The sequence below is a fragment of the Balaenoptera musculus genome, chromosome 4, assembly GCF_009873245.2.
Source record: "Balaenoptera musculus isolate JJ_BM4_2016_0621 chromosome 4, mBalMus1.pri.v3, whole genome shotgun sequence".
In the NCBI taxonomy this organism is placed as follows: Eukaryota; Metazoa; Chordata; class Mammalia; order Artiodactyla; family Balaenopteridae; genus Balaenoptera; species Balaenoptera musculus.
Window position 1 is genome coordinate 48,107,234 of NC_045788.1, and position 72,089 is coordinate 48,179,322.

Genomic DNA, 72,089 nt, shown 5'->3' on the forward strand with positions numbered 1-72,089 from the left:
ATGTCTCAACACGAAGCCCACTGAAGGCCAGTTGTGTGCTAAGGTTCTAAAGAATTCCAGCCTCACCTGGAGGAGGATGGGCTGGGTGTTGGTCAAGGTGAAGTAGGGTGTCTGTGGGAACCCTTGTGGGACCATTGGGAAAGGAAGAGGTAGAGTGAACTCAGAGTGAAATAATTGTGTGTGCACATGAACCACAGCAGAACCAAGAACAGGAACTGGTAAGCTCCTACCACCTTGATATCCAATTTTACAATGTAAACACTATGATTCTAAAAGAAAAAGCCCACCACATCCTAGAATTGTGTCCTTCTAGATGTCCCATGCCTGAAATTACCTCAGCCTCCCTGCCACCTATGGCTTAGCAGAGTATGCTGAGTTATTGAAAGAATTCATAGATTTAATTACTATATTTTGTCTTCTAAGGTATCTCAGCATATGGAAAGTATATTCTACAAGAAAAGTCTTTCACTTCCTACCCACACGAAACAAGCATTCGATCAACCAAAAGATACAAACCCTCTTTTGGGTTTTAATTCCTGGAGTGATACACTGGACGTTCCTTGTTCCCAGGATATGATCATTCCTAAAAGAACTGAGCGAGATACTATGAGAAATTAAAACCCTCACGGAGCAAGAACAGTCTTAACCGGTTTTCTGAAAAGTCTGGAATATTCTGAAGGGGGTGTGGGGGTTTCCCAGGACCAGATGGCGGCTCAGAGGGAGAGGAAGCCCACCCTCCTGAGCTCTCTGGGAGGAGGCCTTGCCCAGGCTTCCCGAAGTGACCTCATCACAAAGTGGCTGGAGGCGTATCCTTGGAAGCAAATGCTAAATGAAGGATAGAATTTGCAAACATCAAATTTGTATATATAAAGAGGTCTATTTCTTTTCTTTTTCTTCCAGTTTTATTGAGATACTATTGACATAACAGCACTGCATAAGTTTCAGGTGTACCACATAATGATATGACTTAAATACATCATGAAACAGCTATCACAATAAGTTTAGTGAATATCCGTCATCTCTTATAGATACAAAATGAAAGAAACGAAGTTTTTCCTTGTGATGAGAACTCTTAGGATTTACTCACTTAACAGCTTTCATATATAACGTAGAGCAGTGTTCATTCTATTTATCATGTGGTACATTGCATCCCTAGTACTTATTTATCTTACAGCTGGAAGTTTGTACCCTTTGATGACCTTCATTAAAGAGGTCTATTTCTGATTTTCAAAACAAAAAAGCTATAGTTGGATGTTTCCACGAGGATATCTGTGCAGAAGCCAGAAGAGCTGACACTGAAAAACAGAGCTCCTAACCTGTCTTCGCTGGCTCCCCATCCCCCAGCCCGGAGAGAGACAGAGGCAACCCAGTGGAGCCAGAAGGAGGAAGAAGAGAAAGTGAAGTACGAAATAGAGAAGCAGAGGAGCTGAGCACAAGGCCCCGCCTTTTCTCATTGCAGGCTTTCAGCCTGAAGGAAGCTGGAGAAAGGATCGGGCAGAAGCTCTAACCTTAGAGTTCAGAGTTCGACTGTTACTCAGCATTTTCCTTCTCATATGAAACCATGTTATGGCTAAAAACAACTGGAGGACTCCTTATGGCCTGAGAGGGAGAGGAAAGGGCATAGTGACCACCTCCTGTTTCACCCGAGAGGTGGGGAAGAGTTACCTCCTCAAAGCAGTACTGAACTGGCAAGATCGAGGGGAGAGGACAGCAGCTTTCTTCTCGTACCCCGTGGAATCCCACTCTTTCAACTTCACATTTAACAGAAAGACTGTGAAAGGATCCGCAGGAAGCTGACAAGCGTTCGCTCAAGGAGGGCATTGGGTGACAGCGGTGTGAGGGAGACTTCTTACTGTATACCCTCTGGTACATTTTAAATTTTTAACTATGAGAATGTATTTTCTGTTTTTAAAATTTATATTTAAAAATAAACAAACTGGGACTTCCCTGGTGGTCCAGTGGTTAAGACTCTGAGCTTCCACTGCAGGGGGCACGGGTTCAATCCCTGGTCAGGGAACTAAGATCCCCCATGCCGTGGGGTGCGGCCAAAAAAATAGAAAAAATAAAATAAAAATATAAACTGTGGTAGGCAGCTTCTCAGATGGACGCCAATTACCCCTGCTTTCTGGTGTTCATACCTTGTGTGATTCCCCTCCCCTTTGGGGTGGGCTGCAGTTACGACTCCTTTCTAAGGGATAGAAGATGGAAGACATGACGGGGTGTCACTTCTGTGGCTTCTGTCTCAGGTCCTCTCTCTCATTCTCTTTGGATTGCTCGCTCTGGAGGAAGCCAGCTTTTCTGTGTCTCCAGGCGGACCTGTGGAGAGGACGGTGTGACTGAACTTGGCAGTAGATCTTCTGAGGCCTGCCAATAGCCACGTGACTCTTGCCCAAGTCAAGCCTTGAGATGAGTACCAGCTCCTGCCCACAGCTTGATGGCAGCCTTGTGGCTGACCCTGAGCCAGAGGCCCCCAGCTAAGCCGCTCCTGGGTTCCTGAGCCACAGAAACTGGGGGATAATAAGTATGTGTTGTTTCCAGCCACTAATGGAATAATTTGTTTTGTAGCCATAGATTCCTAAAACAAACAAACAAATTGCATTGATAAACATAGATAGCGTGCTTCCTGTGTTCACTTTTTGATTTGGAAGATGGGCTTTTGAAGTCATTTCCCCACAAGCCATGCTAATTTAGTTGATCTTTGCTTTCTTTCATTTTTAATGTGAAAACAACAGGGTTTTTTCCTAACATAAAATTATATTATACTATCAAACATGCTTGTGGACCAAAGAGGGAGTATTGGTAACTTTGAGGGGAGAGAAAGAGAGAGAGAGAGAAAGGCCCAGAGAGAGAAATAATCCTTTCAAATTTCAAAATTTTAAGAACTATTTTGTCATATGACCTTTCACCTGCTGTAATTCCCAGCATATAAAAGTTTCACAGGGTGCCAAACGTGAGTTAACGGATGTTATGGTGCGGGATAAAAAGAAAGTTTAATTAATACTTTTAGTGGCAAAGGGATCATGGGATTCAATCCATATGATGGCTTTTGAATTTCTTTTCCCGGCTAAATGAGTCAGTTGAGTTGGTAACTGATTCACTCGAACAGATGTGTCTCAATGTTGCTCTAAGGAAAATGCTCTTATGCCATTCTGGCATGTACTATCACCAAAAAAAGCACTGTGCTTAATTTTAGAACCATGCATAGAAAGAGAACCACGTAAAGGAGGCTCTCCCCAGCTCTCAGCACTCTTCTTTGGAAGAAAAGGAGACTGAAGTTGCTTGTCCACACTAAGATTATTCTTTCCAGATTCATGACTCTAGGGTACCTTTTAACAAAAGACCCACTTTAGTGATCAAAATTATTTTGAAGGGTGAAAATTTTACTCATATTATCATATAGAAATAGTTTTTAACTCTTCTGAAAATTCAACTTTAGTCTTGATTGTACTGTGTACCCTTTGGGAGAATAAAATAAAGAACAGCAAAAACAACAACAAAATTCTCTCTCATGTTTGAAAAACAATCACAATAAAAATGTGTTTGCTAAATAGGCTCTTCTGACTTATGAAACATTCTGTTTAGACAAGGGGAATAAACATCCATACAATGGAGTACTATGCAACTGTTCCTCTATGGAAGTATTAAACAGCTATTAAAAAGCAATAATAGAATTCAAATATCACCACTTTGCACCCCTAAAAACTAAAGGACTTAAACAGTGATCATAAATGACTATTAACATCACAAAAAGAGAAACAACCAGACATTGTATGCCTCCTCATGGAAGCTTATAAAACTGTTATGAATGTAGCAAAATCCAAACTGGGGGAAACTGTATAGTAGAAATGACCTGATTTTCTTCAACAAATTGCAAGGAAAAACAGAGAAAGGGAAAAGGGAAACCAGTAGATCAAAAGATACTAAAGATTTAAATCACCCAGATGTAAAAGTTTTAGAAACAGGTGGTGATGATGGTGGTGCTACATTGTGAATGTTATTATTGCCACTGAACCGTACACTTAAAATTGGTTAAAATCACAACTTTTATGTTATATATATTTTACCACAATAAATTTTTTAAAGATTCATACACCAATACAATTATTTGGATGCCTATTGAATATATTGTTAAAAAAGAAATAATTGGGGAAATTTGAACATGATTGGTGATATTCATTTCTATTAAAGAATTATTGTCTGTTTTTTAGATGCAATAATAGTGACTTTTTTATTGTGGTAAGAACATTTAACGCGAAATCTTTCCTCTTAACAAATATTTATGTGCACGATACAATATGGTTAAGGCACAATGTTGTGTAGCAGATCTCTAGAACTTAGTCATCTTACCTAAGTTTTTTTTTTTTTTTTGAGTTCTTATCTCTTAGAGATGTATACTGAAATATGTACAGATAAAATGATATATATTGGATCTGGGATTTGATTTTACCTGACCTACAATCTAATAAATTATTCACTTATTATTTTATGGAGCCTGGCAGAATACTCAAGACCCTTGGGTCAGAGACAAAGAACTTTATCACTCATGACACAATAAGCAGCACAAACATCAGCATATCTGTGTTGGTTCCCCTTGCTCTCTGTGCCACCGGGGTAACACAGATGGACGGCTGCACATGCAGTGGGTTGCTTCACAGCTGTGGAACAGCTGTGTTTGGGGAACTCACTAGTCTTATTGCAAACAGTAAGAGCAAGAGCAAAGACCTACTCTTTGTCCAGGGGTGGGAGTGGAGGGTGGAGGGGTGGGGAGGAGATGTTACCTCATTTCTTAAAGTTACTGAGTACACAATCAACCTTGAGAAATGGGCCTGGTAAAAGCAGTCAGGGCCTTGCCATCTTGGTCCATCCAGCAAGATCTGTAGGAACATAAGAGGCCCAAAGAAGAGTATCTCTCCCAACAATATCATGACATGAATTTGCTTCAAAAAATCCATTGAGAAATGAGGGTTTGGTAAGTCAGTGGGAGTATAGTGAAACAAGTTTGGCCCTGAGTCGATACTTGTTGAAGCTGGTTGTGAGTATATATGAGTATATAAGGTCCACTGTACTATTCACTGCTTTTTTGTATATGTTTGAACTTTTCCACAATAAAAGTTTTTTAAAAATCTGTTTACTAAAGAGTTACCTTATACAATATGTATGGATTCCAATATTTTTTAATAAAATAGAATATGCAAAAATACATATTTGTTATTTTTAATTTATGGAATATTTTGTTCTGCCCAATAATACTAAGAATATACTTAAAGCAAATGCCATTCCTCATTATGGTAAATATATACATTGTCATCTCATTACAAATATATGAAAGGTCTGTTTTATAGAGAGTTGTAGTCAATTTACTGTACTTTTCCAGCCTGTCCTCTGCCAAATGAATGTCTCTTCACATAAGCCAACAACATGAGGTCCAAGGTCTTCGATGTATCTGCGAAGAATCCTGAGATGTCACTGTGCAGCTGTGAAAAGTTAATCTCCCCAGGAAAGGTAAGTGTTCACTTGAACATCATTGGGTGCCATTTTGAAAAAAATCTGAATGCTTTTAGGTTGTGCATATATATTTTTTTAAACTAAACTTCTAATGTATTTCACCACTACCACCCTCATTCCCTAAGGAATGGCTCATTCCCTAAGGGGTGGATTTTATTTTGCTAGTTAGAGTGACAAAAAGTTTACTGATTGTTTAATTGAATTAGATTATTATTTCTTTCATTTTGCTAAGAAGTTATTCTCATCAAATAAAACAAAAGCAGGGACTTCCCTGGTGGCACAGTGGTTAAGAATCCGCCTGCCAATGCAGGGGACACGGGTTCGAGCCCTGGTCCAGGAAGATCCCACATGTTGCAGAACAACTAAGCCCGTGCACCACAACTACTGAGCCTGTGCTCTAGAGCCCGTGAGCCACAACTACTGAGCCTGTGTACCCCAGCTGAAGCCCACACGCCTAGAGACCATGCTCTGCAACAAGAGACGCCACTGCATGGACCTAAAGTCTGTCATATAGAGTGAAGTCAGAAAGAGAAAAACAAATACCGTATGCTAACACATATATATGGAATCAAAAAAAAAGAGAAAAAGAAAAAATGGTTCTCATGAACCTAGGGGCAGGACAGGAATAAAGACGCAGACATAGAGAATGGACTTGAGGACATGGGAGGGGGAAGGGTAAGCTGGGACGAAGTGAGAGAGTGGCATGGACATATATACACTACCAAATGTAAAATAGATAGCTAGTGGGAAGCAGCCGCATAGCACAGGGAGATCAGCTGGGTGCTTTGTGACCACCTAGAGGGCTGGGATAAGGAGGGTGGGAGGGAGACGCAAGAGAGAGGGGATATGGGGATATATGTATACATAAAGCTGATTCAGTTTGTTATACAGCAGAAACACAACATTGTAAAGCAATTATGCTCCAATAAAGATGTTAAAAAAAAAAAAAAGCCACCGCAATGAGAAGACCATGCACCACAACCAAGAGTAGCCCCCGCTCGCTGCAACTAGAGAAAGCCCGCATGCAGCAACGAAGACCCAATGCAGCCAAAAATAAATAAATACATACATAAATTTATAAAAAACAAAAATAAAACCAAAAGCAAGGATCTCAAATACCTTGTTACTGTAAACAAATTGATCACCTTTTGTCTTAGTTCAGGCTGCTGTAATAAAATACTGTAGACTGGGTGGCCTATAAACAACAGAAGTGTATTTCTCACAGTTCTGGAAGCTGGAAATCCATGATCAGGGTGCCAGCACGGTCAGGTTCTGGCGAGAGTTGTCTTCCAGGTTGCAGACTGCTGACTTCTCGTTGCATCCTCACATGGTAGAACTCAGAAAGCTGGAGCAAACTCTTACGACCCTTCTTAGAAGGGCATTAATCCCATTCTTGAGGGCTCTACTCATGACCTCATCACCTCCCAAAGGCCCTACCTCCTCATACCATCACATTGGGGGTTAGGATTTCAACATGAATTTTGGAGGAACACATTCGGTCTATAACACCTTCACAGGCCCATTTTCTGTTAGTCTTCTCTCAACATTCTTGGGTTCTTTATGTCTAAAAAATTATTCAGCAATCTCAGATGCCCTTCTGTGTCTTTTTGGGGTAGGGGAAATAGCCGAATTTCTGAACTTTTTTTCCCCAGTTCCACTCCTATATAGAGAAGAGCTAATTTCACTTCAAAAAGGATATTTCGCTCCTAATAGGCTGGGCCACGAACTGCCTTGAATCACAGACTAGAAATGCCTTTCAACTGCTCTTTGAACACTGCAAAATGTCCTGTGGAAGCTAGAAATTTCAGTGCTTTCTATATGGGCCAGGTAGATAATTTGCTGAACGCTCAACTTGTTTTTTGACATTTGTGAGACTAATCCAACCAGTTTTGTGAAGGAAGCACAATATTTGTTGGAGTTATGTCAAATGCAGTGCTGTGTTTTGCCTTGGTAACAGAACTCTGCTGCAGTTTTTTTTTTACTTTCAAAACAGGTATGATAAGTGTTTATGAAAAACATTTGTATAATTTAATAAATAGTGGGAAACAGTTCCCTGATATTTTCAAAACTTCAGTTGCAGACCTCTACTTATGGCAACATCTTTTTCATACATTTAGGTCCCCAGACACTGAATAAATAGAAACAGCTTCATTCCAAGCTGCAGAAAGAAATTTTGTCCATGTTAGGTTTTTTTTTATGAGTTAGATGATCAGGTGGTGCACTGTGTTAATGAGATTGGAGTTATTATTGTAGTCTAATAGTTGGTTTAGAATCCTTTAACACTCAGCTTTTCCGAAATTATCATCTTGGCTCTTTGTGCTTTAACACCAGTGGCTACCACTAAAACCACTCATTTAATTGAGTAAGCAAATAAATATTCACAGCACAGGAATCAGAATGAACCATCCAAAATCTGGTTGTATAGGCTGTATATAAGAAAGATATCAACAATTCCAAAGAATAAATCTATAACAGGCAACATTTTTTTTTTTTAAAGAAATTCACGGTCTTTTATTTATTTATTTATTTATTTATTTATGACTGTGTTGAGTCTTCGTTTCTGTGCGAGGGCTTCCCCCAGCTGCGGCAAGCGGGGACCACTCTTCATCGCGGTGCGCGGGCCTCTCACTATCGCGGCCTCTCTTGTTGCGGAGCACAGGCTCCAGACGCGCAGGCTCAGTAATTGTGGCTCACGGGCCCAGTTGCTCCGTGGCATGTGGGATCTTCCCAGACCAGGGCTCGAACCCGTGTCCCCTGCATTGGCCGGCAGATTCTCAACCACTGCGCCACCAGGGAAGCCCCAGGCAACATTTTTAATACTGGGAGAATATGATAAAAAGTCTTTATTCCAGGCCTGATGACTGCTCCCATGCTAGAGGCATAAAAAAATCATTATTCGCCAGCCTTTGTCTACACTCACCAGCTCTTTAGGTAAATCATGTACAGAATAGATTCTAAGCATTGCTTCCCTCATAGAGAACTTTCCAAAGTGAATGGTCTGATTAGGTTACTTCTTATAATTACTATCCCTAAAACACTTGCTAATTCATAAATCAGGGCTTTCTTTTAAAATTTAGGATGAAGAATAACAATAAAATGCAAGCATTCTTGTGAAGACTCACTTTTCATGTTTGAAATCTTTAATTTGAAATAATAGTTTTTTCAATTATCTTATTTTAGGGTGGTGTATCAATTAGGATACTCTATGATGCAAATGACAGAAAACCCAATTCAAACTGGCTTAAACTATAAAAAGGAGCTTGTTGGATCTTGTAACTAAAAAGTCTAAATGTTCGGCTTCAGGCGAGGCTTATCGAGTGGTTCAAATGATGTCACCAAGGATCCAGTTTCTCTTTGTGCTGCCTTCCTTTGACTCCAATGTTAAGTTCTACAGAAGTGGCTTCTGAGCAGTTCCAGGGCCTCTTCTCCTGATAGTGAAATGCCTCTAGCAGTCAAGACCTAATATTCTCAAATCACAGGATAGAAAGGAAGAGCATGTCTCTTCTAATAGATTCAAACTCCTGGGAGTCACTCAGTTTCATTGATTCCTTTGGCTCCTGTGCCCAATACCTATGAGCTGGATACAGATTGGTTCGTCCCTAAAGCCTGAATTTGTACGTATATTTTAGCTCCTTAATTTTGTTTTTCATTTGTAATATCTCATCTCACTCTTTTGGGTATTAGCCCCTTGAAAGCAACTATGGAATCTAAATTTCTTGCACTATTTCAAAGTACCCACAACAATGAATGCTCAACAAATGGAACTGAATTATATGTAGCAGTGATCATAATGATCATTCTTTTATTTATGCACTGTCTCTAGCATCCCAAAGTACTTTGTAAAAAATATGTTAGAGTCACAGGATGACGAATGTTCTCCATTGGGAGTGGGAGGAAAGATAAGTTAGAGTGTTTGTTTATTCCTTGGGTTACTTTCCTGCAAGTCTGCTTTCCTCATAAAGCCCACAGCTCCTGTCAGGCAGCCCTCTCTAGAAACAACAGCTATGGCCCTTCCTAAGTTCTGGATTGTGGGAAACCAGCCCCTCCTCTTGTCATTTCAGGAGGGGGGGATGAAAAGGTTTCCTGCTATTGCTAGTTCTTGTTGGTTTCCCTTAACCCCACTCACACCTGTGTAATTGGTCCTTCATTAAACTCTCCTCAATTATCTGGTTTAAGTGTGCCATTTGTGTCCTGCCAGCATCCTGACTTACACACACACACACTATTAGAAAATCAAACTCAAACTGCCTTAAATCATCAATGGAATTTATTGAATCATGCAGCTAAAAAAAAAAAAGATGTCTTGCTTCAAGTCAGTGCGGTGGCTCAAATGATGGCATCAAGGCAATTAGAACTGGAAGAAACTTTATTAATCAGATTGTTATCTTGATTATAATATAATTAAATTTGTGTGCAGGAGGGATGAAAGGAAGGGGTTTTTTTTTGTTTTGTTTTTTAAGGGTTTTTTTGCTCCGTTTTGCACTAAAGAATAAGGAAAATAGTTTACTGGCCCAGTTGTTTCTGAATCCTATGTTAGCACTCTGTAAACATTTGAGATAGATAAATGAGAACTTTCAGAGGCCAAAAGCAAAACTAACTCCACAGAACTATACGGAACCTAAAGGAAAAATAATTGCTTCATCATTTTTATTTTTGCACATCATTATCTCTTTTATTCACAGTACCTGACACAGTCCTTACAGGGTAGGTTCAGTAAACTGATGGATGATGGAAAGTAGCCACTAGCTCTTCTCTCTCACGTGATGCTGGAGATGGTATAGCAACTGATGCACCTCTCTGTTCCCAAACACTTGCTGGCCATTCCTGCTGATTTCGTATAATGGAGAGGCTGCGGAAGACCAAGGGCACTACTAGTAAATGATTTATAGGAACCAAGGACAGCGAAACATACACTAGTTTTAATTTTTTCAAATAAAAAGACTTTCACTCTGTACACAGTATTTCCAATAACACTATAATGTCAAAGTTAAAGAACAAGATAACAAAGTATGCTTAAAAGTTTCCCATTGTTTCAAGCACTTTGTTTTTCCCTGTGAACAATGGACAATTGTGCCTTTAAACTGAAATACTTGTATGAGGTTTAACACAGCTGACTTTCTCTCAAAAAAAAAATTCATCTTTTACACTTTCTAAGTTAGGAAAAGATTATTTAAATGTTTTTGATTCTTTCATTTATTTCTTTTTTAGGTAACCAGTGAGTGTGTCTCTGTTGTTCCATGCTATGCCAATGACAGCAGTTTGTCCCTTATTTAGCATGGACGAGTATAACAATCAAGAGAGTAATGTGACCATGAGAATTAATGCAAAGCACTTGCTGCCCAAGAGGCAGTAGCTAGGGTAAGATAGGGCCATGGGAATACAAGAACAATCCCCTCCTCGTCCATGCTCCCACCCAGCCAGGGCTTCCCGGAAGCCAGACCTTTGGGGGAGGTGAGAGACCACCAGGGACACTTCAACCACAGCCCAGTTGGCTCTCTGAAGAACCCACACAGCATGTCTTCGTCAATTTTTTAAATTAAAAATAACTTTTTTCCCTATTCCAAAAGCAATGCATGTTTATTATGCAGAATGTAAACATTTAAGATTAACAAAAAAAGAAAGAAGAAGGTGGGAGAGAGTAGCCTTTAATTACCCCTCTTAGGAATGACCATGGTTAACATTTTGGTGTATACGCAAAGCTCACTCACTCAATGTCTCCCTCTCTCTCTGGGATTTTACTATAAATATCCTTTTGAATATCTTTATACGCCATTAATTTTATTCATCTTTTATTCCTCACAGAACCTAACACAGTCCTGCATGAGGAGGTATTCAATAAAAGGATGAATGGCTGAAAGTCCAAATCAGCTCCTTTTATTCATATGCTGCTGGAGGTTAATCTAGAAACTCCTGCACCACTCTGTTCCCATGTGCCTGCCAAAGGAGGACCAGGTATTGGGACTTATCTGAAACCATCAGGGAATCACAGTATTTGCTAACTCCACTAGAAAACCCCTCCTTAAAAGGAATGCTTCACAAGTGAGAGAGCCCTTAACTTGGAGCTAGAAGATGTAACTTTGAATTACAACTGGTCATTTTATTTCTCATTTTACTTCTTTAAGCCTCCATCTTCTAATCTGTGAAATGAAGGCATTGACCTATGATGTATAGGATCCCTAGCAGTTAATATTCTATGTTATCTATATATGTCTGTCTATCTATCCATCCATCCAACCAAACATACATACATGTTTGTGTGTATATATTTTTAAAATTTTTTTAGTGAAGAAAGGACCCCGGTGCTAGGCCTTGAGGTGCTAGTATGACAAAATCTGGTTTTGTTTGCCTGTTTTGTAAAAACTGAAAGTCTTATAGGAAACCCAGCCAACATGCTGTTCCATGCCCACAAACACTCTCTGTGGCTAAATTGGGAAAATCAAAAGCATGAAAACCAAAAAGAAAAATAGAAAATAATGAAAGCATCTCTCTACATGTGGCTTTTATTAATTCTCAGATTCTCAGATGATTGTTGTATTCTGTCTGAGGCTCCCTTTCTTGTTTCATAGCTTTACACTCTGTTGTGTCATTTTCAAAATACTCCCTCCCCCCATTTCCAAGGTTACAAGCAGAGAATAGCTCTTCACTGATCTGTGAACAATGAGCTCTGTTTGGTAAGAGAACTTGACAACTGAAGCAAAAGAAATCCTAATATCAAAACAGGTTGAGACAGGAAAATGATTAGTAACTCAAGTGTCTGGGTGGAAAGGGAGTATGAACTATCACCACCTACCCATTCCTTCTCGTCAAGCTCGGAGCCATTTTAAAACCCCATACCAATTCCTGAGAGCATTTAAGAAATGATGTGTTTCCAGCATGTTCTGGCTGATGCTGAGGGCTCCTCCCCACATGTGCCTCTTCACTCTGCCTAAGCAGAGGGGATGTTAAGCATGGTGGAGGGGACCAGAGGGAACCATACTTGGAAAACCCTGCTGCTAGAAGTTTGTCCACGCAAGTGCACCGAGGCTTTTGGAACTCACCACCTCCAGAGTGTTTGCTTTTTCCAAATGATCAATCGGAACAAGTTTGTTCATTCCTAATACAGGTGAAATGCACTCAATTCTTGCTCACTTCCTCTAGCTTGGGACATTCTGCCCCTATGCATGTAGCACCACTGTGCTAAGCCTGGCTGGAAGTGTTGTCTTTGATTCCTAGGGTCTAGGCCAGGCCTTGCTGAGCCAGCTATCACTGCTGTGGCCCCCAAATGGGAGGTGTGCTTAACACCTGGGCCCTCCTATCCCTGCCGTGGTGGGGAGCCAGTGCTGCTTCCACCTTGGCTAATAAATGCTGCTCCTCTTCCTCCTTCTTTTGCTTTTGAAACTTAAATTTTTTAGTTTAAGAAAAGTAGTGCATAGGGTCACATGGCTCAAGAGGGTAAACCATGAAAAACCTCTGTTCCATCCTTCCTCCAGCCACTAATTGCCCTCCTGTAACAAGCAAAAATGTACATCTATTTTTTCACCCTCTTTTTATGCAAATGTTAACATGCTACATTTGAGAGGTTTTTTTTTTCATGTAACAGAATATTACACTGTTGCCAGCAATGAGCGAGTGCCTGTTATTCCAGCTCTCAACAGCTTTTTTTTTTTTTAAGTTGAAATACAGCTGATTTACAATGTTGTGTTAGTTTCAGGTGTACAGCAAAGTGATTGGGTTTCATATATATATTCTTTTTTAGATATATATTCTTTTTTAGCTTCTTTTCCATTATAGGTTATTACAAGATAATGAGTGTAGTTCCCTGTGCTATACAGTAAGTCCTTGTTGGTAATCCATTTTATATGTAATAGCATGTATATTTTAATCCCAGAGTCCTAATTTATCCATCCCACACACACAGTTATTTTCATTAATACACTAAGCGACTTTTACCAAGGGTCACACTAAAGCCAGAGGTCTGTGTTCCACAGCAGAGGTAAGTGCTACATCAGTGATCTAAAATCTATACCTCCTCTGAAGCTAGCACTCTGTTTGGGTCTGACTTACCAGATCAGGCTCCTTTTTCTCTTATCAGGAGCTCCCATTGCTCTCATGCCCCACATTGTTCCTTCCAAAGCTCTGGTCTCCATGAGGACCACATCCATCACACTTGTTGTATATGCCTTCACAGAGTTCAAGGTCTTTTTCTTGGAAAGATGTTCAGCCCCAGTGCAGATCCATGGATGCAAACAGATTCATAGTGAGAGATGAATCTTCTCTATGATCCTCTCTAGAAAACCATACAAGTTCTTTTCCAGATCAGCCCCAATTAAAAAAAAAAAAATCATCTCCTCAGATATCACAAAAGGAAGCAGTTCTTGGGGGGGTTGGGGGGGGGGGAATGGAGATTACAGTACCCAAAGGTCATATTAATTCTCATTCACAAACCATTCCTAACTGCTGGTCTCTAGAGAGTCAAGCCAAACTGATAATTTTAAAAGTAAATAAATAGTGGCTGTATCAATTTACATTCCCACCAATAGTGCAAGAGGGTTCCCTTTTCTCCACACCCTCTCCAGCATTTATTGTTTGTAGATTTTTTTGATACAGCCACTATGCAGAACAATATGGAGGTTCCTTAAAAACTAAAAATAGAACTACCAGATGATCCAGCAGTTCCACTCCTGGGCATATACCCCGAGAAAACCATAATTCAAAGAGAGACATGTACCACAATGTTCATTGCAGCACTATTTACAATAGCCAGGACATGGAAGCAACCTAAGTATCCATCAACAGATGAATGGATAAAGAAGATGTGACACATATATACAATGGAATATTACTCAGCCATAAAAAGAAATGAAATTGAGTTATTTGTAGTGAGGTGGATGGACCTAGAGTCTGTCATACGGAGTGAAGCAAGTCAGAAGGAGAAAAACAAATACCGTATGCTAAAACATATATATGGAATCTAAAAAAAAAAGGTTCTGAAGAACCTAGGGGCAGGACAGGAATAAAGATGCAGACATAGAGAATGGACTTGAGGATACCGGGAGGGGGAAGGGTAAACTGGGATTGAGAGAGTAGCATTGACATACATACACTATCAAATGTAAAATAGATAGCTAGTGGGAAGCAGCTGCATAGCACAGGGAGATCAGCTCAGTGCTTTGTGCCCACCTAGAGGGTTGGGATAGGGAGGATGGGCGGGAGACGCAAAAGGGAGGGGATATGGGGATATATGTATATGTACAGCTGATTCACTTTGTTATACAGCAGAAACTAACACAACATTGTAAAGCAATTATACTCCAATAAAGATGTTAAAATAAATAAATAATAAATAAATGAATGAATAAACTATTTCTTATAATATTATCCCAATTAATATATGTAGAAGGAATGTTGACAATAGAAAATCAGCATTTAGCAACAGAAATAATTATTTCAGGCAAAGATAATTAATGAGTGCTAAAATGAGTGGGCAAAAGTATGATGAAAAGCAGGATATTTACATAAAGTATCCTCTATTAGATGCTAATTAATTTCAAAGGGAAGAACTGTAACTTGACAGTAGTGAAACCTGGCAGATGCCGTCTTAACTAAGTGATCAAGGTTAGCATCACCAGTGATGGAACACATCAACTATATTCCTCCTGATAGAATGTACTGAGCAGGGCACGATGTCACTTCTGTGACATTCTTGCCAAAAATTCATAACCTGAATATAATCATGAGGAAACATCAGACAAACCTAAATGAGCAACATTTTACAAAATAACTGGCCAATACTCTTCAAAGAGTCAAAGAAAGACAAAGAAAAACTACTGTTTCATTGTCATGAAAGACAAAGAAAAACTGAGGACCGGCCCAGATTAAAGACTAACAAAGCATGAAAACTAAATGCAGTCTAAGATCTGGGATTGAATCCTGAGCAAAAAAAGTAGTAGGACATGACAAAATTTGAAAAGGTCTGCAGATTACTTAGTAGTACTCTGTCAAGTTAATTTCCTGTTTTGAAAATGGTACTGTGGTTACACAAGATGTTAACATTTGTAGAAGCTGGGTGAAGAGTATATGTGAATTCTATTTTTTTCAACTTTCTCATAAGTCTCAAAGTATTTCAAAATGAATAGTTGAAAAAATTAAAAATAAATTCTAAAAAACATGGTTGAGAAAAATTCACTTATAATATTGGTTTGTGGACAGAGTAAAAAATACATATTATTTAAAAGAAATATCTTCACTCTTGAGTTTAAGACTAGACAAGAAAGCTTTTTCTTTGATTAGTCATGTGTAGAATTATTCAGGCATTTCTTAAAATCACACTCTAAACTCTCAGCATATACTTTATTACCAAAAGTTGAAGTTCAGTATAGCAACTGTATGTAAAAGTACTTAGATAATCTTGGTCTGTCCTTGTTACAATATCAATAGACCTCTGCTGGGAACTGTTTTATTATGACAACCGAGCACTAAATTCACTAATCTTCAGGTCAGCAATTCCTGGATGTATAGAAGAAGAAAGTTTTCCATTTGGCAGATGAAAAATCAAGACCCCCAAATCCCTCTCCTTAGGAAGTAGAGCTTAGGAAAAGAGCCTAGTACTTTTTTGCTGTTTGCTCTGAAATATAGCACTTTAAATGCACTGAGTTCATTTCCAGTGGGGGTAGGGGTGACCCTGCATAACTCAGAAGCAACCTGTAGGGGAATAAAAAAAAAGGCAAGTGCAGTCATGGGAAGCAGAAGATTTTACATGTCACATAGGAATATAAAATGTTATAGTTAGTAGTTTCTTATATAGATATACAAAAAAATTGAATAACTACGGGGGGTAGACCCATAATTACCACAGCCTCCACCAGATTATTTAGATAATTACCTAAAAGTTAACATATCTACTCCGTAAGATTTACTGGCCTTTTGTTCTTTTCATTTCGGAGAAATCAGCATTACTGGACCAGTTCTTGAGCACAAGTGCTGTCTGAAAATTTTCTGAGGCCAATATAATGTGAACAAAATATTAATCAATAGTTGATCTAAAAAAGAAATGGAAAATTTTATTCGAGCCAAACTGAGGATTATAACCAAGGAGACAGTCTTTCAGAAAGCTCTGAAGACTGTTCTGCCCATTAGAGATCAAAACACAGTTATATAAGTTTTTGAGACAAAGGGTTATATGTCAAATGACTATTGACAATTTACATAATCCAGATCTACACATACAAAGCAAGTAGTGGTCATGCTAACTTTTTTTGTTTTTTGTTTTTTTAAATTTATTTTGGCTGCATTGGGTCTTCGTTGCTGCACATGGGCTTTCTCTAGTTGTGGTGAGCGGGGGCTACTCTTCGTTGTGGTGCGTGGGCTTCTCATTGTGGTGGCTTCTCTTGTTGCGGAGCACAGGCTCTAGGCGCACAGGCTTCAGTAGTTGTGGCACATGGGCTCAGTAGTTGTGGCTCGTGGGCTCTAGTGCGCAGGCTCAGTAGTTGTGGCGCCTGGGCTTAGTTGCTCCACAGCATGTGGGATCTTCCTGCACCAGGGCTCGAACCCATGTCCCTGCATTGGCAGGCAGATTCTTAACCACTGCGCCACCAGGGAAGCCCCATGTTCGTCACAAGATTAAGAAGGAATGTTATTTCCTAAGGAGGGCTGGTTAGTGCAGATCCACAGTACACACTAAAGGGAAGGTAGGAGGCCCAAACAGGCAAAGAAAAATTTTTATGTTTAAGTTTTTCTTGTCTTGACATAAAATATGAATTTTATTTAATCAACAAGAAGAAAAAATGTTAGGATTTTTCTCCCAATCTGCATGTGAGGTCCAGGTCTAGATGCCCTGGTTTTCTTGGCCCTCCTGACTTCAGGTTCCATGAATTCTGTGCCAATTGAACTTCTGTTCTCACCCTTGCCATCCCTCTCCTCTCTTCCCATCTTCATAGATGTTGGGTTTGAACAGAAAACAAGCTCTAGATATATTAATAACCTATGAGGTTTAGCTTTCTTTCCTTGTCCAAAAGGTTTTAATGTGGGGGATTTTTTGCTTCATCAAACCCTGTATTTTCTCTCAGATTGCTGGGTTGGAGGTAGGTTGAGAAGGTGGATCCTTACACGTCTCTGTTCTCAGGTAAGACTACTATTATACAGGAAACCAAGCACAATGACTGAAAGCTAGAGTCTCTCGTCTTGCACAAGGAAGTGCTTCCTGCATCAAATCTAGGGAAGCTTATTAAACCGGTTTTTTCTAATTTCATAGAGGACTATAGAGATAATAGAGGCCATGTATATAATGAAGACTTAACATAATTTTGTCCGTCTTGTAAGTATATTTCTCTCCATTTACGAAAGCTGTAGAGGATAAGGACTATGTCATTGTCATCATTCGTTATTTACTCCATTGACACCCATTCACACTAAGCCAGGCACTGGACTAGATATTGAGAACAGCAGAATAAGACATGGTACCTGCCTTTAAAAGGTTCACAGTCTGGTAGAAAGAAAAACAACAAATTATACTATTTGTTGTTTAAATTGTATTATATATATATTATATATATATATATATAATTTATATAATTATTTTACATATAAATATATTAAAACTATATTAAATTATATATACTGTAGCACTGATTGTATGAAATGTTGCAGAAACCCAGAAAAAAGGAACAGCTAATTCTACTGAAGAAAGAATTCAGGGAAGGTTTCACTGTGGAAGTGTTAGGTTTCCTGACCCTTGAAGGATCTGCCAAGAGAGAAGGGGAAGAAAAAAATAGGAAACATGTGGGTATGAAAAGGCATTTGGCAGGATGGGGGAGTAGGAGGAGAAGTGTGGTCTCACAGTACCAAAGATGAAGCAGGAAAGGAGTGAACCAGGTGATTCTAAGGAAGAAGATGATGGTTGGATATGGTCAGCTGGCACATGGCAAAGGCTAGAAAGCTAAAGTCTTCACTGCTCAGACTCCCTTGCAGCTAGAGTCTGGTTCTAATTCAATGCACTGGTTGTACATCAGAAGGACAAAAGTGATGAGGAAGCCATCTCTCTGCTGCCGGCTGGCTTCCACTTTGCTGGCAAGCAAGGTCTTGGAGACACAGGGCTCTTCTACAGCTCCAGTGTTCAGCCTTGATTGCGGGAGTTAAGAGGCAGTTGCAGCAGTGCTGGCAACAACTTCTGATCCTGGCTTCCTGGCAGGTTGATCACAGCTATCTGGTAATTTCTTGAACTCAGCGTTGCTACTGTGGACTCCTCACTCCTCCAAAGTAGAGATTCCCCTGAGTGGTTAGTTCTGCAGGGTCTGACAGGGCCAGGCTTGATTCCGCTCTTGCAAACTTTCAATGATTTTGGAAGCATCTAATCCCCCTAATTAAGTCTTTACAAACAGCAACATTAGTAGTACCATCTTCATTCACACACACGGTACTCATGATTTCCTTATCTTTGCTCTATGAGTTAGGGTTCAGTGCAAAAAAAGAGAAACTAATCTGTGTATTTTAACAAGGACTTAATTAGGGGAATGACAAAACAATTACCATTTCGGTTAAAAAGTCAAAGTGACTTTTAAAAATGTTCTTAGTCTAATATTAGCGTACTAAAAATTCATGTATTGTGCTTTTTTCAAAACAAAATATTTACCCTCATTTTTCAATAACATACTCGTTGTCTTATTTATGCTGTTTCCTGAGTGGAAGTCGGAAGAATCAACTCAATTTAAAACATTAACTGAAATTTTAAATAAAATTAGCTTTACTGTATTTTATTTTATATTAAACATATCTATATTAAATTTTTTTTCTTTGTGATAACAGCATTAAGTAACTGACATTATCAATTAACATATTTTAAAGTGCTTTTATAAAAATAATGCCCCAAAAGGCCTGGGCATTATTTGCTATACTTCCCTACAATTTTTTTCTTTTCAGTTTAGTCACACATATATATTTAACATACAAGATGGACCCAGAGAAAGTGTTATTTAAAACAAAAACCTAAATGTATCAGTTTCCAGTTTGGATAAGTCTGATCAATGGGAATACATTTCTATATACTATTCCATTCCACTTACTGGGATGGTAGATCCCAGGAAACTGACTTTTTCAAGTCCCCACCTAATCACCAGTCCTCAAGCGAGGGGATCCAGATCAGAGAACCCTTTGTTTAGCAGAGCATGGTAATGAGTTTTTATATATTTATGCAGCCCAAGGAATCCAGTAAAGAGCAAAGACCTCAAATTCTCTACTCTATATGGCAAGAAAAATTCTGAGTTTCAGCCCCAGGGAGAAGTAGTGACAGAGTCCAGGGATAAACAGAAGTTTTGCTTTGGCAAAAGAAAGGGAGAGGGGCAATGTGCCTCGATTGGGTGAGAAATAAAAGTCAAGTGACAGGAATGAGATTGCAAATTCATAAGGAAATCAGAGCAAGAAGTGGCCAGGAGAGACTCCCCACTACCACCATCAAAGATATAAATGGGGTGATGAGAAGAGTGCTTGAGCTATTTTTATATAAATATTAAATGGAGGGAGGACCCAGAAACGTGACGTTTGGGTTATATGTGCAAACAGTAGCCATCCTTAATGTTGCTGTACACTCTGGGGAGCAATGGTACCTGGCGGGTGGTTAAAAAGGGAGTGGAGGATGGTCTGGAGCGCAGAGAGGGTAGAGTTGGGGTGGAACGATTAGCAGGCTTTTGCAACAACGTTTCAGGTAGGAAATGATAAAGACCTAATCAAAGCAATGGCAATAGGAATGATGAGGAAGGGAAGAATTCCAAACATCTCAGTTGCAGAGTCAACAGGATTGCTTACTGATTGGCATGGTTGAGATACCTCCAAGGTTTCTAGCATGAGTGATTAAGTGAACAGTGATGCAGTTACCAGAGTTTAAAAATACAGTAAAAGAGACAGGTTTTGGTGGGGGGGGGGGGGGGGAATGGTGATTTCTAGTTGGACATTCAGTGGAGATATCCAGAAGACAACTAGAAATAAACATTTATGCAGTATTTTGGAATTAAGCTGTAAACATGAATAAGAATCCCCAGAATGCAGGGAGAAAAGGGAAGAAGATGAGAATGGAAGCATGGTGGCCAGGAACATTGAAAAGCTAGGTAAAGATAGAGGAGCCAAAGAGAAATCAGAAGGAACAACCTGATACCATGAATGCCAAAGGAGGAGAACAAATTAAGTGCATGGTCAATATTGTCAAATCCTTAATAAGATGCTACAATTTCACATGAATTATTAATGGATGGTAGAGGTAGAAAACAAATTGTTGTAGTCTAAGGAGTGAATGTCAGTGAGACGTGGGGAGCATAAATTAAACCTCTTCTGAAGAAAAAGGTGGTAGGGCAGTAGCTAGAGAGGTAGTTATTTTCCACGAAGGGCTTTCATTCCCCATCATAGTCCTAACCTAGCATTTTGCATCTAGTAGGCACTCAACATCTATTAAATGCAATAATATTTTCATTTATAAACTAGCTTTCCTATGAAGAGAATCCAGTGTTCTCCAAATAAAACAGTACAAAACAGATCTACCCTCATTTTGAATGGGGAGGACTGAAGGAAATAAACACATTTCATATTCTGTGTTATGTTTTGGGTTAATTGGTAAGAATCATCATTTTCTCTCACCCCTCTCTGACTACACACACCCTGATTGTAGATTATAGAAGGAAAAGGAACCAAACTTGCTGATCCTGTCCCCAGACTGCAGAATTGCATAGTCCAAAAATGAACTTTAGCTGTTACTTCATAAAAGATTAGGCATCAAGATGCCACTATTTGCCTTAATTACATATTTAATTGCTATTAGGTTACATATATATGGGAAATGAAGAATTTTTTAAAGATATAATAGATGCTCAGCATAACATTAAGTGAAAAAGGCATATTATGCAATATGATCTCAATTAGGGGGAAATATATACACACAAAGTATGAATAAATACTAGAAGAAAATAAACTGTTAACAGATCTTTGGACGGTAGCGTTAGGAATTTTTATTTCCTTCATCTTCTCTGTAAATTCCCAATTTTCTATTATTTAGAATCTCCATTAAAGTCATGGTAATTTCTATCTAAAAACACTAACTAGCAATTTAAGCCCATTCTCTTTGATCTGGGTAGCTCTAAAATAACAATAGTTATAATAGTAATTCACCAGACTCCAAGTACCCTGCAGTCTTCTTAATTCCAACTTCTTAGAATCTCTCTCCTTATTCATCGTATTAGTTGCTTGTACTTTCCTGAGTTCTCTCTGACTCGGATTCTAAAGGTGCGTTTCGAGAAGCAACGTGGAGAATGGAATGGGGAATCCAAAGTTTGTTTCAGATGAGCCCGACTACCCCCTATATTGTACGGGGAGATAATTTGGCTTAGGTCTCGTCTGTGCCATCTACCAACTGTGGAGCCTTAGATAAATCTGTTCATATCGCTGCACCTCAGCTGTCTCGGCTTTCCCATCTTCAAAATGGGATTAGGAGCATTTACACGTGGGGAATAGATGATGCAGGGCTCACTGGCAAGAAAAGAAGTGCCACAGTTAGAGATGTCTAGAATTCCATAGGTCTCAGGAAATCATCTGTAAAAGGCTCCACCCCAAACCTACTGACTCCGAGGGGCGTGGGGCCCCCGGAATCTGTATTTTAATAGCTTCCCAGGTGATTCAGATGCCCAGTCAGGTTTGAGAACCAAGGACTCTTTCCAGTCCTCCTGTTCTTTGATCCACTTTTCAACTTCCTTCTGGTCCCAGCGATTTCCAGTTCCTGCAACAAAAGGAGCCAAGGAAAGAGGGGAGAGAAAGCGCAGCCAACACCCGGCGAGCCCTCCTCGTACCGGCCTCTCGCCAGCCTCCCCGTTCCGGCGCTAGCCGGTAGGTTACATAACAGCCCCGCGGCGCGCTCTCGCGATATTTCCGCTGCCCCCGCCTACCTCCACGTCAGAGGGAACCGGGCGGAGCGGCCAACATGGCGGAACGCAGGCGACACAAGAAGCGGATTCAGGTAGCAAAGCCGAGCCCTGGGATAGGGGACTCTCGGAAGTGGAAGACGCAGGGAAAGCTCCCGGGAAGGGCGGGCGAAATCGAGGACGAGGTGGGGTGGGGTTCCCCCGCGAGGTCGCCGGTTGCGGGCTGAGTCGTTGTGAGGGGCCTGAGGAAGGGCGGTGTTGGCGACGGCGGAGACTGAGGCGGAGGTGCTGGGGCAGCGGCGGAAGGCGGGAGGAGCGGCCGCCAGCCCAGGGTGGCGGTGGCGGCGGTGGCGGCGGCGGTGGCGTTGCCGGCCTGGGCCTGTGCCTGGAGGTCCGCGTCCTCCGAGCGCAGACACCGACCCTCCCCGGGCTCCTTCCCTCCCTTCTCCACGCCATCCTTTCGCCTTAGCTGTCCCGAAATTAAGGCCGCGATAATTAGGGTAGAAGGAGGCGGAGGACTGACCTAAAGCTGCCCGTTCTTTGTGCGCAGATTGAAGGACCGTAGGAGGGGGGAGTGATCGGGGTTTGGTCAGCTGCCCCAGGGGCCCAGGCGGCGATCTGCGTATCCAGATGTTCGTTTGCGTGCAGCCTCCTTTCTCCTCACAGTTATTAACTTAAGCGTCCAACTGAAGCTTTCCGGCTTTCTTTCAGCGACACAGTGTAAATAAACAAAACTCCCTTGGTACTGCAACGAGCGGGTCCCGCCCAGAAACCTTTCACATGCCAGTGTGTCATCCTCATAACCTACATAGCATCCCTCCCTCATTCCACATGCATGTCATCTGTGTATTTCTTCCTTGCAATTTTCCCCCTGTTGTTCTTGCTCTTTGCCGAGAGGATTAAATATGGGGAACATCTTAGACTCAGGATGTTTTGTTGTCTCCTTATTAGTTCCTGTGCCTAGAAACCTTCATATGTCGTCATAAATTGATGGCGTGTTGTAAACTGTTAATATACTAATCACAAATTGTTACACTCGTCATTGTCTTTCTGTTCCTTACTATTTCATTGCTTAGATGACTTTCTAATGTTTTTTTCCCCCATTTTTATCACTTAACTGACTGACAGCACAGGTGATTTGAGCTATGCAAGTTAAAATTCTCCTGAAAACTCTGAAGTACTAGGGAAAAAAAACGATGCCAGTGATCAGTAAATTTGGAATTTTAGAATTAGGCAGAAATAAGAAAGTAGTTTCAAAAAGAGTGCAGAAGGGGACCAGAGACAATTGCCCCCCAAGTTCAGTCAGGTCATAAAACCAAGGCTTAAGGTTATTATGGAAGAAGTTTCTAATTATACTATTTCTAGTCTTTCAGAATTTAGTGTTATTGGTCAGGTATGGATACAAAATATACTTTTATTAGAATTTGTATTGAAGTTGTCAAATTAGGACTTACTGGACTTATATTTACACACATGGTACATTTTATGGCCTTAAATAAACATTGTTTTTACAGTTTCAACTGTTCTTTAATATTGTTGTAAAGGTGATCCTAATTCACTTTGAGTAGCTGCTCTATTTCAATTGTGATCTCATATTAAGCAGAAAGATAGATTTAAAAACCTGTATAGTAGTGGTAGTGACTGGGAGCTAAAACTTGTGCCTGTTTGTACCCCAGTGTCAATAATTATTGGCCATGTAACTTTGGTCAAGTTACTTAACTTTTTTCCTCTATTTCCAAATCCATAAGAAGGAATATTTACCTTAAATATCCTCATTGGGTTGTTGTGGAAAAAATAGGTGCGTGGGTGACTTGTTATTAAAGGTTATAAAAGCTATTAAAAGAGTGCTTAGCACATAACTCCTTTTTCCCCTTCCCCAAGGATGAAGGCTTTAGGATAATTTGTTTTGGTTTTTGTTAAGCACTCTGATATGCTGAAGAAAGATTAACAGTTATCTATTCAGTAAATAAACCTTTGAGTTGTGAGTTCCGTAAAGAATGGCTATTTACTTACTGTTGTTTAGTTGAGGATTAGATAAGTGTGTGAGGATCTGATTGTTAAAAATCAAGTTGGTATACTGCTAAGTGAAAATAAATAACATTTTTCACCTCCTCCAAGTTCTCTACATAGCTGTGCTATGTAAAATGTTGTGGAGATCTTGGGAGTGCTACCTGGACTACTACTGTGCAGTGTCAACAAATTAATAAAAGTGTACAATATCTTATAAAACTCCTTGGTTTTTTTCCCTCCAGAGAATCAGAAACTCTATAATATTGGCATTACTTTAGACAAAAAGATCAAACGTAATGACCAAGTTCAGAGTTGAAGTTACAGAAAAAATTCTATTGTGAGACTCTGGGCAAAAAGATCTGTAATATTAACTCAGTTTCCTGTTGCTACTTGATGTTTCATGTTTAGAAAAGATTTTTATGTTTAGTAGATTTACTGACCTTGAATTGTAATTTGTATATTGGGGGAAATGATTGATACAAACAAACAAGTTCAGGGTTTTAAAAAGTAGTTAATTTGTATGCTTTTTCTTTTTTTTTTTTAAATTTATTTTATTTATTTTTGGCTGCGTTGGGTCTTCGTTGCTGCGCGCAGGCTTTCTCTAGCGGTGAGCGGGGGCTACTCTTCATTGTGGTGCGCGGGCTTGTCATTGTGGTGGCTTCTCGTTGCGGAGCATGGGCTCTAGGTGTGCAGGCTTCAGTAGTTGTGGCTCACAGGCTCAGTAGTTATGGCACGCGGGCTTAGTTGCTCTGCGGCATGTGGGATCTTCCCAGACCAGGGCTCGAACCATGTCCCCTGCATCGGCAGGCGGATTCTCAACCACTGCGCCACCACACTGAAAACCAAAAGTGAGCTACGTGTTCACTGACATTATATTGCAAAGTTTTCATGATTGAGATTCTCAAGTGAGAGTGATCTCAATTCAAATTAATAAAACATTTGAAAGTAAATAATTGTAAGTTTTCTAAGAAATGCAATTATGTAAGTTTTTAAGAACATTAAAATCAGTGCTTATAGGTTAACAAAGTGCTGCTTACTAGAAGGGTTAATTGAGAATCCTAATACCATAAAATTTTAGAGTTGAAAACGATTTTCAAATAGTAGGGGTTTTTGGAATCCTTTTGCACAAATGGCAGCTCTTATGTAAAAGCAGAGGGGTGGGCCCAAAGCCCTATCACCTCAGTACCCCACTACTTCACTACCATTATTCCTCATCCTTAAGCTACTTTTAGGACCTAGATCTAAAAGTATTACTAGGTATAAAACATATTGATCTAAACCATTAACATCATTTTACAGATACACTGAGGTTCAGTGAGGTTATGTGGCTTGACCCAGGGTCACTCATCAAGATAGTAAAACCAGGTTTAGACCAAGTCTTCTAATTCCAGTTGAATGTTCATTCCACCGCACCATTGATAAAATAAAAAATAAAAATAAATTGTTTTGACTTACTTTAATCTTGCAATCTTTATATTAAATTGTACAACAAAGACTTAACGAGACTTGTCCCTGCTAAAGAGACTCATCCCATTTAGTATTCTGCTTATGTGTAAGGTATCTAGTTGAGTTTTGGGACATTGAAATGGCTTATTCATTCCTAGAAATTTTATAATACCTGCATCTCAATTAACTTTGTTGCACCTATCTGTCTCCCTGTCAGTAAAACCCTGACATATTACGAACCAATATGCTTAATTTCAGAAAAGGGAAAGTTTAGGATTATGCGCTCTGACTCTGGGACTTTCTGAAGGAAAGAGATGGAACCCAGGAAGCCAGTCCTAAGTGAAAACTACCCCCAGAGGCTTAATGAAGGGCTTACAATGGCAGGGGATGGGGGATTTTAGAAGGGCACTGCCCAAGTCAAGATACAGAGACTCTTGTAAAGCTCTATTAGTAACATACTGTGTGACTTTAAGCAGATGATATATCTAAGATCTCCAGCTTTCAGATTTTAACCTGTTAACCTATTTGCATTTTCACAAATATTTTATACTGTTTGTATAAAGATACAAATTGACAGTTGGTGAACTAATCTTTTTCTTTTGCTCAATTCATTCAACAAGCTTATTTATTACCTAAGCTTATTTCTATTGAATATAGCAATTTTTAAAAATTCTAGTTGTTTTTGGGGGTGGGAGGATGGGGAAAAAAAATTCTAAGTCAAAAATTCTGTAAGATTGAAGTCCATGGCTTACTGACTCTTGATCTAATATTTTTTTTCTCAAAAAGATTATCTTAAGTACCAAAAATAATATATAGTTAGAAATGGTAACCCAGTTTCATTGTAGTATTTGAGTGTTGAAGTATTCTAAAATAAAAATAGTATTTGTTAAATAATTTAAAAAGAATGTTCTACCCAAACTTTCAATATTTGTAATTTTGGATTAAGAGTTGCAACACCCGGCATCTTGGTGTTTGGGTTGGCAGTCCAGCCTCAAAACTACTGGTTCTTTGCTTCCTCACTCTAAGATATTTGAGCTCATTCATTGAGCTACAAAGTTCTCTTCATTCAAGGCTTGATGAGCTGGTTTCTCGTTATTAGTGGGTGATGCTATTCGCAAAAGGCCTTCACTTTTTGTCAGAAGGTTTCTAGAAAAGTTAGGAAAATATTCTGAAGATTTCTTCACATCAAAAGGGAACAAAGAGGGGAGGTACTATAGTCTAATGTATAAACAGGAAGAGGATAAGACTGTTTTAGCCTGCAGCAGGGGAGCAGTGAGAATGAAGATTCCTTGGCAGGCTCTTCTATATTACTAGCTTCCCCAGGTCATATTCTCTTGGTGCTCTTCTGTAGCAATCTTTCTTTCTGGCTTTAAAGCCCCAGCAGAGGGCACAAATCCTGTACTGTTAGAGGCAGTCTACAGTATGTATGACTTATATGTGGTATAATGAATATTTCATAATATTTCACAGAGGATAATAGAAACTTTTTAAGGATTTGAACTTGAAGGAGGAGCAAGGAAGGAATCAGTTCTGTTGTACCAATATGTTGATAGAATTCACTACTTTTCTAGTCAGATGTTTAAGGGAAGTTAACTGATACTTTAAGAAAGTATCAATGAATAAGTAACTCTGTGTCTGGTTGGGAGAGATTATCCAAGTCCATGTTTTGTGGGTCTGTTCTCTTCATTCTTGCTTTGTAGTGCCTTTACCAAGGAGGGGAAGGGAATGCAAATAGAATACTTGAGTCTGTTTTTGCAGTTGTGGAAAAGAGTTTGGTGAACTTGAAGTTAATTGTTAAAATGAGATTTTAAGATGTGGATTTATGTATTATCAGATTCCCTATTATATCATAATAGAACTGACTTTTCAGTTTCTTGGGTATTCTAATAGATTTTACGTCTGATGCCTCTTATCAACAATCAGTAGATTAGTACCTGTATGCCTGTGTTCAGTAAGTTGTTTGAGTGTTAGTATGAGTGTAGACTTGTCATGCCTAAAGTTGATGTGATTGTTTTTCCCCCCAGAATCACCTTCCTCCCAAATTTCTGTTAATTGAAAAACTGTCCTTTCAGTTGATCAAATTAGAAATCTACCATCTTTTACTAAGCCATTTCATTCATCTTTTATCATTGAGTCCTATCTGTTCTACATTTGAAATGTTTCAAATGTCAAAATCCTTCCCATTTCTAGTCTAGTATCACATCACATCTTACTTGAATACTAAGTAGTTTCCCTGCCTTGTGCTTTTTTCCCCCAGTTCATTCTACATACAGGCTCCAAAATAGTGTCTAAGTCATTTTTTTTTCTCATTACGTCCTCCTTCTATTCAAAAACTAGTTTCTGTGACTTAAGGAGTAAATTTGAAATTTCTTAGACTGCCTTGAATACTGTTTAGCCCTATTATACATACTTAACCTCACAATTCTTCTTAACTTGTCTCTACTAGAGCCAAATTTTATGCTCTTTTAGCCACAGTATTTTTATGCTATTCATTTAGCTTATCCCAAATTTGTTCATCTTTCAAAATCCAGGTCCCTCTTCCAAGAGGTCTTTCATAGCTATTCTCATCCACATTGATAATCTCACTCCTTTTGTACTCCTAAAATATTTTTTCTACCACTCATTTTGGAAAATAACAGTTGTTGTTTTGGAAGGTTGTAACAGTGTAGGTATCATGCCTTAACAAATTTTTGGTATTAAAGGTAGCACCCAAAGTTATTATAGGGTAAACACTCTAAGTATGTATTTGAACAATTTATGTTTATTGAGACTTCTCCCCCACATACCATTTTTAATCAAGCATATCCCAGTAACAAGTTATCAGTTAATTGGATAAATCTTTAAATTGGCAACAGTTATATCAACTGAGGGAAAAATTGAACATATATGGGTGTGATTATAAAATAGAATTGGTTTCTATAAAGCCAATTATAGTATCTCATTATTGCCAACTATTTATATAGTATTACTTTTTTGGCTGTACGTGAATATATAGGATATTATTTACTAATAGATAAGGCTCCTAGAAATGCAGTGCGTTACACAGACATAATTAACTGCTGTCGTTTAACATATACTAACATATATGTTAATAATTTTAGTGTGATTTCAAAAACTGAAATATAGAATTTTTACTTTTTAGTTTGTCAGAAACTATATTTTGTGACTAGGACCCAGATTAAATAATTATGCACATTGTAGATGTTACTGAACTTGGAGTGTTAAATTTTGAATTTACAGTTTTTTAAGATTCTATTTTTTTGTGATATGTGTTTTTATATATAAAACTAAAGCTTTTTTATTCACATAAATATTTGGTTTTTACTATAGTCTTCATTTGGATTGAATGGTTTGGGCTTTTTTTTTTCTTTTTTAAAATTTTTATTGTATATTGGAGTATAGTTGATATACAATGTTGTGCAGGCTTTTAATTTTTATTGTCACAAATAGTAACCCACAAATGGGGTAGTACGAGAGTATAAGAATCATGCATTGTTAATTGGCTGTTGGAAGTAGAGAAGTTGGGAAGTGCAAAGAAGGAAATACGAGAAGTAGCTGCCAGGTGACCCAGCAACCACGACACAGATTTTCACTTCATCTCACAAATTACTCCTCTTCAGAATAAAATTAAAGCTGAAACTTTGATTTGTTAGTTGTCCCTTATTTTCAACAAACATAACTGAATGCAAACCAACTTGAAATTTGTGGGAAAACTGACGTAAAGATGGATGATTTAGAGAGTTTATTTTTCCTGTTTTGTGTTATTAGAATGTCTTGCCTAAAACATAACTGTCTTCAGCATTAATTTTTCTCAGCAGACTAGATTCTTGGCAGATAATTCTTTACTATTATTTGGCACTTTATTCATCTTAAGAAATAGACCTTCCTGAAATCATTCACATTTAAATTGTATATTGCTAGAAATATTGCTTGAGTGCTCTATGTACTGTGCTTAAACATATAATTAAAGATAGTACTTTTATTACGATAGCTTACAGCAATAAGACAACTAAAAGTATATATATAAAAGATATATGCAAACATAGACTGACCTCATTTTCTTCAGTATATGAGTGGGGAGAATAAGTATACAGGAACATAAGTTCAGAATGTAAGGAAATAAAAGCAAGATGGGGAATGATAAACAATGAAGGTGGTAGAAAGTTTGGAGGAGGGAATGGAAAAAAAACAAGGAAGGATCAAAGCAGCCTTTCCAAAACTCTTTGTGCCCTTCCATTAATCAGTTCTTAAATGAGATTGTAATTTATTTGTCTATTGCATTTTTATTTTTGCTTTACCCCGTTCAGAAAGAAAAGAAGAAAGGCAAGGTGAGAAAAGATTCCCTGACAGTATCTAGAATCTGTAACCACAGGGGAAAGGGAAGGGAATACAAATCTTCAGCATCTCTGATAGTAGTTTGTATCTGGGACCACACTGGGACAGCTGTCTTTGGTTAATTTGAGAACTCCTCCTGCAATCTATTGTCCATTGTTCAAGGTACATGGCTTTGGCTGTTATTTAACATTTATTTATGGCACCTGTTTCTACTTACTTTGACATTTGGGCACTCAACTATTGACAACCTCTTAAAGTTTTGAATTATTGCCTTACGGCTTTTAAAAAGAGACCAGGTGAGCTTCCCTGGTGGCGCAGTGGTTGAGAATCTGCCTGCCAATGCAGAGGACACGGGTTCGAGCCCTGGTCTGGGAAGATCCCACATGCTGCGGAGCAACTAGGCCCATGAGCCACAACTACTGAGCCTGCGCGTCTGGAGCCTGTGCTCCGCAACAAGAGGCCACGATAGTGAGAGGCCCGCACACCGCGATGAAGAGTGGCCCCCGCTCGCCGCAACTGGAGAAAGCCCTCGCACAGAAACAAAGACCCAACACAGCCGGAAATAAATAAATTTTTTTTAAAAAAGCTAGAAACAAACAACAACAAAAACAAGTAAATCAATAAAAATTTTTTTTAAAAAATAAAAAAAATAAAAAGAGACCAGGCAAGAGTGAAGGTGAACTGGTACAAAATGATTACCATACTGGAAAAACAACTGAAAATAAATGCCTTGTAGCTGAGGCCAAGAGGCAGACAGGTTTGGGCCCTATCAACTTGTATTTGAAAAACGTGATTTTAAAAATCTCCATTCTGTCTTCTGTATACATTACCAGGTCTGCTCCAGAAAAAGCTTGAAAGAAAGGCCTGTAGTAAACTTAAAAAGATTTTCAGAAGAGATCTGTAAATTATTCTTCAGTGTATCAATGTCACAAGTAAATGATTACGTTAAATTAATATTCTTACTTTGCAGGAAGTTGGTGAACCATCTAAAGAAGAGAAGGCTGTAGCCAAGTTTCTTCGATTCAACTGTCCAACAAAGTCCACCAATATGATGGGTCACCGTGTTGATTATTTTATTGGTAGGATTACATCAATAAAATTATATTTGTGTACATATCTTATGAAGATACCTAATTTGGGGATAGGTAGATATTTTTTAAATGCTCTCCAAGCATGATTGGTGAAGCTAGGTGATGAGCATATGACAATTGATTATCCTGTTCTTTCCTTTTATGATTGAAAATGTCAATAAAAATAAAAGAAAGTGCTTTTTAGTAACGTTTCTTGGAAATTTTTAAAATAGGATTTATTTTCAGTACTAACATTTATTTTCAGTACTAACACTTATTATTCAGATAGTACATGTACTTAACGATACTCTTTGTAAAACTCTGGCATAGAATTCAGTGTGAAACGTGTGTCAGAACCAACTTAGGAGTGTTTGTTCTTCACATAATTGAAGCAACTTCATAATAAGCTAATATTATCTGTAATATTGCCCCATAGCTTATAAATCAGTAGTTGTTGAGTTTGCCTGTCTGATCAATTAAGGTTGAATTACCATTATTGGGAAGAAATTTATTTATCTTCTCTTCAGTGTTATGATTAATGATTTTGATAGTCCTTAAAGGTTTATAAAAATAGACATGCTGTTTTTTTCACATCTCATATATTTAGCTTCTTCCGGTGACAGTAGCTCGTTTCACAGAACTTATTCCTCGGTGGGTTACAATAAAGCTTGGTGACAGAATTTCTGTTACTGTGGTAGAGGAAGATTTTTGGTTTATTTATCCTATATTTTGACTATTTGATAAGAGTGTTATTTACATTTATTTTGAATTTTTTAAAGAACATTTTCTCATTAATTTATCTTGCTTTAGTTAATATTTTTGAATGTCATTTATTTCACAGCATTACTTTAAGAAAGATGCTTAATCAGTATGTTTCACAAATTGAGGTTTTGAGGAACTATTTGTCATGATTATGTCAGACTTAAATTTTCTGTTGAACTTGGTTTTATTTTCGGATGCCAGAATGTTGAAATTTGCCTTATAGAATATTGTTTAGATAGACACAAATTCTGCTGTATACTAAATTTAAAATAATAAATTTCTTCTTTAGCTTCAAAAGCAGTGGATTGCCTTTTGGATTCAAAGTGGGCGAAGGCCAAGAAAGGAGAGGAAGCTTTATTTACAACGAGGGAGTCTGTGGTTGACTACTGCAACAGGTAGTTTTTATTTCTTAGTGAAGGATAATATGAATAGTAATTTAAAAATATTCTCCATGGTCCTGAAGCTCCTTCCCTATTTCATCATTAAGTATAGTGCTGTTACAGCATAGCTCAAGTATAGCTTTTACATGTAATCTGGATTTCTTCAGTACCTCTGGAAATGCATTTATTTGGTGTTAGGCTATCATATTTTTATAACTTTTATTTGTGTTCTGTTACATTTGTACATTTGCCAGGCTGACTGAACTGAAGGATCAGCAATAAAAATCATATACCAGTGCCTGTCGTGAACAAAAAAGTTCTTTCTTTTCTAGAGCAAAAGTTGGGGAATCTTTTCCAAAACTTTGTCAGGGATTCCTAATAGACCTGTTGTCCCTGTTTTGTTTTGTTTTTTCAGTGCCTACTGAGCCATTAGCCAGGTACCCTCCCCTATTTTGTTTGTGATTGCTAATATATTCTTTGTGAAATCAAGGCAGCTGAAACATCTGTCTTTTCTTCATTCCAAGATGAAGTATAGACAGTTCAGTAACATATCCATGTTTTTTATAATAAGTACTTCTCCTTTGGGAAGAACTTTTCATGGTGAATGGTGTACAAAAAAATCACTTTTCTGGGGAATTCCCTGGTGGTCCAGTGGTTAGGACTCCTCGCTTACACTGCAGGGAGCACAGGTTCAATCCCTGGCCAGGGAACTAAGATCCCACATGCTGCACGGCGCAGCCAAAAAGCAAATCACTTTTCTCTTGGAAAGAAGTATGCTGGGTTTTTTGTTTTTTGTTTTTTTCCTCCTATTTTTCCCTTGGTTTATTTACTACTTAAACATATTTATTAAGATGTTAGTAAATCAAATTTTGTTTTTGTGACACTAAATTTTATAATTGGTGGGAATTTGACATTTTAGATTATTTTATATGCTTAGCAGGGAGATGCACATAGCATTTACTAATATATTGCTTAATGACATTTAAAGTATCAGCCACATGAGACCCCTCTTAACCACTATTTTACAACCTGGTTTCTAAAGCTGTAAAGTTGAAGAATTATTAACTATTTCTTAAAATTCTTAGCTGCCAGGGACTTGCCTGGCAGTCCAGTGGTTAAGACTCCACGCTTGCACTGCCACGGGCCCAGGTTTGATCCCTGGTCGGGGAACTAAGATCCCACAAGCCACACTGCACAGCCAAAAAAAAAATTCTTAGCTGCCGTAAACTAGAGTCACTAATGGACCTTTCAGAAACAATGGAAATTTCATTGTCGGGGCAGGGATTAGCTAACAGTGGTGTAGTCGGTATTTTCCTTTACAGCCGTCTGTGTATTAGAACTCCAAAGTGCAAATTTCCCTGCCTGCCTCAAAACAGACTTTATTTTTTATATATATAGTGTAAAAATTAAAAGATGCTATAAATGCAGAAACAGAGAAGTTAAATCACTTACCCAAGGTCACACAGCTAGTAAGTGGCTGAGCCAGATTTCTAAATCCAACAATCTGACTTCATAGTCCATGCTCTTAACCACTGCATATACTATCTCCTCCAAAATGATGATGCATTTAATGAAGCAAAAATTAAGATGAAGGATTAACCTGTCAATACTATTTGAATATTAAATCTGAGCCCAAGTCTCTGAGGAGAGCAGCCAGTATTAATACACTTCACTTGGCCTTTTAGGAGACTTGATACTTCGTTATATGAAAAGCCAAAAAAACCTGAGTACAGAGATTGTCCTAGCAATACACTCACTTTCTGTTGTATATGTTATTCCCATTCATATCAAGCTTTTTGTGTCCTTTTTGCACTAAGATAGAGAAGCATAACTACCTAAAGTTTTCAAAGCCACTTCTAATAATAACCATGGTGACCTCATGATGGCCAGCCCTCATGGGTTCCTGCCTGACTACAGGCAAAACCACAAAGGGACACTTGTCCTGTCTCATTTTCTGAAGTGGTCTTGAGGGAGTCTAAGGAAAAACAAAAGAAAACAGGAAACTGTAGGATGTGCCTCTTTATGGCCTGTTTCAAGTACAGACTCTTCAACCTTTTATCTAGCATCATCCTAACCCTCCTAGTGACTTTGCATCTCCAACCCCCCAGTCCAGTAGTGTCCTTCTCACTCTCATTCATATACCATACTCATTCTCTCCTCTGGTCTTTCTTTGATAATAACCTGCCACTTTCCGCAAACAGTTCTTGCTCTATCCTGCCTGCCTCTCAATATAAATATCTCTCAAATTCCATCTCTACCATTTAGTATTCCCCAGATCCTCTAGCCCACGTTAATCTAATGTTCTACAGAATTTATAAAGGTAATAGCATACAGTTTAGTCCTTAACTATTTAAATAGAATTGTTGCATGTGTGTTAGTTTTTCTAAATTTCTTGCCCGCTAAATCTGAAGGCAATTGGAGGACTGTTTTATACTTTATTGTAACTCCACAGCAATTAGCACAATGTGGGCATTCACCATTGTCAGATAAGTGAAAGTCCTAAACATATGTCTGGCATTTAATAAACGTTTATTAAACCTGGTAAAAAAAATTAAGAGGTGAAGAAAAATAATAAGCAATTTAGTAACTTTTTACAAGCTGCTTTTAATCCATTCATTTATTCTAGAAATACTTATCAAATATCTATTATAGGTCAGGCCTCAGGAATACAGAGATAACTGTGACTTGGTTCCTGCCTCCAAAGCACATATTATCATCTGTTAGAGAAGATTTGTGACTACTTACAATACAGTATGTTCTGTAAGAAAGACAGAAATGGGGGGAACTTCAAGAATGGCCTCTCAGGGAAAATGTTTTAATCAAATTTTGAAACAGAAATAGGTGATTACCCAGCAAACAATAGGAGAGTGGACATTTGATCCTGGCAGAGGGCACAGAACATACTGAGATAGGAAAGTATGAGTAGTCTGTGAAAATGTCAGAGTTTATGTAGATGATCTGTACTGTACAGTGTGTTTAAAGCTAAATAAATGGAGGCACTGATTTTATTACAATAGTAAATGTCATCTCATTTTTTGAGGCATAGAGTGAATTGAAGTAGACATTCTCTAAGGAACTGTCAAGGAATAAGTGAATGATTCTACTTATTAATGAATGGAATGAGGGTATAATGTAACTATTTATAAAACCAGATGTGTTTGTGTTTTCCATAACTATCAATATTAAATGAAATTGAGGATTTTGCTACAGCAGTAGTAATGGCTAACATTGAGAACATGCATGCCAGGCACCGCACTAATCAATCTACATGCTTCTCATTTATACCCCATTTTAGATATACACTAAAATTAAGTAACTTACCCAATACTACATAGCTCGTTAAGTGGTAGAGGTGATATTTGAACCCATCTACCTGAATGTGAACTTCTCAAGACCAACTTGATTGGTTAATAGTCTTCTTTTCTCTCAAGGGGTTGGGGCAGCTGTACAGGAGGAGTAACAGAAGCAGGTGTTCCTGCTGATTCTGTGCTCTTCTGTATCTGCTGGTCAAGGGAAGGATTTTTTTTTTTCTCCTAAAGTTCTGTGGTTTATTTTTTTTAATTGTTTATTTCTTTATTAAGAACATTTTTTTTCACTAAAGTAAATTTGAGAAAATTTTGAAAATGATACAGAAGAAAATCCAAATTACTAATAATGTTGCCTCATGGATAATTATATTACCATTTGAGACTATATACTCAAGTATCTGTGTGTGTGCACATGTACTCAATATATGGAGAGCTATAACATGAACTGTAGTATGAAATGCTGGTTTTCAATTAACATACAGTGAATAAGATGTATTTTTGTTTTCATATTAACACATTATTGACTGGGGTGGGGGGTTTTGCAGAAACTAATGCCTGTGGTGTTAATACATCTGTGGTCAGTAATGTGTGAAGTTGTAATGAATGATCCTGATAGAAAATCTGGAAATCATCTAAGTGCAAAAATAAAGAGATTAGAAGATTTTCATTATAAATTTTTGTAAGAAGTTCTGAAGTAGAGTAAAAATTAAAGATCCCCCTTCATATTCAAATACCCACCACTACTCTTTAAGTCTTACTTTCTACTCATAAGTAGTTAATTATTAAGGGTCTCATTTCAGATTTTTGCTTGTTTACATATATATGTATATGTGTAGCAGATATTAATGATGGATTCTTTGGGGGCGTTTCAGACAGTGGCATAATTATATATGCTGTATAGGTCTTATGAACAAGTAAAAGTCCAAATGAGGAGACCTAGAAGTTAGCTTTGTGGAGATGTTCATAGGGTGGACTTAATTGAGCAGCAGAAAGAAGCCCAGCCAAGCAGGTCAAAACACAGGTGGGCACAAGATAATGATCAGAAATAAGTGGTCTTTAGGCAAGAAGGAGGCATCTAGTTAGCAAGTGGTATGATGTGCTGGAGTAGGCACCAGTGAAAGTATTGAATAGAAAGGTGGATAGTTAACATTAACAGGCACAGATGGTGGCAGTGAGACCTAGCTTCTAGTTGTGTTTTGGTAGTTGTACTTTATCAAGTCAGGAATAAATCAGGAACTCTGAAACTGGAACATAAGATTTGAAAAGATGGCTTTTAGATGACAAAGGTAAGGGTAAACCAGTTTCTTGAGTAGGATTAGAAAAGACTGAGTCAGCCAAGGTTGACTTAATTTGGGGTCAGCTGAGCTTCTAAATTCATCAGATAAAGATGTGAATAAAGCAAGGATGTTAGATGTTACTCTTAAGAAGTTTACAGTCTAGTGAAGGAGGCAAACAAGCATGTTATAAATTGTATATGAAACTAAAAGAATAAATGCTGTGGATAGGATAACAGGAAACAGGAGGAAGGATGGGTGATAGATTTATAATTTTAAACAGGGTAGGCTTAGTAGAGAGGGTAACATTTGAGGGAAGACTTGAAAGAAGTGAGGAAGTAGACCAAAAGGACATGCTTATTTGGGGGAGGAGCATTCTAGGTAAAGGGAATAGCCAGTGGAAATGCCCTGAAGTAGGAATATTAAAACAAAAAAAAACCAAAAAAAAACCCTGCTAAATAGAAGAAAGATCAGTTTATTGAGAGAAATTAGTGAAGCAAGGAACACATGGTGTTGTTTTGCTACATATATTGTACAGTTTTCAACTTGATACTGTGAAGAGTTGTTTTCAGAGTCCAGAAATCTCACCTTAGCATATTTAATTATTCATTAGTTAATTGGAGATATTTCATTGTAGTGACAGGCTGAATAGTGAAGTACATGGAGAGAAGAAAAATACATCAAGAAGGACAGCTGAAGACACGATTTGGATCAGTCAGATCATGGGCACATTTTAGTCTGCTAACATTTCTTAAACTGTTATATTTATTTTCCCCATATATTTATATACCACTTACGTCTGCTCTTGAATTTGAGACTTAACTTTAAATAGAGTCTTGATTACTCCTAATGAACCTAGAGAAAAACTTAAGGATAATTCCAAACCTATAATCTCATTAAATTATACAGTTAAAAAATGAAAATTAGGTTGACAACTTTCATATAATCAAATTGGCTGCACAGGTTTTCAGTTAGACATTTTTGATTGTCCTTCAGTGGGCTTACTAGTTGTAATTTCTCTTGTGAGTTGCCAGTGTATGTCTTCCTTTGCTCATTTTATTCAGGTCTTGATATTTTTGCTTTTTAGTCTGTATCTATATAATGTACAGGGAATGTAATGTCATATCTTTGTTTCCAAAGGCTTTTAAAGAAACAGTTTTTTCATCGGGCACTAAAAGTAATGAAAATGAAGTATGAGAAAGACATAAAAAAAGAAAAAGAAAAAGGAAAAGCTGAAAGTGGAAAAGAAGAAGATAAAAAGAGCAAGAAAGAAAATCTAAAGGATGAAAAGACAAAAAAGGAAAAAGAAAAAAAGAAAGATGGTGAAAAGGAAGAATCCAAAAAGGTGATTTCAACTAAAATTAAGTAAAAATCAAAAAATTATTACTTGCACGTTAGCACTACTGGTGTATCAGCACTTTAAAATATTGCGCAACAACCACTTAAACCGCATTAGGGTTCTTACAAATACTGTGGTTGAGAATTTTGATTTCTGTGTCTCATATAGTGAAACTTTGACTATACGGATGTTACATTGCTTTTTGCTTGTTTGCAAATGTGTTTTCTTCTATTCAACTTGTTTTTTAATAGGAGGAAACTCCTGGAACTCCCAAAAAGAAGGAAACTAAGAAAAAATTCAAGCTTGAGCCACATGATGATCAAGTTTTTCTGGATGGAAATGAGGTGAGAGTATCTAGCTTATAAGTAGAAATCCAATTTTCCATAGGAGTTTTTAGAATTATCTTTGATGCCTTCACTAAGAAAAGAAGTAATTTAGATAAATTTAACCATGTAGATACAAAATCTACTTTTTAAAAGTGAGTGTCTCTGAATTTAGATTTATAAAAAAATTTTTAAATCAATCCGAATCGGGTTCAGCTGTCTATGATAGATAGGAAACATGAAATAACAGTGGCTTAAAACAAAACAGATACTTGTTTCTCTCTCATTAATGAAATCGGAGGGTAAGCAGATACGGCAGCTCCATGGTGGATCTGAACTTTTCCGCCTGTGTGAGGCAGTTAGTAAAGATTACCTCATGGTGCAAAATGACTGCCAGCCTTATATCTGCATCCAGAGGAGGGAAGGAGAATGAGAGACATGCTTCCTTTTTAAGGATACTTTCCAGGAAGCTGGCGATTTTATTTCTGCATGGATTCCATTGGCCAGAACCTACTCATATGGTCATGCCTACCTGCAGTAAAGTCTTAGAAATATGCTTTTTATACTGGATGGTCATTTGCCCAGTAAAATATAAGATTTCCATTAGAATCAAAGGAAAAAAAGTACAATGGTTAAGGAGGGACACCTACAGGTTTCTGCCTCTTATAGTTAGACACACGACTATAAGGGTCTAAAATTTTCAACATTACTTGATGCTTTACTCAAGGAGATCATTTTTATTTATTTAGTGGCTTATTTGTATGGTTGTAGCCTTCCGTGAAGACCACTTAATTTAATCATTTAACCAATACAAAAACATTTACTTATATACTGGCCATTGAGTTGTGAATTTCTTGCTATACCTAATACAAAAGTAGTATAAATAGAAAGCAGTGGTTCCTGGAGCTATGAGCTTGAAAATCTGGGAAGGCTTTTCACAAAACATGTGCACTAGGCTCATTCCAGGCATACTTGCGTGAGGATCTCTAGGGTGGAATCTATAGTAAGTGAGTGTGTGTATGGATGTGTGTGTGTGTGTTGTATAATGTATCCCTGGGTGATTCTGATGTGAACCCCTGCTTAAGAACCAATGTAATAGAAGACCACAGGTCTTTCTTAATGTGAAAGCTCAAATACCTTCAGTTAAACATCAGGCATTGGCTATATGCGAAGTCGTTTTTATAGGTGTTGGGAATAACATGATAAATAGGATAAAATTATCTTCTTGGAAGCTCTTGTAGTCTAGCAAGCATACAAGCGTTTAAACATGGTATGGGCATACCTCATTTTATTGTACTTCTCTTTATTGTGCTTCAGAGATAAAGTTTTTTGTCTGTTTTTTTGTTTTCAGCAAATTGAAGGTTTACAGCAACCCTGCATTAAGTCTATCAACTCTGTTTTTCCAACAGCATTTGATCACTTTGTGTCTGTCCCGTTTTGGTATTTTTCACAATATTTCAAACCCTCCTCCAGCAAAAAAATTAAGACTCACCAAAGGCTCAGGTGATGGTTAGCATTTTTTAGCAATAAAGTATTCTTTACTTAGGGTATGTACGTTGTTTTCTTAGACATAATGCTATTGCACACTTAATAGACTATAGTATAGTGTAAACATAACTTTTACATGCACTGGGAAACCCCCCAAAAAATGCATTATTGCGGTGATCTGGAGCTGAACTGGAAATACCTCTGAGGTACACTGTATATATTATATAGTACAGTATAATATAGTACATGCCTGTACTATATTACAGCATGGTGAGTATTATGATGGGAGAATACCAATTAGGGATAGGTAATTTAATCAAGAGAGGATAAGGAGGGTCTGGAGATTCTGGACACTTGACCTGAGCCTTGAAGGATGACTGGTAGATTGCCAGGTACACTGCAAAGGAGTTATAGGTCTGTTAGACAAAGGAAGCTTTTTCCTGAGCAAAAGCATGGGTGCTTGCATTCCCAAAAAGGCTAAGATTTTATTCTGCAGAAAGAAGCAGGCTTTGAAACTTTTAAAGATGGGAAACGTCTTTAAAAACTTGTTACTTTAGAATGCTAAATGGCAGAAGTGATGTCTGTGGATCCGATTTCCAGGATAAATGTGCAGCATTAAAAAAGAGGAATGTTAGAAATAGAAGCAAATCAAAAAGCAGTAACCAAGAGTGCTAGTCAAAATAGAACCAGGAAATGGAAGAGTACTGTTATTTATAGAAACTAAGAGATAAAACTAAGAGTTTTATGGATGATGAACAGAGTTCTGATTATTCTAAATGAAGTAAATTTCTGTTTTATAAAGTAAGCTTTAAAGCAGTGGTTCCCAGCTTTGCGGCTACAGACCCTCCGTGGGGAGCTGGCAATGAAATTATTGCAGGGAATCATAGAATCTTTATGTTCACTGAGCAAGATCTTTAATAATGGTTCTTTGCTTCTCATCAGTTGGGTGGAATTGAGAGCTGCTGGATCTTTAATAGGGCCTGACTGGAATCTATCATAACTGTGCTCTTAGACTGGTTGGTTCTACTCTACTCATGCCAGTATACATCACTACATTAGGGGCAAAAAGGCTGTACAATTGCTGGTCTTTAGGTTGAATAAGTAATGGTTAAGTAATGGTTTGCACACAGGAGTAAACTGTTAAAAGCATGCAGGTACATAGAAATGTACTTAACTGCGTTAGGTAATTTATAGTTTTTAAAATAATTTTCTAACTGAATGGATACCAAAAGAAACACTGCTACTAAAGGAACAGTCTTTGGAATTTGTTTACCTTTAAAAGTAGTTCTTATATGTTAAGAGGTTGGAAGTAACTGTTGTTCTAATGTAACCTTAGAACTTTAAGCACTGAGGTTTCTTGATTCTTCTAGGTATTTGTGTGGATCTATGACCCAGTTCACTTTAAAACATTTGTCATGGGATTAATTCTTGGTAAGTACAATCTCTAAAATTTAGAAAGGAATATAAACAATGCAGAAGCCAGAAAGAAAATGTTTAACATAAAATAGTTATTTTTTTAAAGTACATTTTAAATAAAGCCGGAAGATAAATGATAAACTGAGGAGAATATTTGCACTACATCTTTAAGAGATTAACAACCTGCTAGGAAAATGGTAAAGGTAACTCACAGATAAAGAAATAGTGACCGGACTTCCCTGGTGGCACAGTGGTTAAGAATCCGCCTGCCAATGCAGGGAACATGGGTTCAAGCCCTGGTCCGGGAAGATCCCACATGCCACGGAGCAACTAAGCCTGTGCGCCACAACTGCTGAGCCTGTGCTCTGGAGCCTGTGAGCCACAACTACTGAGCCCACGCGCCTAGAGCCCATGCTCCACAACAAGAGAAGCCACCGCAATGAGAAGCCCTTGCACCACACGAAGAGTAACCCCTGCTCACCACGACCAGAGAAAGCCCGCATGCAGCAACGAAGACCCAACGCAGCCAAAAATAAAATATAAATAAATAAATTTATTTAAAAAAAGAAAGAAATACAGTGACCAATAATTGTGAGTGATACTTAATCACACTCATATTAGATACAAATTAAAGTAACAGTGATTATCAAGAGAATTATAAATTTTAATAGTACCTACTCTTAGTGAAGGTCCAACACTTAAGAAAAACGAATACTCTCCAATAATTGATGATATGTCCGTTGTTTTATTTTTTATGGAGGGCAGTTTGGCAATATCTTCCAAATTTTAAATGTGTACACACTGACTCAACTATTCTACTTCTAGGAATTTATCTCATGGCTGTTCCTAATACAGTTGCACAAAGTATCTATTCAGAAATATGCACTGACACTTTATTCTAATCCATATCCCTCAGACTATATTTAGGAGGGCCATTAGCAAATATCTTTCAAGTTTTTTTTCTTTTTTTAATTTTTGAATTTTATTTTATTTATTTTTTTATACAGCAGGTTATTAGTCATCAGTTTTATACACAGCACTGTATACATGTCAATCCCAATCGCCCAATTCAGCACACCACCATCCCCACCCCGCCGCGGCTTTCCCCCCTTGGTGTCCATACGTTTGTTCTCTACATCTGTGTCTCTATTTCTGCCCTGCAAACCAGTTCATCTGTACCATTTTTCTAGGTTGAACGTACATGCGTTAATATACGATGTTTGTTTTTCTCTCTCTGACTTACTTCACTCTGTATGACAGTCTCTAGATCCATCCACGTCTCAACAAATGACTCAATTTCGTTCCTTTTTATGGCTGAGTAATATTCCATTGTATATATGTACCACAACTTCTTTATCCATTCGTCTGTCGATGGGCATTTAGGTTGCTTCCATGACCTGGCTATTGTAAATAGTGCTGCAAGGAACATTGGGGTGCATGTGTCTTTTCGAATTATGGTTTTCTCTGGGTATATGCCCAGTAGTGGGATTGCTGGGTCATATGGTAATTCTATTTTTAGTTTTTTAAGGAACCTCCATACTGTTCTCCATAGTGGCTGTATCAATTTACATTCCCAGCCAACGGTGCAAGAGGGTTCCCTTTTCTCCACACCCTCTCCAGCATTTGTTGTTTGTAGATTTTCTGATGATGCCCATTCTAACTGGTGTGAGGTGATACCTCATTGTAGTTTTGATTTGCATTTCTCTAATAATTAGTGATGTTGAGCAGCTTTTCATATGCTTCTTGGCCATCTGTATGTCTTCTTTGGAGAAATGTCTGTTTAGGTCTTCTGCCTATTTTTGGATTGGGTTGTTTGTTTCTTTAATATTGAGCTGCATGAGCTGTTTATATAGTTTGGAGGTTAATCCTTTGTCCCTTGATTCGTTTGCAAATATTTTCTCCCATTCTGAGGGTTGTCTTTTCATCTTGCTTATGGTTTCCTTTGCTGTGCAAAAGCTTTGAAGTTTCATTAGGTCCCATTTGTTTATTTTTGTTTTTATTTCCATTCCTCTAGGAGGTGGATCAAAAAAGATCTTGCTGTGATTTATGTCCAAGAGTGTTCTTCCTATGTTTTCCTCTAAGAGTTTTATAGTGTCCAGTCTTACATTTAGGTCTCGAATCCATTTTGAGTTTATTTTTCTGTATGGTGTTAGGGAGTGTTCTAATTTCATTCTTTTACATGTAGCTGTCCAGTTTTCCCAGCACCACTTATTGAAGAAACTGTCTTTTCTCCATTGTATATCCTTGCCTCCTTTGTCATAGATTAGTTGACCATAGGTGCGTGGGTTTATCTCTGGGCTTTCTATCTTGTTCCATTGATCTATGTTTCTGTTTTTGTGCCAGTACCATATTGTCTTGATTACTGTAGCTTTGTAGTATAGTCTGAAGTCAGGGAGTCTGATTCCTCCAGCTCCGTTTTTTTCCCTCAAGGCTGCTTTGGCTATTCGGGGTCTTTTGTGTCTCCATACAAATTTTAAGATTTTTTGTTCTAGTTCCATAAAAAATGCCATTGGTAATTTGATAGGGATTGCATTGAATCTGTAGATTGCTTTGGGTAGTATAGTCATTTTCACAATATTGATTCTTCCAATCCAAGAACATGGTATATCTCTCTATCTGTTGGTATCATCTTTAACTTCTTTCATCAGTGTCTTACAGTTTTCTGCATACGGGTCTTTTGTCTCCCTAGGTATGTTTATTCCTAGGTATTTTATTCTTTTTGTTGCACTGGTAAATGGGAGTGTTTCCTTAATTTCTCTTTCAGATTTTTCATCATTAGTGTATAGGAATGCAAGAGATTTCTGTGCATTAATTTTATATCCTGCAACTTTACCAAATTCATTGATTAGCTCTAGTAGTTTTCTGGTGGCATTTTTAGGATTCTCTACGTATAGTATCATGTCATCTGCAAACATCTTTCAAGTTTTAAATGCCTTTACCCTTTGACCTAATAGTTACTCTTCAAGGAATTTATCCTGTGCTGTAATCACAATTGCACACATGTACATGTACATTGGTATTTGTTGCCCTCTTGTCTATAATAGGATAAAACTGGAAACAGATCAAGTCCCTCAGTAGGAGTATGGTGAAATAAATTACAGTACAACTGCGTGCCAGAATATCATGCAGCTTTTAAAGAATTAGATAAGACTAATTCTTATTAGTACTCACGGAAAGATATCTAGAATAGATTAAATGAACACTGTAAAAGAGTAAGAGTATTATAAGCTCATTTTTGTAAAAAAAAAAAAAATTCTATGTAGCTAGTTTTAATTGTATATAGGCAGTCTCTGGGAGTACAAATAAATCATAGTAATTAACCTCTGGGGAATGGACCAAGAATTGGATGAAGACTTCACGTTATACCTTTTGGGTTTTTATTGTTTTTTCTTTACTGTTTTGGGTTTTTGTTTGTTTGTTTTGGGGTTTTTTTGCTTGTTTTGTTACCATAGGTATGTGTTATTCCTGTAAATTTGGTGGGGGGGAGGGGAGGGTATAGAGTAGAGGGAGGGAATGATTTAACAAGTAGAAAAAATAGTTAAACAAGTTTGATCAATATGATCATAGGATCCCATTCAAAATGATAAATCTAATCCTTAGCTTATAAATGAAATAGCTAGAATTTGAATTTGAATCCTGATCTCTTCTGCTGTAAATACCTAAAAACCAGGTCTTTCTTTTGATTGTTCCATGTGGTCCCACTGTACTTAGAAAAAAACTGGAGATGCTTGTATACAGCTTCCCTAAGTACCAAAAATGATCTGTATCAGAATTTCCTGGTGAGCGTTTCATTTGGTAGATGTCAGAGCTTCACCCCAGAACCAATCTGCAGGGAAGGATCTTTGGAATCATTTTTGGTTATTTCTATTGTTTGGTTGTTGTTTCTTTAAGCTTCCCTATTTGATAGACAGATATTTTATAGTCAAAAATAAGGTTGACAGCAGCAGCAGTTGATCATTTAAGGAGCTAACAGTCTCACATTTTTAGACAACACTTTTTTCTAATTACATATAATTTATACTAGAAAAATCCTAATCTGATTTAAAAATAGTAGTTAAACTATTAGGTTGAACTATGAAATGGTTGATAATCGACCATTTTTTACCTATAAAAATGGCAATTTTATATGTTTCAATATGGTTATGTTTTATTTCTCCCCCTAGGAGTATATTCACTGTTATGGCAGCTAAGCCATTTAAAATTTTAACCTAAAGGTTATGTATGTAACTTTTTCATTTCTTGTTCCAGTGATTGCAGTGATAGCAGCCACCCTCTTCCCTCTTTGGCCAGCAGAAATGAGAGTAGGTGTTTATTACCTCAGTGTGGGTGCAGGCTGTTTTGTAGCCAGCATTCTTCTCCTTGCTGTTGGTAAGTATTGTTATTAGTAAGACTGACCTCGGTAAGAGGTAGATATTGAGCAGTTTGGACTGTAATCCGGAGCTTCAGTAAAGTTTAACAGCAAAATTAATGTAAGTGAATCAAGAAGTATATGGGCCTACTTTTTGGGTCATATCCCAAAACTGTCTCAGGCTTGAAGTAGTATATGTGCTTGATTAGATTTGGTCTGTTGTGATGAAAGGATTTAATATGTCTCAATCTGCAAATAGTTATGCTTTAAGATTTAACTACCACAAGGACTTCAGTATTTTTACAGTGGTTGATCATTTATTAGACATAATACTTTCAGTAAACACTTTTTTTTTTACTTAAGACAAATGAAATTTATTTTAAACATTTACATTTTATACAGTAAATGATTGTAAACAATTAATTTGCCATTTTTAGTAAAAATCAGTTTGTACCATGTACCAAGATAAATTTTTGATGCATTAACAGGTTGTAAAATGCTTTTTAAAAATCAACAAGAAAATGTAAATAATGTTATTTTATGTTTCTGATTGATTGGGGTCTTTCATAGCTAAAAATAACAGTATAAAAATAACCCAATTCAAAAGAGGGAAATTCAAAACAATTGATTAATAAATATATGAAAAATGCTCATCACTAGTTATCAAATGATAAAATTAAGATAATGAGGTATTTTTTGCTTATATAATTAAGAACTTTTTTTTTGTTTTTTTGTTTTGTTTTGTTTGAAATGGAAATAGTGCCAAGGAGGGTTTGACTATAAGGAAATATGCCTAAATATAAATGGTGGTGGTAGTTTTGAATGATTTTAATGTTCTTCTTTACACTTGTCTGTATTTTTTACAATGAACATGTTACTATGAGAAAAAATAAGTATTATTTTGCTTAAAATTCTAGTCTTTGAAGATTTTCCTGTATAGGGTAAACTGGTCTAATTTAGTTTTTCATTTTGGGAAAGAAATAGGAATTTTTTTATGCTTGTCTAAAGCTCTTTAGTGATTTTTTTTTTTAACGTTATATATAATTCTTTGAACCATCGAGAGTTTATGTTGGTATATGGTACTAAGTTCTGATCGTTTTCCTCAAATGACAAATAAGCTTTTCCACTACGACATATAGGAGTACTTCTTTATAGAAATGTTTTTAAATATCCACATTAATGATTTAATATCTGTTTTTAGAGGACATGATTTGACCAAGATTATCTGAGGAGGGTGTGTGTTATTCTGAGATTCTATGATATATAATGTAATAGATTCTTATGTTTATAAAACATTAACTGCTATAGCCCTAAGCAGTTCCCCTCTGCACATCCCTTCACCCTGGACATCAAAGTGTCCTGAGTTGGTGCCACCACCCATGGACCCAGGAATTCATTGAGTATTTTCATTCAGTTCATCTTGTTTATGGGCCTCCATTTTTTTCTGGGATCTCTGACTGTGTGTGAAGCCTTTTTCATCCACCTTTCAGTTTTACCTTCCTCTAGCTTAGTCACCTTGAAAATAGCCCCTGAAGTTTCTGCATGTAACAGCACACTTGTAGGCCAAGAAATAATATCTAAGAGTGTGAAGCAGGTAATTCGTGGTAGTGTACTACCTGCATCAAGAATGAGAAGCCATAAACTTTTATCTGCCGTTAGATATACTAATCAAGTTGGTGTCTTCTGGTTCCCAAATCTCTGAAAATTTAGAAGCTCTTTGAAATTTTTCAGCAAAGGTTTAACTCCACTGAATAGAATTAACCCACTTGGTTATCTTTTATTTAAACCAATATTCACAGTAATTTATGGTTATTATCTCGTTTTGCTTTTTAAAGTATTGTTTCTTCAGTAATGTTTTCTATAATTTTTCATTTTAAATACACCATGGATTTAAGTAGCATTGTGCATTAAATAGTCTTGTGAATCAAATCAGAAAATAAACCCAACGTTTTCGTTGCTTCTCTTAGAAAATGTTGTTTCTCTTGGAAGATTCCAAATATACTTTCAGATGGTTTTGATCTGTACCCCACTTATAAATTGGAGATTTTTTTAAATATTATCTCATGAACTATTATATATTGGTCAAAATTATATTTGGTGCTACTTTGAATACATATTCTTAGTATTGCCATTTAAAATAAGATCTTTGCCGATTTTCTAAATATGTCACTTTTAGTATAGAAATGGTATGACAATACATATCACAGCGGTTTTCTCATGATTCCTCTCCTTTTGCCCCTGATAATCTACTGCCACATAGAGAAAAACTGTAAAAAATGTTAGAATTCTGCTACACCCAGTTTATATATGACATTAGAATTTAGATTTTATTTGCCATTTCGATATTGCTCTTTCTTGGATTTGAGGCAAGATTTCATATTATGAACTGTCTGTCTTACAACCCTTCAAAGCCTATCATAACATCATAATTCTATTTGGAGGGAAAAATATGCAGCCTCCTTAAGAGATGTTCATTATTTATTTTTATCAGTGGGGTTTATTCACTGATTATTCCATAATTTCAAAGCATATTTGCCTTTTCTGTTTGTACCACAAAAGATACTGATGTATACACACACAGTCTTTCAGAATATTTATGTTCTTTTGTGAAAATAGAAATTACTGCTTTATAAAAGTCAAGGGAGCTATAACCATTTTATTTGTCCAAAGCAATATAATGGAAGAAACATAGATGAGCTTTTCTCAGGTCTTATTTGGAAACAATGATATAATTATCAGTAAAGAAAACAAGAACTAAAATAAAACCAAAAAACCTGTCATAATTGATTAGTCCATAACATTCACATAATCATGACCTTAAAAAAAAGAAAAAGGAAAACCAGGCAAATCACTCACTCAGCTCTTCTATATGTTTGATAAATAAGAGAAAACTATACGAAATATTGGGGTTTGTGTTTGTGATAGCTCATTACTATAAACTTTAAAATTCTCAATTTCTTCCATTATCTAAACCACAGTTTTGTCATATATTGCTCTAAAAGAGTAACTTCAAACCTATTTGTTGAAGCAATCTGGCTTTCATTAGCATTGTATGTTTCCTAATATTGGGAGAAGGTTGGTCCTCAAAATAAACAGAAATTATATACTTATTTAAGAAACTCATAACTTTTAGTAAAACATTATCTTATTGTTCAAAAGTATTTTTTCTTAGAAGACTTATCCTTTAGGCAGGGTAGGCACATGCCTTGAACTCATGATACATTTAGGGGCCCACGGAAATTGTTTCATTTTCATTTCTTTTAAAATCAAAAGTAATAATATATACACATGTATATCATAGTGAACCTGCACAGGATTATATTTGTATTTGTACCAGTATGGTCGGAAAAGCAGCATTTTTAATATTTTTTAATGAAGGAATTGCCTTACAAAGGCAAAAGTGTCTGGGGTCTAGGGAAGTCATGGTTCAGCCCTGCTTTCTCCTTTTTAAGGCTGCTTAAGGTATCCTTCATCCTGCATTTGTTTCCTTTTTTTTCTACCGTGGTCTCATGTGTACTTCAGGGTCCAACTGGCAGCTGTGCTTATTGAACTATAACATACCAAAGTGCATAAATCATAAGTATATCCATGAAACAGCACCCGAATTAAAAAATTATAAAAGCAATTTTTTGAATGGCATTGTAGCATTATGCCCTCAAGTTCAGAGAAGAATGCTCTGTGCCTAGAATACTGTTGATAGCTGCTAAACTAGGATTTAATTGTTTATACTTAAGGTGCATGTAATATGCAAATAATAAAACTGAATGTTTTCCCACTTTTTCATTAACAAATATTCCGTGCTTTCTGAGTCAATGCTTGAATTATTCAATTAGAGAAATTTTTCTCCCACAGCTCGTTGCATTCTATTTCTCATCATTTGGCTCATAACTGGAGGAAGGCACCATTTTTGGTTCTTGCCAAATCTGACTGCTGACGTGGGCTTCATTGACTCCTTCAGGCCTCTGTACACACATGAATATAAAGGACCAAAAGCAGACTTAAAGAAAGATGAGAAGTCTGAAACCAAAAAGCAGCAGAAGTCCGACAGTGAGGAAAAGTCAGACAGTGAGAAAAAGGAAGATGAGGAAGGAAAAGTAGGACCAGGAAATCATGGAACAGAAGGCTCAGGTGGAGAACGGCATTCAGACACAGACAGTGACAGGCGAGAAGATGACCGATCCCAACACAGTAGTGGAAATGGGAATGATTTTGAAATGATCACAAAAGAGGAACTGGAACAGCAAACAGATGGGGATTGTGAAGAGGAGGAAGAAGAAGACAATGATGGAGAAACAACTAAATCTTCACATGAAAAATCATAATCTGACTAATTTGGGGACTAAATAAGTGCAAGAGGTTGGATTTTCTAGGTTGGCTGATCATCGTAATGTACACATGACATTTGTAGCATTCTTTAAATCCATTTACTGAAGTGGATTTGACATCCAAGCAGTTATATTCAGCCCCTCATTTCATGTAATACTGTTATTGGTACAGTCTAAAGCCATTTGTAAGTTTTATCTATTTGATAATTTTACAGTAAATAGGTCTCATTTATTTTGATAGTTATCAAAGGTGCACTTTCCACAGTGACATTTACATTAATGACATTTTTTGATAGTTGTATGGCTTTTTACTGTTAGACTAATCAAAATAACTAAAAGGGATAAAAACAAACACCAACATTTCAGATTATGCATAGTTATGTAGCCATTTCACAGTTTCTTTAAGGTGAAATGCTTAAATTATTGTTCTTGATAGTTTAGCTTTTGTTGATTATAAAATTATACCAGAAAATTTCCAAGATTCTGAGTTAGCAGGTTTCAAAAGCATTTTGTGGAAACAAGCCAACTAGTAATAATGCAGCAACACTTTTAGTTTAACTACAAATTCTCCTTTTCCAACTTAGGAAATCCAAACTGATTTGTACGACCGAGTCAGAGTAAGGTGATCATCTCCAACAGAGGAAGCAAGCAGCATTGGTTGGAAGGTGATGGCTCTTCTTCCCATTTCCTTGTCATAAAGTAAAATGTATTCTGTACATAATTTACAAATAAACATTTTATTTTAATTGACTTCTTATTTAGACATTTTCTCAACACTTAAATTTGTAAAATTAAGACCATTTAAGCGTATGTTTTTAGAGAAACGAAGTTTCAATAACCCAGAAAACACCTGTGATCTTTCTGCAGCAGCTTCAGTTTTGTGCCAACATTCCATGTATTTGAATATGAATTAAAACGATCCTTATTAAATAAGAGCAAACTTAAAGTAGCTGTTTGTACGCCTTAATGTTCATTTTGATTTATCTTAAATCTCTACATTCAGAAATGGGGTGCTGTATTATCAGACCAGGAGGACTGCTATGAAAGATAATTTACTGTTCTAAAATATCAATTTAAAATAAAGAACATAAAAGAAAACATAAGAGAACCATTGGACTCTAATTGCTTTAAACTAGTTTTGCAGTTTGATTTCATGTCTTGCAAACCTTAGTTACAAATCTTTAGGAAAAATCATGTGTTTACCTATGAGCATAATCATTCCTTGGAGTTATACTCTTATAAAATGATAATGAATATTAAATTATTTTCCTTCAGTCACAGTGAGAGCATTTTGCTTTGTAGTTGAAATAGGTGGTGTGTATAGGTCTTCATTTTTCTTTAGGCAGTTTCCCACCTAAGTGTTAGACTAAAGATGTTAAATTTTCCTAATTGTGAAAAAGTACACTGTCTGTATACTGACACATTTTGTTAAACATGGCTTGTTTGCTTCTTTATAGTATTCCTTGTTAAGTGGACAGAAATGTGGCTATTTGATGTTAATGCAACTCTATCAAGGCTGCAGTCAATCAGTTTAAGTTTCCTCCTAGCAAATGTTCATTGGTTTAAGTGCCTGGGTGTTTTCCCCTCACATTTTCAGAGCTCTTCTGCTTTATTTCCCCAAAAGGGATGCATAATTATAACTTCTGAGCTTCTTAATTACCAGTAGCATTAATACCTGTTTTGGGATATGATAATGGTACCAAAAGTGTCTTTCAGAAATAAAAATGATTTAACCTTTACTGTTGTGATAATGCCCAGGCACTCAATATTTATCCTTAAGCTCTTTATAATATATGTACTATGTCTAACCTTTAAGACATTTGGAGCATGGCAGGAAAGTCAGCTTCTTATCGATATGTGTGGATTCTTAAAGAATGTTAGTACAAATTTTTATAAATATTAGGTGGTCCCTGGGGGAAAATGTCATTCTTACTATGGTTAGAAAGCAAGTTCGAAATTTCAGCTCTTTTACTATTCAAGGTTGTATACTTTAAACAAAAAATCAAAAGACTGCCACTGTTATATTTCTCAGAATAATAGATGGCTGTCTTTGTTGACTAACATTAAATATTCTTATGCCAGAGCATGGAAAATTGTTTACATTAGTCATTGGAATCGTGATTTAAAAAAAAAAATACTTCAGGTTTGCTATGCTACTGTAAATAGAAGCATGAAGCTTTTGGATAATGTAGGATTTACTGTGGAGTGGGTATAAATTGACTTAACTAATAAGCAGGATTGAATTAACGAACTGAGTCCAAATAATAATAATAATGCATTTGTGATTGTAAAGTCAATGTATTAAATAGGTTGTTTCTCCTTTTCCCTCCCACTGATTTCTTTAATTTTCAAACTATATGGCCTTCTAGATGACTTTAATTGAAATAATTTGGATTTAGCCAAATACTATCAAAAAGTAATAAATTTTAATATATCACATTAAAATTATGCAGTGGTGATGGGTTTTAATGTTTTCCCCCCTTCTGGTTTTACATTATGAGTACCAATTAGCTGCTAACTATAGAAAAATCATCTTGTGTCTTTTGTAAATTGAATTTTCTTTTTTGAATCTTTATGAGGAATTGGAAAACAATAAGTACAGTTGATCATCATTATTCGTGTAGTTAGGTTCTGTAAAGTCACCACCAACACGGAATTAACAAATACTGAATCATTGCTCCTAGGGGAAATAGTGGGGTTATTGTGTGAGCTTCTGGCCACATTTTCACCAACTAATCAATACATAAATTTGTTTTAGGTGTCTTTCTGTTTTGTTGAGTTAACTAACATTGAACTCATGGTCAACAGCACCATAACTTCATGCCCGACCCAAGCTTATCTAACACACGTGCTTTCTCCATATGGTCTATTACAGCCTTCTAGTACTTAGGAACACTAGACAGCATTTCAGCACTACATTTGAGGGCCATTTTAAACAGTAAAATCACCAGTAAAAAAGCACAAAAATGCAAAAAACAATGCACTAAATAGAGCAAAGAATGCTTGTTTAAGAGAGCTGAACCAAGGACACAGCATGTCAACTTGTCACCCTCAACTGGGAACATATGCATTGGGCAAGTCAAATTTTTCACCTCTCTATGCATGATTGTGAAAGCACCACAAAAGTTTTAAACAACAGGCAAATTTACAAATACAGAATCCACAAATAAGGCTCAACTGTACTTAACTGTATTATAAAGCTGTGACATATCTGTCTGATCTACAGAATAGGATTTATTGCTGAATCATGCTCCAGTATTTCCATAACATTTTAAATATCCATTCTGTCTGAAAGTAAATACTTAGTTCCTAATTGTATGTAGTAGTTTCCTTTTACTCTTTGTTTTAGCAGTATTTCAGTTCTTTGTCCATTTGTTCAGAAATACCAAACACAACGTGCCAGAATTTTAGGTGTAGGCATGAATTTTAAAAAAAGTTTTGCCCTCTTGGACCATCAGATAGTGTGAAAAGTGCTATGGTAGGGATTTGCCAAATGTGCTGGATATCTCTGCCTCTCCAGTTCCACTCTGCTCTCTGCCCTCAAGAGACTTACGAGTGGACCACGGCAGTGGGCTGCTTCACCTCCTGGCTTCTGGGTGGGTGTGGCTAAGGAGTGTCCTAGCTGGAGATCTGAGGATGGTCAGGGTAACCTCTCTGCTCTCCCACTATGGGCTGCCTCAATAGTCAAAGGTTACCACTTCCTGTAAACTTTTCTTCACTCCTTTCCTTCGAGTTGCCACTTCCTGTTCTCTTCCCTTCTGGCCAAGGGGTGATGTCAGCTCTGCTGATACTAGCCTGGAGCTGTTGAAGCTATTGTGCCTCCTCTTGTGGCTCCCCTACACCCCACATCTTTGTTAGTATCTCCTCAGAGTATCTTAATTTAAGAACCATCTGCTTCCTATTGGGAACCAAGACCAGTAAACCAGAGAAATTCCTAGAGAACAATTCTGATGAAGAGTTTACCTCTTGGATGGGTCCTTGTCCCCAAACATTATTAGAAAGTATCTCACAACCTTACAGAGCATACCCTAAGAGTTTTGTTTTTGTTTTCTGGGGGGATTTTTTTGAATTTTATTTTATTTATTTTTTATACAGCAGGTTCTTATTAGTTATCTATTTTATACATATTAGTGTCTATATGTCAATCCCAACCTCCCAATTCATCCCACCACCACCACCCCCGCCCCCCCTTTCCCCCCTTGGTGTCCATACATTTGTTCTCTACATCTGTGTCTCTATTTCTGCCTTGCAAACCGGTTCATCTGTACCATTTTTCTAGATTCCACATATATGAGTTAATATACGATATTTGTTTTTCTCTTTCTGACTTACTTCACTCTGTATGACAATCTCTAGGTCCATCCACGTCTCTACAAATGACCCAATTTCGTTCCTTTTTATGGCTGAGTAATATTCCATTGTATATATGTACCACATCTTCTTTACCCATTTGTCTGTTGATGGGCATTTAGGTTGTTTCCATGACCTGGCTATTGTAAATAGTGCTGCAATGAACATTGGGGTGCATGTGTCTTTTTGAATTATGGTTTTCTCTGGGTATATGCCCAGTAGTGGGATTGCTGGGTCATATGGTAATTCTATTTTTAGTTTTTTAAGGAACCTCCATACTGTTCGCCATAGTGGCTGTATCAATTTACTTTCCCACCAACAGTGCAAGAGGGTTCCCTTTTCTCCACACGCTCTCCATCATTTGTTGTTTGTAGATTTTCTGCCCTAAGAGTTTTGATAACCAAAATCCTATTCTGGTAGATACCTATGCAGATAACCACACAAAGAAACAAATTTGTCTTCTTTAGCAAGCTCCTAAGCCAATGTCTGCAGCATTTAGTTATAAGTTTTTGAGTAGGTCCAAATGCATTTACTCCACTCTTCTAACCTAGCCCAGAGACCCTCTGAAACTAAAGTAAATCACACATAGGTCTGTAGTTTTTGGATTGTCCAAAAGGCTCGTCATCTCTATTTCAGCATGGCAGTCGAAAGAGTAGAGTGGGCTAAGGTTCTCTGGAGTCAAATCATCACACTTTGGTCTCATCTTGTTTTAAGTGAATACCTAGATCACTTCAACTTTTTGTGCCATGGATCCTTTCTCAGAATAATGTTTTTAAGTGCAGAAAATAAAATGCATAGCATTACAAAACCAATTATGTTGAAGTGTAAGTTATCAAAATATGTACATGTGTGATACAGTAATATATGTTCATTTAATAGCCAGATCTAGCAGAGAGTTTAATAACTGCTATGACATTGAAGTAGCATGAACAATATATTGAGATCTCTGCAACTGGAATGTGATATGAAAAGACCTGATTTCTGTTAGTGACGAAGTCACGTTACTGCCTAAAACAACTCTGGATTGTTGTATGCATTTATAATCAAAGGAAATACTAAATTTCAGTTACAGTCTAGTGAAAAAAAAGTAATTTTTTTCCCATCCAAGTTCACATATCCTCTGAATTCTATCAAATCCCTGAGAGGTCTGTGGTCTCCAAGGTAAGACCCCTTTACCTAGCTAATCTGATAACACCAATATCAAGTGAGACTAGAACATTATATTCAAAGGCCAGTGATACTTAATTGAGCATAATTTAGTATCTAATGTGATTCACAGCTCATGTCTACTTCATTAACACATATTTAGCAAGTTCCATGGTGGGACAGCCTTCGGGACCAGCCGGATGCTGTGCTGTTGCCATGATCACACGTGTGCACTGCTTCACGTGTAGCAGGGTCGTCAGCAACAAGGGGGCGGCCTGCCTGGGGCTGCTGCAAGCCGAGGACCCCCAGGAGGGCTCCCTGCAGTGCTGCGTGCCGCTGGCCCACACGGACCTGACCGAGACGCTGCTCGGTTATGCACCCCTGCAGAAGTGGTACTTCTGGAGCCCGGTCACGGTTTGCTTAAAATCTCTTCCTTTGGGGAACCCTCCTTCCTCTTCTGTAGTCTCCTCATTCCATTCTAGGGTGACTGGCCCCATGGAAGAGCACATGACCCAACCCAGACCAATCCAGGTCCTCTCTTCAGGATCTAGAGTTCTAAGGACCAAGTGGGCCTGGAGGCACCAATGGCTGTGTTTCCTTCAGGTGGACCAAGCCTGCCTAGAAATAAAACCAACGTGAAAAAAGCAGAACTGGGAAAGACAAGACATAATGCCGTCTTGGAACTCCTAGATCCAGCCCTGCCTGGATTTTTCAGTTACACGAGTGAACGAATTCCTCATTTTTGCTTAAGCTATTTTGTGAGGCTCTGTCCCTTGGAACTGAAAGATGACCGACTTACACGGGATAATAAGTATGAACAGTGACACTGAAGTTCTGTTGGAGGGAATTAACTCAAAGTGGGGAAGTGCCACAATCAAATTTGCATCTTAGACTATACTAACCACATGGAAATGGGCTCATGAGGGGCAAGTCTAGAGGGAAGGAGAAGATGTGGCTCTTGGAGCGACCATCAGATTCTCTGAATATTTCTAATAGTTCTTAAATTTACGTGTTCTAACCAAAACTTCCCTCTTGTTTTAAAGTAGAGATTATTTTCTTATTACAGAAAACTCAGAAAATACTTAAAAGCAAAAATAAGGAAACAGAAAACCCCCAAATCTACCCTGCAGGGACAACCACTGTTAAAACTTAACGTTTATACTTCTAAACTCTTACCTGTGTAACTGTGAGTTCACTGAGGTGGGAAAATGTATTAAATAAGTGCAAGTACCTTGCACTTAGAATATGCAAAAATTGCTGATCTGGAAAAAGAACATGTGCGAAACTACAGACTTAACATTTTTTCCAGAAGAACAAATCATTGACCAGCTTATGATTTTAAATTGTATTTCTGTTCATCAACTTCAAGCTTCAAATTGTGAACTTAATGTTAACCTGAGACTAAGTATATGCCAAATGCATGTTACAAAGATTTCACATTAGGATGTGTTTGATGATGAGCATAAGAGGGATTTAGATGAGGAAGATTTAATGGTTAACTTACCCATATCTTTACCTCTTACAATTATAGCAGTTTGTACTGCAAAGAAAAAGTAAAGATTACTAACAAACAAATTAGTCTACAACTGAAGAAAATGGCAATGAGTATGTAGAAACTGGTCTGCATTTATTGAATATATAGTCTGTACAATATCTGTCAGACTTCACAACTAGAAAGAGCTATTAGATGCTGCATAAGTAAGACAGATCACATCTCCATCCCTGCTCTCTAGTTGCATATACTCTGCAAGGTTTACAAGATTGAAACTCTTATTCTTCATAACTTTGTTCTCACTGTTTAATAGAACACTCAGAGTTCTCCACTTCTCAAACTCCTATACATTTGCTTCTACCTCATCTTCCAGCCTGCCTCCAATTCAGTCTCTTTCCTAAGGACAGATTGTAACTTTTATTTCTTAGAAACAGCATATGCAAGGACTCTGAAGATGTCTGGTGATTCCCTCAGGCTCCAACCAAAGTGACTTATTAAATAACAGTACTGGAAGGCAGCATGGAATGTTTGTTTTAAAGTTTCCATCAATGCCAAGGCACAATTATAAACAGTTTCCCTATAGCAAGGGGACCAATTCCTGGGAAATAAGCTCAAATTTTCAGCCCCGTTGCCTACTCACATTCTTTTTTTTTTCTGGCCATGCCGCATGGCTTGCGAGATCTTAGTTCCCCTACCAGGCAGTGAAAGTGCTGAGTCCTAACCACTGGACTGCCAGGGAATTCCCCCAACTCACAGTCTTTATTCCACCCTATACAGATTAAGAGGAGTGTGGTGACCAGTAGGGACAGAAGGAATGCCATTTAGACTCCCAATATAGACCATAGACTGCTTTTCTACGAGGCAATTACAGTTTTCTGCAGCACTCAGGAAGATGGTCATCTGAAGAATCTTGAAACTGGGAGACCCGATCCACCTTCCCTTCTTTTCTTCGTTCGGCCAACTGAGCCCCTACTATGTACCAAACAAGGAAGATACAACATGAGGAACCTGTAGTCCCTGCCCCCAAGCAGCTCACAGCCCAGGGAAGGGGCATGCAGCAAGCCTCTGCCCATACAAGAGCAAACATGGTGCAGAAGGAGATCCATCCTCTACCCTAAGAGCACAGTCTCTGCCACCTGAAAGTTTCCAGCCTTGTGGGGGAAGATAAGGCAAATACAGAGTCAAACCCTGTGTGCCATGGAGACAAAACATTGGTGCTGTGGGGCTTAGATCATGAAGGAAAGACTGGGGAGGCAAAAAAGGAAGATGGTTGGGGTAGCGCTTCTGCGACAAGCAAGGGTTTTACCGCTGCAATCACTCATTCCCTGTGCTTCCTTTTTACCATCAACAGATGTTTTCCAGAATTGGGAATATTGCCCTCCAGGAGTTTACAAATCCAAGTGAAAAATAACCGCAAACTGTTGGAGTAGAAAGGAAAGGAACAAAAGAATAACTCCTTGGGCCTCTGTGATGGAGGCTTCCAGTACACAGCCTTAACATCTGGGACAATGTCAAACAAGCATTCCACTTATTTCTTAAGTATCTTGTGCTTATCGTAGTTAAACCTGCTTAAAATAAAATCCACCAGGATGCTCATTTTGTTTACCCTATGCTGCACTACAAAGAGGAAGCAACCCAAGACATTGTTCTGTGCTGCTGAGAACAATTCCATTTCCTTCCTGTTGGCTGATTTTATTTTTCTTGATGCAACATGTAATTAGGGGCATTTTTTTCAAACAGATGTGTACTATAAAATTCAGTCTCTACTGCAGCAACATAAGATCCTCCTGCAGATCAAGGCAGCCAAGAATGGTGCATTTAGAGAAAGGGGTTTGCTTTAATGTTGTGTGTGACCAACTTCCTGTTGCCTTTTAACGTTCTCTTGCTGGAACAGCTCAATTGGATAATTAAGAAATGCACACATGCACAGGAAATCTTTTTAAATAAAATTTTGAAATAAAGTGTAACATACCTAAAGAAAAGTATACAAATCCTAAGTGTATGGCTCAGTGAATTGTCACAGTGAACACACCCACGTGACATCAGTCAGACCAGGAAGTAGAACACCAGCACCCAGAAACCCCCGTGCCGCCCCCAGCCACCTGACTCTTCCCTTCCCCACCATGCTCACTTCTGCCTGTTTTTAACATCATATAAAATGGAACTATCTTATGTACTCTTTTATGCTGGACTTTTCAACGTTGGGAGATCCATATTGTATGTAGCAACAGTTGCGTCACTTTGCACAGATGATTAGTCACCTCCTGGATGGGAGAGAGAACCACACAGATGAGTGGAGGTTTCCCTCAGACTGGGACTCCAAGTGCTGTGCCATTGCCTCGTCTCCGCAGTCTAACACTGGATGCACAGAGCCACCACTATCCACTGTGGGTGGATTCCTGGCTGGGAGAGCAGTTTCCTGAGTACTCTCTGGCCATTAAACCTCAGTCCCTATTAAGAATTCTTCTGTTCCCTTTACTGTGAGTTCAACTAGTATTTGCTGAGCGCCGCCCCCCCCCCACCACCCGATGTGTAAATCCCTGTGCTGTGTGAACGCTGCAGGAATAACAATCCCAAGAAGGAGCAATGGGAGCAATGAGACAGTACACCAATAACTGTCATTCAAGGGCTCAATCTGATTAGAGGTGATAAGAGAAATACAAGGTACTTTGGGAGTTTTAAAGTCGGAGGAAATCACACTCAGGGATCAGAAAAAGATTTTGCAATGGTGTTCAAGACTTGGAGGCCCAATGGGATCAATAGGATGATCTGTGGAAAGACTCCAGGCCAAGGCTATATGCTGAGTAAAAACAAAAAACAAAGACAGGTAAGGATCACTTTGTGGAGAGTAGTAAGTGACCCAATTGTCTTAATCATAGGGAATATTGGGAATTGAGGGGTTTTTTTTAAAGTATAGTTGATTTACAATGTTGTGTTAATTACTGCTGTACAGCAAAGTGATTCAGTTATACATATATATACACATTCTTTTTTAATATTCTTTTACATTATGGTTTATTGAATATAGTTCTCTGTGCTATACGGTAGGACCTTGTTGTTTATCAGGAATTGAGTCTTGAAAGCCAGGAGGAAATCATTTTGCAGGAGGCCTTAGATGTCAAGGTAAGGAAGGAATTTATTCCAGTGGCTTTTTCCACTGGCTTCTGCCCTTCAGCCTACAAGGGTGCTCAGACCTCCCTTTTCTAACAACTTCTGCCCACTTTTCCTCTCTCCTAAGTATCTTTATTCCTCCCTTCACTCCTCGTCCTTTTTAAGAGTCTTATTCTCCACTTCAGTTTAACCCACTGCCAGCTGGTTTCTATCGAACATTCTTCCAAAATTACTATTGCTGAGATCTTTGTATGTCTCAGAGTTCTTGGTTGTAAAGAACTGAACCAGCTCTGGCTAGAGGAAGGAGAAATGGGATTTACAGGGAAGGATATTGAGTGGCTCCCAAGATTGAAGGGAAAACTGGAAAAGTATGCTTAGAAAACAGGAAGGAACAAAGAAATATCTGGCAACCTAGAACCCAGACACCAGAACAGGCTACTCAGGTCTCCATGCCATTGAATCCTCCTATCACACCTCTGCTTGATTGATCTGACTGCCCCAACTCTTTGCATCACTCTTTCAACGGTCAAGGTCCTGGGTGGGAGCATCCTTCTGGCTGACCTTGGGTCAGAGGTCTGGCCTCTCACCCAGGAGTCAGGGAGGAGAACTATTTACCCTTATCAGCTTTTTAGTGAGAGTCAGAGTTTCCAAAATAGTAAGCTATTTGAATAAGTGCAACCTCTCCCAACTGCTAAGCCAAACAGCCTCTTTTGAGCGTTCATTCCACTTTATCTCTGCATCATTCATCACCATCAGCCACCAGTCCTCCACCTCCCACCTTCTTAAACTTCCCTCTTCCTTCAGCATCCAGGATATGGCTTTTTCCTGGTTCTTCTCTGCTTCAGGCCACTACTCCTCTATCTGCCTCTTCAGTGTTGAGGCTCCCAAAATCCCTTCCTTGTCCTCACTCCTTATATACACTCCCTCGGGAAATTACATTTATATCCTTGGCTCCAAATGTGACCCTAAATTTTTTGCTCCACCCTTGATTCTCATTCTGGGCTTAAGTCCCATAGACACCTCAATATCAGTGTGTCCCAAGTGGAACTTCAGGGCTGCACCCCTTACTGGCCTCAAGTCACAGTTGGCCCAACTAGAAATCCAGTCGTCCACAGTCCCCATATATAGTCAGCCACCAAATTCTGTCCATTCTATTTCAAAAGTGTCCCTTTACTTACTGAAATATTTAAAAGGTCTCTTGACTGCCATTCTGCTTCCTGATTAGCATCGAAGATCTGGACTGGGTTTGACTGCTGGAGCCACAGCCTAGAGAGACAGAAGGGGGAAAGGGAGCCCTATGTGGGAGCTCACCAGCTTCTATACTTCAGGGTCTTCAAGAGCATCTTCTTTTTCTTCTCTCTTTTTAAAGTTTAATTTTGTATTATATTCACCTGGTTCAAAAATCATAAGTTATAAAGGGTATACAAAATCTCTCTCTTAACTTTGCATCTGCCCAGTTTCTCGTCCCACTCCACCCCCTCCCCTATAGATATCCTTCCAGAGTTTCTTTATGCATTTATAATAAAGTATGAATAAAAGTTCTTATTTTCACTCCCTCCCACCCTTTGTTTTTACCCTAAAGGCACACACTATATCCTCTCTTCTGTATCTTACTTTTTGCCACTTAACAAACATGTGCTGGTAAAACTTTCCATATCATTGGATAGTAGAGCGCTGCCTTATTTTTTTAAATTTTTATTTTATATAGGAGTATAGTTGATTTACAATGTTATATTAGCTTCAGGTATACAGCAAAGTTATTCATTTATACATATACATGTATCTATTCTTTTTCAGATTCTTTTCCCATATAGGTTATTACAGAGTATTGAGCAGAGTTCCCTGTGCTATACAGTAGGTCCTGGTTGGTTATCTATTTTATATACAGTAGTGTGTATGTGTGAATCTCAATCGCCCAATTTATCCCTCCCCCAACCTTTCCCCTTTGGTAACCATAAGTTTGTTTTCTAAGTCTGTGAGTCTGTTTCTGTTTTGTAAATAAGTTCGTTTGTATCAAATTTTTTAGATTCCCCATATAAGTGATATCATATATTTGTCTTTCTCTGTCTGAATTACTTCACTTAGTATGATAATCTCCAGGTCCATCCACGTTGCTACAAATGGCATTATTTCATTCTTTTTAATGGCTAATATTCCATTGTATATTTGTACCACATCTTTATCCATTCATCTGTCAGTGGACATTTAGGTTGTTTCCATGTCTTGGCTACTGTAAACAGTGCTGCAATGAACATTGGGGTGCATGTACCTTATTTAAAAAAAATAAATTTATTTATTTATTTGTTTGTTTGTTTATTTATTTATGGCTGTGTTGGGTCTTCGTTGCTGCAGGTGGGCTTTCTCTAGTTGTGGCGAGCGGGGGCTACTCTTCGTTGCAGTGCGCAGGCTTCTCATTGCGGTGGCTTCTCGTTGCGGAGCATGGGCTCTAGGCACGCGGGCTTCAGTAGTTGCAGCACATGGGCTCAGTAGTTGTGGATCATGGACTCTAGAGCTCAGGCTCAGGAATTGTGGCGCACAGGCTTCGTTGCTCCGCGGCATGTGGGATCTTCCCAGACCAGGGCTCGAACCCATGCCCCCTGCACTGGGAGACGTTTTCTTAACCACTGTGCCACCAGGAAAGTCCCATGCATGTATCTTTTTGAATTATGGTTTTCTCCGGATATATGCCCAGGAGTGGGATTGCTGGATCATATGATAAGAGAGTTGCCTTATTTTAAGAGTATTTTCCTAACATGCTGGTGTCATAAATGCCTGAAAAGTTTATTATACGTGTCTTTTCATTCAGTCTGGTTGAATTGCCCATCAACCATAATATTTAGGCACTACATTTTTTTAATTGAAGTATAGATGATTTACAATGTTGTGTTAATTTCTGCTCTACAGCAAAGTGATTCAGTTATTTATATATATATATATTTATATATATATATACACATTCTTTCTTATATTCTTTTCCACTATGCCTTATCACAGGATATTGAATATAGTTTCCTGTACTATACAGTAGGACCTTGTTGTTTATCCATTCTATATATAATAGTTTGCATCTGCTAACCCCAAATTCCCAGTCCATCCCTCCCCCACCCCCCCTTCCCCTTGGCAACCACAAGTCTGTTCTCTGTGTCTGTGAGTCTGTTTCTGTTTCGTAGATAAGTTCATTTGTGAATATTTTAGATTCCACATACAAGTGATATCATATGGTATTTGTCTTTGTCTGACTTACTTCACTTAGTATGACAATCTCTAGGTCCATCCATGTTGCTGCAGAGGGCATCATTTCATTCTTTTTATGGCTGAGTAATGTTTCATTGTATAATATATATGTGCCACATCTCCTTTATCCATTCATCTGTCAATGGACATTTAGGTTGTTTCCATGTCTTGGCTATTGTGAATAGTGCTGCTATGAACATAGGGGTTCATGTATCTTTTGAATTATAGTTTTGTCCAGATATATGCACAGGAGTGGGATCACTGGATCATATTGGCAACTCTATTTTTAGTTTTTTGAGGAACCTCTATACTATTTTCCATAGTGCCTGTACCAACTTACATTCCCACCAACAAGTAGGAGGGTTACTTTTTCTCCACACCCTCCCCAGCATTTGTTATTTGTAGACTTTTTAATGATGGCCATTCTGACTGGTGTGAGGTGGTACCTCATTGTAATTTTGATTTGCATTTCTCTAATAATTAGTGATATTGAGCATCTTTTCATGTGCCTGTTGGCCATCTGTATGTCATCTTCGGGGAAATGTTTATTTAGGTCTTCTGCCCATTTCCTATTGGGTTGTTTGTTTTTTTATTGTTGAGTTGTATGAGCTATTTGTATATTTTGGAAATTAAGCCCTTGTTGGTTGCATCATTTGCAAATATTTTCTCCCATTCTGTAAGTTGTCTTTTCATTTTGTTTATGGTTTCCTTTGCTGTACAAAAGCTTGTAAGTTTGATTAGGTCCCATTTGTTTATTTTTGCTTTTATTTCTATTGCCTTGGGAGACTGACCTAAGAAAACATCGGTATGATTTATGTCAGAGAATGTTTTGCCTATGTTCTCTTCTAGGAGTTTTATGGTGTCATGTCTTATGTTTAAGTCTATAAGCCATTTTGAGTTTATTTTTGCATATGGTGTGAGGGTGTGTTCTAACCTCATTGATTTACTGCAGCTGTCCAACTTTCCCAGCACCTCTTGCTGAAGAGATGTCTTTTCTCCATTGTATATTCTTTAGGCACTTCATTTTTTGAGTGCAGCAGGTTTGAGAGCAATTTGCTGGAAATATTAACCAGTTCTCATCTTTTCTCTATTCCAAATCAGCTATAAGAATAACTGAAATTTAAACACACATCAAAGATTATTACTCCACATGAGAAAACAGGATGCTGCCACTTTTCAGAATAAATGCCTGTTGGGGGTAGAGTGGCAAAAGTGTAGAAAATCTGTTTGGGGGTTAACAGCAGGAAATCAGCAGACCTACAAAACTGATAGTGGTCAGAAACTTGGGAGTTTGGAGGACTGGGATGGAATGGCTGATTCAGGTGTAGCAAAAAGAAAATGTCACCATTGGCTAAAGGCAAATGCAGAGGTGGATCTGGTGTCCTCCAGAAGTGCAGAACTGAGCTCTAGACATTAACTCTCTCTCACTTCCTAGACTGATGACTTGAAGTGATTGACTTGAGATATAATCAGCAGAAGCAAACTACAAATAGAAGAAATTTTTCTAAATCCGATAAAGAGTACCTACAAAAGTCTGTTACAAACATCACATTTAAAGATGAATTACTGAAAACTTTGCCACTAAGACTGGGAATGAAACAAGAGGGCCTCCTATTCAATATCATACTAGAAGTACCAGCTGATGCAACAAGGAAAGAAAAAGGAATAAAGGGCATAAGAATTGGAAAGAAAGAAATTGTATGACATGATTATATACAAAGAAAATACAAAAGAATTTACAGACAAGCCACTGGAACTAGGAAAGCTACTGGATAAAGGTTAACATAGATTAAAAACTCAATGGAATTTCTATATACAAACAACAAACAAGTAGAAATTGATTTAAATGATACCATTTACAATAGCATCAAAAAATGTAAATTACCTAGGATTAAATCTAACAAAATGTGCACAAAATGTTACTGTGCTGAAATAACACTTCTCTACACTGAAAACTGAAAATATTAAGATGAACTAAGACATATTAAGAAGACACAAATGGATTAATATATAACATGTTCCTGAATTATGACAATATTATAAAGATTTCAGTTCTCCTCAAATTGATTTATGTGTTAAGTTCTAATCGGTATCCCAACAGGGATTTTTTAAATAGAAATTGATAGGCTGATTCTAAAATGTAGATGGAAATATAAGGGCCAAAAATAGCCAAGACATCCTTGAAAAAAATTAACACTCATATGTTTATATTCACTTGATTTACAATAAAGATGGTACTTTAGTCTGGTGGGGAGTGAATGTGAGTCAATTGGATATCTATATGGAAAAAAATATATTGACCCCCTACATCATGTCATACACAAAAATGAATTCCAGATGACTAAAGGTCTAAATATGAAAAGTAGAATAATAAAGGTTTATGAAGAAAAGAGAGGAGTATATCTTCATGACCTTGGGTATGTAAAAATTTCTTAAACAGGTCACCAAAAGCATGCAGACCATAAAGGGAAAAAAAAAATGATAAATTTAACTACAGTAAAAGTAAAAACTTCTGTTTATCAAAAGATACTATTAAGAAGGTGAAAAAATAAGACACAGAGTAAGTGAAGATATATATAGTACTTATATCTGACTTATATCCAGAATATATAAGGAACTCTTATGAATCAGTAAGAAAAAAGCAGATAACCCAAATAAAAAGTAAGCAAAAGATTTGAACAAGCATTTCTCAAGTAAGCATATGAAATGTTTCTCAAATAAACATGTGCAAACATCCTCAATATCAGTAGTCATCAAATTAAAACCACAGTGTGACACCACTACATAACCACTAGAATGGCTAAGATAAAAGACAGAAAATTCAAGTGTTGGTGAAGATGTGAAGCAAATGGAATTTTCATGCCTTGTCAGCAGGAGAATAAATAGATATAATAATTTCAGAAAGCTGTTTGGCAATATCTTCTAAAGCCGAACACATGCCAATTCTATGACATAACCATTCCACTCCTAGGAATATACCAAACAGAAATGCATCAAAAGATGTTTGCAAATTCTTTTTTAAGATGAATCCAAGCAGCATTATTTGTGATAGCTAAAAACTGGAACCAATACAAATGTCCATCAACAGTGGATTGGATATACACATTGTGAGATATTCACACAATGGAACACTGTGCAGCAGTGAGAATGAATGAACTAAAACTACAGGCAGCAATATGGATAAATCTCATGAACATAATGGTTGAGCAAAAGAAACCAGACACAAAAGTGTACAGTTCCATTCATATAAGTATCCGAAACAAGCAACACTAAGGTACACTGTTAGAGGTCAGAATAGTGGTACCCTTGATGAGGGGACAGTGACTGAAAGGGCGGGGGGCTCAAGGAGGTCTTCTTTGGTGCTGGTGGTGTTCTGTTTTTCAATCTGTGTGCTGGTTACCCTAGTATAATCAGTTTCTGGAAATTCATTGAGCTGTACATTTATGATATGTGCACTTTTCTATATGTAGATTATACTTCAATAAAAAGTAAAGCAAAAACAAAAATTGTGGAGTGTTAGAGAATATGAGAAAAGAAGTCTTTTTTTTAATTGAAGTGTAGTTGATTTACAATGTTATGTTAATTTCTGCTGTACAGCAAAGAGATTGAGTTTTATATATATATATACATTCTATTTTTATATTCTTTTCCATTATGGTTTATCATAGGATGCTGAATATATTTCTCTGTGTTATGCAGTAGGATCTTGTTGTTTATCCATCTCTAGCTGCATCCATGTTGCTGCAAATGGCATTATTTTGTTCTTTTTTATGTCTGAGTAGTATTCCATTGTATATATGTACCACATCTTCTTTATCCATTCATCTGTTGATGGACATTTAGGTTTTTTCCATGTCTTGGCTATTGTGAATAGTGCTGCAGTGAACATAGGGGTGCACGTATCTGAGAAAAGAAGTCTTTAGTCAAAGGTGCTATGGGCTATTTACTTTGATATCTTTTATGTACTTTGAGATAATTGAGAAAAGAATGGACTGCTCCTTCCTTGAAGGTACTGGGCTCTAGATCATGCATCAGGCACTGGTAGAAGAAGACATATGCCTCCTTATCCTTAAAGCTACTCTTGCCTATGGCTTAGACCAGTGTGCTACTCAAAGTGTGGTCTTAGGAGTGGTGCTGGGCTGTGACGGTTTTATTATTAGACCACAAAAACAAAGAAAGCTTGTGCAAGAATGTAGTCAACATACTGCTTACTTCATCAAGAAAGTCTTGATCTGAAAAAAAGTCAGGTACTAAACAATGTGCTTAGTGATACAGTTGATTTATATTCTGTTGCAAACCTCATCTGATTGCAGACCAATAGCAGCAGCAACAAAAAAGCCATAATATTATTTGAAAGTACACTGTGTTAAGTTAAAGATCTATATTGTAAACTTTAGGGCATCCACCAAAAAAAAATTTTAAATGCATGATTAATAAGTCTAGTGAAGATTAAATAAAAACATAATAAATACTCAATTGATTAAATTAAAAGGCAGGGAAAGAAGGGGAAATGAATTAAGAACAGATCAGACAAACAGAAAGCAACTAGAAAGATGGTATGTTTAAGGCTAACACTAAGAGTAAGTGGTCTAAGAACCACCCCCAAGTAAAAGTCAGAGGTTGCCAAATTGGATAAAAATGAAGGTATAGATAGGCTAAAAAGAAAAGGATGGAAAAAGATATACCATGCGAGTGAAAATCAAAAGAAAGCTGTAGTGGCTTTATTAAAACAAAGTGGACAACAATAAAGAGGGACATTACATGATGATAGAGGCATTAATTCATCAAGAAAACATAATCCCAAATGTGTATGCACCTAAGAACACAGTTTCAAAATACAAGAAGCAATAACTATTAGAACTGATAGGAGAAATAGACTGTTGTACAAACACAATTAGAGACTTTAACACTATTGTCTCAGGACAAGTAGACAGAAAAATCAAAAAGGATATAAAAGTGAATTACACTGTCAATCTTTTTGACCTAATTTCCATTTATAGAACGTGCTACCCAATCACATCAGAGTACATATTCTTTTCAAGTGCACATGAAACATTCGCCAAGATACACCATATCCTAGGCCATAAAAAATGTTTTAAAGAATTGAAATTGTACAAAATTTTCTGATCACAACAGTTAAAACATAAATATAAAATAGAAGGTATCTGATAAATCCCCAAATGTTTGGAAATTAAACAACATGCTTCTAAATAATCTTTGGGCCTAAGAGGGTGTCAAATAGACAATCAGAAAGTATTTTGAATCAAATGAAAATAAAGACAAAACATATGGGAAATTTGGGCATATAGCCAAAGCAGTGCTTAGAGAGAAATTTATAGCACTAAATGTTTACATTAGAAAAAGAGAAGGTTTTCAAATTAAGAACCTAAGCTGCTACCTTAAGAAACTAGAAACAAACAAATAAACTAAGTCCAAAGCAAGCAGAAGGAAACCATAAATAGAAAAAGTGATATCAATGAAAAGGACAGAGCAAAATCAATGAAACCAAAGTTCTCTGAAAATATTTTAAAAGGGTATACCTCTAGCCAAACTCATCAAGAAAAAGAAAAAAGACACAAATTACAAATATGAGAGCCTACAGACATTAAACAGATAGTAATTTTTAAATTGTTTTATATAATAAATTGGATAAATTAGATGAAATGGACAGATTCTTTGAAAGATGCAAATGATCAAAGCCCACTCAAAAAGAAATAGATAGGGAGGAGTCAAGATGGCGGTGTGGGAAGACATGGAGTGAGCGTCTCCCCACAACTGCCACTGACTGGTGGAGAACTCTGACCACCAAGGATCTCCCCTGAAGCAGGGGAGATCAGGAGATGTAGGTGGGAGGGGCCCTCGGGGAGGAGTGGGAGAGGAATGGAGGGTGATTGCCCCACCCACTCAGCCCGGGGAACCTGCTGAGCTCCCAAGCTAGTCCCCTGCCCTCCAAGGTGCCCCCTCCCACCCCACCCCCACCCACATTGGTCCTGGGGGCATAGGAGGGAGGCCAGGGAGATCAGGAGAGGCAGGAGGGAGGGGCCCTCCCAGACCCCAGACCGGAGGAGCAGGAGAGGAGGGTGTTTGGCCCACCCACTCGAGCCCAGGAAGCCTGCTGGGCTCCCAGGTGAGGTTCCCTGCCCTCTGAGACCAGGGGTGGGGGGCACGCCTGGGCCCCTTCTGTTCCTTGAGCCTAAGCCCCACCCCCACAGCCCCCATGGCCTTTTCCAGCCCTGTGGGTCCTGAGCACTGGCCCAGCCCACTGCCCAAACCTCACCCTTGCTTAGGCCCTGCTCTCCACAGCCAAGGCCTTCCCCCCCACCCCGTTTTTTTTTCCTTCCTCTTTTTTACTACAGTGGCACCAATGTACCTTCCAGTTGTTGATTCATCTAAATTTTTATTTTTACATTCTTTCTAACATATCTGTTAGTTTCCTAGTCTAGTTTTATTTTTTACTTTGTTTTTTTTTGCCACCCCACATGGCTTGTGGGATCTTGATTTGCAATCCCGGGGTCGTGTGGAAGCTCCTGCAGTGGGAGCTCTGAGTCTGAACCACTGGACTAACAGAGAACCTCAGACCCCAGGGAATATTCATTGGAGTGAGGTCTCACAGAGTTCCTCATCCCAGCACCAAGACCCAGCTCTACACAATAGTCTACAAACTCCAGTGTTGGAAGCCTCAGGCCAAACAACCAGTAAAACAGGAACACATTCCCACTCATTAAAAAAAAAAATGAGACAACAAAAAATATGTCACAGATGAAGGAGCAAGGTAAAAACCTACAAGACCAAATAAATGAAGAGGAAATAGGCAATCTTCCTGAAAAAGAATTCAGAGTAATGATAGTAAAGATGATCCAGAATCTCAGAAACAGAATGGAAGCACAGACTGAGGAAATAAAAGAAATGTTTAACAAAGATCTAGAAGAACTAAAGCACAAACAAACAGAAGTGAACAACATAATAACTGAAATGAAAAATACACTAGAAGGAACCAATAACAGAATAACGGAGGCAGAAGAACGAATAAGTGAGCTGGAAGACAAAATGGTGGAAATAACTGCCAAGAAGCAGAATAAAGAAAAAAGAATGAAAAGAAGACAATCTCAGAGACCTCTGGGACAACACTAAATGCACCAACATTTGAATTATAGGGGTCCCGGAAGACAAAGAGAACAAGAAAGGGTCTGAGAAAATATTTGAAGAGATTATGGTGGCAAACTCCCCTAACATGGGAAAGGAAATTGTCACCCAAGTCCAGGAAGCACAGAGTCCCATACAGGATAAATCCTAGGAAAAACACACCAAGACACATATTAATCAAACTAACAAAAATTAAATTCAAAGAAAAAATATTAAAAGCAGCAAGGGAAAAACAAAAAATAACATACAAAGGAATCCCCATAAGGTTATCAGCTGATTTTTCAGTGGAAACTCTGCAGGCCAGAAGGCAGTGGCAGTATATACTTAAAGTGATGAAAGAGAAAAAACCTACAACCAAGATTACTCTACCCAGCAAGGATCTCATTCAGATTCAATGGAGAAGACAAAAGCTTTTCAGACAAACAAAAGCTAAGAGAATTCAGCGCCACCAAACCAGCTTTACAACAAATGCTAAAGAAACTTCTCTAAGCAGGGAAACACAAGAGAAGAAAAAGACACACAAACACAAACCCAAAACAATTAAGAAGATGGTAATAGGAACATACATATCAATAATAACCTTGAATGTAAATGGATTAAATGCCCCAACCAAAAGACACAGACTGGCTGAATGGATACAAAAACAAGACCCATATATATGCTGTCTACAAGAGACCCACTTCAGACCTAGGGACACATACAGACTGAAAGTGAAGGGATGGAAAAAGATATTCCATGCAAATCAAAGAAAGCTGGAGTAGCAATACTCATGTCAGATAAAATAAACTTTAAATTAAAGACTGTTTCAAGAGATAAGGAGGGACACTACATAATGATCAAAGAATCAATCCAAGAAGAAAATATAACAATTATAAATGTTCATGCACCCAACATAGGAGCACCTCAATACATAAGGCAAATGCTAACAACCATGAAAGGAGAAATCGACAGTAACACAATAATAGTAGGGGACTTTAAAACACCCCTCTTACACCAATGGGCAGATCATCCAAACAGAAAATAAATAAGGAAACACAAGCTTTAAATGACACAATAGGTCAGATAGATCTAATTGATATTTATAGAACATTCCACCCAAAAGTGGCAGAATACACTTTCTTCTCAAGTGCACATGGAACATTCTCCAGGATAGATCACATCTTGGGTCACAAATCAAGCCTCTGAAAACTTAAGAAAATTGAAATCATCAAGCATCTTTTCTGACCACAATGCTATGAGATTGGAAATCAATTACAGGAAAAAAACTGTAAAAAACAAAAATATATGGAGGCTAAACAGTGCACTACTAAATAACCAAGAAATCACTGAAGAAATCAAAGAAGAAATTTAAAAATGCATAGAAACAAATGACAATGAAAATACTATGACCCAAAACTTATGGGACACAGCAAA

General features: G+C 37.6%; 2 protein-coding genes across 2 annotated transcripts in view; both read left to right on the forward strand.

Moving 5' to 3' along the window:
• Window positions 1-618, forward strand: part of SAMD7 (sterile alpha motif domain containing 7) — a 17,244-nt gene extending 16,626 nt beyond the window's left edge. The window contains exon 7 of the mRNA XM_036849776.1: window positions 424-618. Coding sequence (XP_036705671.1) covers window positions 424-618 — 195 coding nt within the window. The remainder of the gene's footprint in view (window positions 1-423) is intronic.
• A 21,549-nt stretch (window positions 619-22,167) lies between these two features.
• SEC62 (SEC62 homolog, preprotein translocation factor) lies at window positions 22,168-52,648 on the forward strand. Its single transcript, XM_036850416.1, has 8 exons — window positions 22,168-22,471; window positions 31,138-31,246; window positions 32,289-32,394; window positions 38,102-38,306; window positions 38,552-38,644; window positions 41,482-41,542; window positions 45,776-45,895; window positions 49,728-52,648. The coding sequence occupies exons 1-8, from the start codon at window positions 22,436-22,438 to the stop codon at window positions 50,195-50,197; spliced, it is 1,200 nt and encodes a 399-aa protein (XP_036706311.1). The 5' UTR covers window positions 22,168-22,435; the 3' UTR covers window positions 50,198-52,648.
• The last annotated feature ends 19,441 nt before the right edge of the window (window positions 52,649-72,089 follow it).

Excerpts from the sequence above, each read along its gene's own strand:
- SEC62 (XM_036850416.1), top strand. The coding sequence starts at position 22,436 with ATGGCGGAACGCAGGCGACACAAGAAGCGGATTCAG. Across the intron at positions 38,307-38,551 it reads AAAAGGAAGAATCCAAAAAG|GAGGAAACTCCTGGAACTCC; the intron begins GTGATTTCAACT and ends GTTTTTTAATAG. Across the intron at positions 45,896-49,727 it reads CATTCTTCTCCTTGCTGTTG|CTCGTTGCATTCTATTTCTC; the intron begins GTAAGTATTGTT and ends TTTCTCCCACAG.